Below are 70,749 nucleotides of genomic sequence, written 5' to 3'. Positions count from 1 at the left end.
TAGGTAGTTCCAAAGTGTATATGTGAGATCTAAAGAATATATGTGAAGAAAAGCTTGTAGGGAGAGGTCAGGAATGTCAGTAAATATGTTATTTAAAAAGCTTTAGCTTGGGGGTGCATTGGTCCTTTTAGTCTGTAGAATCTGGGAGCTATAAATGAGCCTTTTTTGACAAGTGACATAAATGCTTTTGAAAATCTAATTTAGAATTCTCTGTTGGGTTGAATATCCTGATGAGATGAGAAATGTATCTCCTCAGATTGAGAGAAGATATTTAGCAGGTTCTTATAGGTTACCATAGCATTTAATTCAGAAAGAAAAGGAATAGGGGGGAGAAAGAAAAGAATTGGGTTAATTACTAGGAAAGTTTTTTGATAACTATTCATGATTGTACCACAGAAGAGTCCCAAGAAGTTTAATTATTTGCTTTGTAAACTGCATTAGCTTTTATGGTATCCCATCAATAATCGTAAGTGATTGGTGCAATAGAAAATTCTCATCTTTTTGGAGTTGTATTTTATTTCCTTTTCTTGACTTTCTATTTGAGAAAGATTTGAAGCCTTGGAAAGAGAAGCTCAAGGCCTCTGGGCAAATCCAGTTTGTTCTGGGAAAGCAAGTGGCTCTTGAGTGCCTCGTTCCTGGTTGATACCTGAAGAAAACTCATTTTCCTCTGCATTTGTGACAGGTGTTTTCCCATAAAGTGGGACAGTGCCTCTTCAGGACAGGATATATTTGTTTCTGTTCTCTACAGCTCTCTGCACTTTGTCAGCAAGCAACAAGACAGTAATGGTCATTTTTTTTCTATATTTCTAATCTGATGTCGTTCTTAGTAGCCTGTTTTTAAAACTGAATGACAATAGGGTGACTATCTCTACCATAAATAATAAGTGTATATGAAGATAGTTAAAGTTCTCTCAATATATTTCTTAGTGATGAGCCTGGTTCAGAATAGCAGCCCTTTAGTATAGGTAGCACCAGGAAAGGGATAAGACTTGTGTGCTCTTACTAGTGATATTTCACTGTTTCCCAAAGCTTTGGGCACTTGGGAAATCAGTGCTTCTTAGTCCTGTTACAGGGTATCGCATCTCTGTGAGACTTTTATTCGTGTCCTCAAACCCTTGCTTGTGCAAGCTGCAGATGTTCACCATTTCTGCATCAAGGATGCAGTAATACTTGAAGACAGAGGGAGAGATCATTTCTCCAGGAATGCACATCGTGGTCCAGAAAACAGGTCAGCAAAGTGCTTATTTCAATGGCGTGACCTTTTTCTTCCACCTGGCAGGTGAGTGGCAGTGTGCTCAGTGTGTACAGCGGCGATTTTGGGAGTGTGGATGCCCAGGGTACTGTGGAATTTGCACTGGACTATGATGAGAAGAACCGTGAGTTCCAGGTTCATGTGTCCCAGTGCAAGGACCTGGCTGTTGTGGATGAGAAGAAAGACAGGACTGACCCGTGAGTGATGTTTTACTTTGATTCCTCATGACTTTTCTGCTGCTAAACTTTGTGTTCTGAAGAGCTTTCTTTTTTTTCTTACGAATTTTCTTGTAAAATCCCATCTTTTCTTCCTACCTCTCGACTTCTGGACTGCTGGGTGTTTCCTAGCAGTAACCACTAACCTTCTTGATGTTTTTAGAGCCACGGACATCAGTAAATATGTTGCCACAGACATATATCTGAATAAGATTGAGAAAACCTTGCTCACTACAGGAGCACTTCCTTTTATTATTGAAATATATTCTCTATGTAACCATGTGAAACTTGGTCTCCCCATGGTGAACACACGTTAGTAGTAACTCTGGTGATGTAGACACATGTTTATGTGGAAAGAAAGTCTGAAAAGAAGCTCTGTTGTGTGGCACAATGGTAATTGTATGGTAATCTGTTTTAAAAGACGATAAAAATAACCTTGGATATGAATTTTGAAAAGGAGGGATTTATAATCAGGCTTCTTGAGACATTCCACCTCTTCTAATTACACCCAGATTTTGAATGCACAGATTTGCTATAGTTACGGGTACTTCAGAAAATTGATAGATGTCCTTGCTGGCTTTCCACACTGCTTAGAGAACTGCTTGTTCTGTTCTGAAGGTTGGTGGCATCCATCCATCCCTAGTGAGATTTATAACTTCATGTGCAAGACAAGTTAATATCCCAGCAGGTTTCTCAATTAGTTCTGCCCTTACAGAGTCAACTTGCTTCCATAAAGTCCATTTTACCATCCAGAAGTCTTGCTTGCTTGGCAATATTGAATAGTATTCAGCTGTTGTTTTTGGTTTTGTTTTCCAGGTATGTTAAAACTTACCTGCTCCCAGACAAAGCGAGAATGGGTAAGAGGAAAACCTCAGTGAAGAAAAGGACTGTGAATCCTGTTTACAATGAAGTGCTAAGGGTAAGGACACATACATGCTCTGAAAACCTGTGTTGTAGCAGGCACCTATCCCTGGTCAGGTCTGGAAGGAGCCTATCTGCTGGGCTCCTTCTCCTGTCCCCTGCTGCGCTGCTCTTCCCTTGGTTTCATGAGAGCAGAGATGTTGAAAGTTTTTCTGTACTCACTTGGGTGGCACACAAGATTTCTGTGACAAAACTATACAGTGACCTTTGGAAGAAGAGACCTGTGAGCCTGTGCTGCTGTCACAACAAGGAGGTATTCTTACCTTCTCTGGCTTGCAGTTACAAGACATGGCACTATTAAGAAAGGTCCTTATCCTGTGATCCTGCTTACCAAAGCATGGAGGATTATTTAACAATGCCCAAGCCTGCGTTAATAATTCTTGACAAAATATTATTTCTTGATGAAGAATGAAGCACTGAATTTCCCTGTGCTCAGCAGACAAGCATTGTCAGGCTCATGGTGGCTGAGTGTCAGGCTGCAGCACAAAAAGAGATGTTCAGAATGGGGCCAGTTCTTTAGAGCATGTGTGGAGTAGGTTTAAGTGTCTTAGAGTAATTCAAGTTTTTGAGTAGTATATTTCCAGTTGTGAGAAAAACTGAAGAAAAAAAAAAAGAGCAACCTGATTTCTCTTTCTTCCTCTAGTATAAAATAGAGAAAATGGTATTGCTGATCCAAAAATTGAATCTCTCTGTTTGGCACAATGACCCATTGGGACGTAATAGTTTCTTGGGAGAGATCGAGTTAGACTTGGCCAGCTGGGACTGGAGCAACCGAAAACTCAACTGGTATCCACTGAAGCCCCGGGTAAGTGCATCTCAGCTGCAATTCTGCTTCCCAGCTCAACCCCAAAGCCTTTAGGAGTGGCAGAAATCCTTCTTGGCTGCTTGAGCCATGCACTGTTAATTCAGGGCTTTTCCTGCTGAGCCCCATCTGCCACGTCTTTGGTGTAAGTGGGCATCTGGCTGGAAGCCAGTGGTCCCTGCAGCTGGGACTTGTATGCCCTAGCCAGAGGGAAGGGAAGACTCCTCAGAGATCTTTGGCTGGTGTTTAGAAGCCCAGCTCTTGCCTAGGGAAGCACTGGAAACACCCACAAGCCCTAGACTTGTTAGCACAGTATTTAGTGCTCTGAACGCAGGCCTTCTTGGGTCTTACTTGGTGACACTTTCATAAATGTGATCTGACACTAATCAGCAGAAACTCTGACATGGCTGCCTCTTTCTCTTGTCACATAAAAGACCATCCCTTAAAAAACAGACACCAGAGTACCAGGTGATGCAGTTAGACATGCCTTGACAGGTAAATACTCAGGTGGCACCTTTTGTAAAACTGGTACAACTTCCTGCCTGCTCCTGTGTTCAGAGGTCTGACCTAAGATCCCTTTTTATAAAATAAAGGCTTTCAGAAAAAAGGTGATTTTGTCCAACTGGACATTTCTGGAAGGGCAACCCTGCTCTGAATCCTGAAGCGTTATGTTCCAAGGGACTGAGTTTGAGAACAAAGTCACAAAGTAGCCCTGAGAATAGACTGTGCCAGCTATAAGAAGCAGAGCTGGTCTATTTGTCCCCCTGTATTTGAATCAAAAGCTGTTTGCCATGCTATGTTAACACAAGCCCTTGTTTATCTCTTTCTATTTCAGAGTCTTTCTGCTGTTAATGGCGTGGATCATCGAGGAGTGATGAATTTGTCTATTAAGTATGTCCCTCCAGGAAGCCTAGGTAAGATGTATTTCATAAATTAAGAAGTATTGCCTGTATATTGGTATGTAGCTTGTAATGCTTCATCATTTTGTGGGCTAGTTAAAGAGTAATCTCATTAGAGCAAGATCGTAGAGATCAGCACAAAGGGACAACCACAGTGCTTGACAGCACCGTCTGCAGATTACATCTGTTTTTCACATATTGGATTTACTGGGAAATTGTACAGAGAGGAAGAGCTCAACAAGCTAAAACTCGCCAGCTGTCATGGGCACAGTGGGGTGTTGTGATGCTGTAGCAGCAGCACACAGCTCCTCTTACTTTGGGACAGGCAGAAGGTTGGGTTTCCCCAGTAGTTCCTTCTCCTTTCCTGCATCAATGCATTCACTGGCAGGTTGTGTCAGGAGCCTCCTGCCACCGTAATCATGGCACTGTGGTGCCCAACAGAGCACAGCTCCAGGGGAGCGGTGTGCAGAGAGGTCGTATCACTGCTCCCTCGGGTCCCTGAGAGGAAGCTCATTGCCTTGCTAGCTATTGCTGGGTCTGTCATGAGAGCTTTCTGTTGTACTACATGGCAGGTCCCAAGAATCCTCCCTCTGGTGAAGTTCACATTTGGGTCAAAGATGTCAAGGACCTTCTGCAGTTGCGTCCTTCTGGAGTTGACTCCTTTGTGAAATGGTAAGTGTCCATTATGAAATATCCTCTTGGGCATCCAAATGATGGAATTAGAACCCATTTTTTAGTGTAAAATATCACTTTGGAAAAAAAAAAATAAGAAGAAGAAGAAGAAAAAAGAAACCCTTTTCCTAAAGCAGGATCTGTTAAGCATCCTTCCTTTCTAAGAATCTTTGCTTACAAAACTGATTTTCTTGGGAAAAGAAAGTTTACTCCAAGGATTGTAAAAGATTCCCCATTAAATTTACAGGGATTTCTTATGTTGAGACCCAATTACTCCTTACTTCAGATCTGAGGCCTGTTTAGGCCCAGAAAGTTTGTAGACACTAATGAAACCTCATGTGATATTTCACACTACTTGCTGTATTTTTTTTCCTCTCAAAGCTATGTGCTTCCAGACACGAGTAAGAAGAGCTACCAAAAGACCCGAGTCGTAAAAAGAGACACAAACCCTGTTTTCAATCACACTATTGTGTACGATGGCTTTCATACAGAGGACTTGAAGGATGCTTGCGTTGAACTGACTGTGTGGGATCATGAAAAACTAACCAACCATTTCCTTGGAGGAATCAGGCTGGGCCTTGGGACAGGTGAGTGATTTCCTTTACATTAAATGAATACCATTATACTGCTGCTGAGCCAAGTGGTATAATGGAAAGTTGCTGAGCATTTTGCTGTTAGGGAGAAACCAGATACGGAGAGTGTCTAGCTATTAAGGGGCTTCATACTTGCACTGTGTCTGAGATGCAAGGGGCCCTGGTATTGTGATAGTAACCCTCTGTTCTCCCATTTTCTGCCATGTCAACTCACAGGTCTGACAAAACTCAAGAATCAGCGTGGGTCCAGCAGAGAATTTTCCTGCTGCTGCAGGAAAAGAGGCAGCATTGTAAATCAATGTTATTTTGCTATTCCTCCCAGTACAAAGTGCTCAGAGCTGAAGACAAAGAACTTGAAAGCCGTGTGGGACAGCACCACCTGGTGACTCTGTCCTCATCTCCTTCATTGAAATACTACAGTAGCAGGAATAACTAGTATTTGGAAAACAGAGCTTGATGCAGTAGTTGTTCTATCTCAGTCATTACTGAGACAACATCAACAGTTTGGAAATTGAGTTGTTTAGGTGTAGATTAAGGTGTTATTTTTTAAATTGCTTCTCTTAGTTTAGATTATGAAGTGCTCAAAGAGCACAGCAGAGGTGCCATTTGCTAACCATGCTATCCTAACTCTCAGTGTACCCCGTGCCTAGCTTTGACAGGTAGAGTGTTCATCTTTGTAGTTGGTAGGTAGGAGATGTAAGGATTTGTAAGCTAGCCATACTTATTGTTAAGCAATAGGGGTCTCTGAAAGATGAAAGACAAGCAGAAGATTTCAGGGTGGGGGATGTAATAAAAGGTGACTGTTCCTTGAGGGACTCAGGAAGAGCCTTATTGTAGCTTGAAGATTTGCCTTGCAGGTACTCATTTATTGGATACAGGTACACATTTATTGGATTTGACTGTGTGATCTCTGTTTTCAATCTCTAACATGTCACCAAGAGAGTTGTGAACTAACCAGTGGGAAGTTCACATAGAAATATCAAATCCAGGATTAGTTGTGATCCAAGTTTAGACTTTTATCTATTCGACAAGTAGTCGGCACGTGAAAATGTGGTTGGAAAATCAGTTTGGAATTAATATACACACTTTTACACTATCATATATTTGATTCCTGTACAAATGAAGTGTAGAGCAAAAGAATTTTAACAAATACCTGTCCCTCTTCACAACAAATCAGGAGGAATACCAAACCTTGTAGACCTTCTTTACCACATCAAAAAAAGCAGTACTGGACTTGAGCCCAACCTCGTTTTCCTTGCTAGGTTATTTTTAGGATTCTTGTGTTTTGTGGCTTTTATACTGAATTCTGGTGTAAAATGGAGATCATTAGCAGAAGAACAGGAGGTGATTACAGAGCAACTTCCTGACAGGAACTCAGCACCTTTTAGGTTAAGGCCCTACCTGCAGCAGTTGTATCTCAGTGAGTACTTTTCTGTATGGAGTGGAAGCTCCTTATGCAGCTCCCAACGTTACCATCTCCTCGTTTCTCTTCAGGTTTGAGCTACGGCATCCCCGTGGACTGGATGGACTCAACACAAGAGGAGGTGGCCTTTTGGCAGGAGATGATGTCTGCTACCAATGAGTGGATTGAGGGGTTGCTGCCACTACGCTCGTTGGCAGGGAGGAAAAAACTGAAATAACCTACTGTGTGTTCTAGAGCAAGGCTGAACGTGTTTGTTAGATATAGGAAACTTCCCACCCCGAGGTGATAGAGACCATGGGGCTGGCAATCGTAAGGTTAGTAAGGCAGTTCATGGGCAGCACTTTGGAGATGTTAAATGTTAACAATTTGTTCCCTGATGGAAGACCTGGAAAGTGCCAAACTGATGCTATGCTTGATTTTGAACAAGAAGAAATGTTACCTTTTTATTTAATGAGTGTGTTTGAATCCATTAAGCACTGGTAACATCAGCAGGAAAGAGGAAATCCAGATATTTATTTATTTTTTTACTCTTGCTTGTACTGTGGTGTTTTTTTTTAACCCATGCAGAGATGTAGTTGTACTGAAGCTTCGCTATGGTATCACGCATATTTACCTGCAGGTGGTACACTTTGTACTTTATGTAGAATTGTTCCAAGTCACCAGGCAGCACAGGCTGAAAATGAGAGCTTTGCATTTGTCACTGGTGGCAACACATCTGTACCATGAAAGAAATTGAGATCCAGAGTGAATCTAAAGAAAGAGAGGACTGTTTGAAACAGAAAATGAAGCAATCCAAGGAGGATAACAACCAAGAATTCAATATATTAAATCCTTTCTGCTTTAATACAAAAGAGAAAAGAGATGGTCCTGCAGCTAGTAAGATTTTGCAATCAAGAGCTGCTTTCCTAGCTTTCCCACTGGCTTCGTCAGTGACCTCAGGCAAGTTACTCTATTAAAACAGTTCCAGTGCAATATGAATTGAAGTGCTTGCCTAACTGTAAAATAACATTACATTGCTAATGGACCTAATAGCATCTTTGAAATGCCTTGTGTGCAAAACATTTCAATATAAAATAATGAGCAGTCTTGCGTTAGCCTGGCATAATGGGTCAGGAAAAATGGTCAGAACTGCAGTGGAACGCAGGAGATCCTGGGAGAGGTAAGCAGGGAGTGAACGAATGCCAAGGGGAGCTGCAGAGCTGAGGACTAGGGTAACCACCTGCCTCCATATGTCCTGCTCCCCTTCTTGTCTGCCTCTCACCTGATGCCTGTCAGATAGTTGTCCAGAGCTAGAACAACCTTCTTGTCAGTAATCGCAAGAGTTTTGTGTCTGGCACACTCTAACAGAGATAGAGTGATGTTATGAATGCATTTTGAAATGTAGCTCTGTGATTTGTACCTTGGATGTACATACTGTGATTAAATAGAATGTTTTTCTTTAGTCATCAGCTGGTCTCCTTGTGCCTGTCTTTAGCATGGTCTGAGTAATGGCATTGCAAGCAAAAGAGGTGTTATATTTTATCGTGTCAGAATGACCCTTTTTTGCCCAAGGGTAAGTGAAATGTTGTGGAGAAATATATATATATATATATATATTCGTAGTTGTCCCATTTTAGATTTTGGTTCTGTGAATATTTTGATATTCTTTAATGTGTTGATTGTATTTTTTAACTCAAACAGCACTAATATTCAGCTGAGCAAAATGGTTCTAAATAAATGAAAGAAAACTTTTATGGTTAAAATAACCAGAGTTCTTCATGAAATGAAGACATCTGGGAGATAATCAACAGCTGTCAGGGCAAACAACAAAGATTGTGGTTTTGCAATTGGAGAAAGATAATACTTGAAAATGCACCAGTTAGGGTACTGAAAGCGCTAAGAGAAGGTCCATAGGGCAACAGAATTAATTAATGACTAACCTAATGAAGGACTTGGTCTATATAGCATGTCAACCCAAAGAGACTTTACATGGGTTCTAGCCTGGTGTCACTTTAGTACCTCCATGGGATAGAACAGCAGCATGTAAATATTTATGCATACATACAAGGGAACTTCCACAAAGAGGCCTGCTTGTTGGTGGCTGCAGTGAGTTACTTGCAGAACTGCTGCTCTCACTCCAAATGTTTCCTTATCCGTGTTCCTCCCGGGGGAATTTCTGCTGTACCTGCAGATGTGGATGGTGCTGCAGGAGCCTCCAGCCAGGCAGGCCCAGCTCTTCCTCCAGAAGGTTTGTCTGACTGCTTTCCATGTGAGCACAGAGCCATCCCTCCTGCTGCTCCTCATGTGCAGCAGTTGAGACAAGCACTGCTGTTACACAACTAGAGCTGGAAGTGTTTGTTTGGTCTTTCAGGAAATTATTGTCTTTTTCACCAGTGGTGCCAATAAAGGGGATAAAGGGTGTCAGTGGCCCAGCTTCATGCCGGAGTGGTGGCTGCTATGGGCTTGGCGCAGGATTTTGTGAGCAGGTTGTTTCTGTATTCAGACTTCTTTGAGGATTTTTGTTAATCTTTCAGTAGCTTGTTTATTTAAATTAAGCCCTGATTAACTTAAGGAGCTTTCTTTGGCATTTAATGGTTTATCAGAGTAAAAGATTACACTGCCAAACCACATATACATTTGCAACACGGCTGTATTTGAGGCAGTAAAATTTGCCCTGTCTTATCTGTGTCACTTACTATGCAGAAAGCACTTTATCTGGGGAAAAAAACCACAAAACTAAGGCACTTTTGTTGTCAGTGACACACGGGGGAGTGGAGGAGCTTGTGAATATAAGGTCGGTGCCTGTTTGCATGTGGCTTACGATGCTGACATTTGTTGTCTGTGCCTGCTACATATGTAAACTCAGGGCCATAGGCTTACGATAACGTGAGTTTAATAGTAATTGGTAAAAAAAAAAAAAAAAGTTGAAATATTTCTGCCTGTATTTACTAGTTCACTGTAGAGTGGGTTAAGCAGAGTTCTATAAGAAGATATACGAAAGTATAAGACTCAGTGCATGTAGTAAGTGTGTTTAAAAATTCATTTCTAAGACTACAAGCAGGCAAGTACCAGTGCTACATGTTGCAGCAGGGATCCCTGCTGATGCAGCTCCTGGGGCCGAGTCCTGTGGTCACTGATCCCTTGCTGGGTACAGAGGTAACCCCAGGGGCTGGGCAGGCTGATGTGTTGCAGGGTGCTACCTTTAGGCACAATCTGCTTAAAATAAAAGAAAAATATCAGTGTCTGCAGTTGAGCTGGGCAGCTACTTTCTATGAATGGTCTGCATTTGAGAGTAAATGTGCTCCTTTTGAGTTTATACCTTATCTATGTTACTTTTTCTTTGAAATCTTGTAAGCAAGAAGAGAAGAGAAGGCAAGATTCTGGAAATTATTTCGTCCTCCTCATGCACGTATAATCTGTGGCCTGTATGTATTCAAAACTTTCATATCACAGGTATCAAACTATCAAAAATAACTGGGAAACTAACTAAAGAAAAAAATAACTGCTGAATCTTGAACAACATCCAGCGGATGAGTGTCTTAGAGGAGATGGAAAACAAGTGGTTGAGTTAATTATCCATTACTAATATTTGCTTGGCTCTATCCTTCACCAAGACAGGGAAAAAAAAAAAGAAATACTGTGATGATTCAGGGAGTAAATTATGCTGCCTGAATAAACCCATGTAGTAACATCTATTTAAATGAGATTTACTGTATTTTTGAAGGCTTGTCATATTGACTCAAAAATGTATCAAATAGAAAACCTGAACAAAGAATCACACTTCCCTTCCTGATAACTGAAACTGTGTGTATTCAGCACAAAGTTGGTTGGTTAGTTTGTGTTGTTTGGCCATTTTGTACTTGTATAGCTTCCATAGGCTAATATTTTTTTTTGTTCAGCTGCCTGTTTTCCATCCGTCAGGTGTCATGGCTGTCTGCTCTTGGTGTTCCAACAGATGCCTGGGAGAAGTCCCTCGCTGTGTTGCCACAGAGGTTGTCAGAAGACACTGGGATTGCAAAGATGCCATAAGGTATGTGTTACTGGAGCTGCTCACTCAGCAGCACTGCTGCACAAGATATTACTGATGCGTAGAAATCTCCCAGAATAGAGATCCCTTCCCATGGGATCAGCCTGGAGGATCAGCCACTTCTCCCTAGGGAGTGTGCTCTATGTAGAGGCATTTTGTACCTGCAGCTTTGCCGTGAGGAACAGGGGGCATCAGCGAGGGGCTGGCTGAAGTCCCTGGGGCCACGAGGGCACTCTGAGTGTGGTTTGGTATTGCAGAGCCAGCTCTTGATCTGCTGTGTGAGCAGGAGAGGGCTCATGTGTGATGAGGTTGAAGCAAAAGTGGGTGGCTTAAGGGAACCTGTTCCCACTTCTGGAGTGCTTATCAGCTTCTCCCATCCTTCTGAATGTGCCAGTGTTTGGAGGGTGCTGGATCAGCTCAGAGCAGCACAAAACTGAGCGCCAGCCTCCAGGAGGGCTGTGGAGAGAAGTCACTGTTAATGGCTTTGGAAAAACACTGGTGGGAGCAAAGGCCCAGCCTGCAAGGTTTGGTGGTCACACCAGGTTGGTGCTGGTGTGTTCTGGGTTGCAGTCCTGCTGTGAACAGCCTGCTGGTGGCGGCACATTCATTTCCTTGTAAGGCACTTAAGCAGGTGCTTGCTTAAGCAGAAAGATGGTTGCATTTTAAAATTCTATAAAATCTCATTATACTTGTCTTTGGGCTGTGCACCTAAGTCTGCTAAACCAGCCCTGCTTTGTTGGATTGTCCTAGGAGGAAAGGAGGAAGACCTGAGGATGACAGCAGTTCTGCTGCTTAGCTTCCAGGTTTCTTTCCAGGGCTGCATTAAGGATTAGAAATTACTTGGTGCTCTGTGTTACATGAAGCACCAAATATATAGTACCATGCAACCAGTCCCACTGCCTGCAGCCTGAAGACCCCCACAATTAGCCTACAGCAAGAACTACAGCTTCTGATAAAGGCTTGTGTTTAGAGGCATAGAACAAAGTAAACGGAAATATATTTTGTTTTTTCTTGCTCTGCAAAACTGCCTGTGCTGCAATAGACTATAAACATGAGACGCTACTGATAGGAGCAGAAAACAGATTTCATGCATCTAGCAACCTATAATGCCATCCTCCTGGCTAGCAAACAATCCAAAGCAGCTCTTGAGCTGCAAGCTCAAGTGCTGGGCTCAGAGGGGAAGCTTAGGAGCTGCTTTCTGGCAGTGTAAGTAGTTCAGACACCCACTCTGTAGGAAGAAAAAACACAATAACCTCTTCTCTCCTCCTCTCTCTCCCACTCACCATTAGTAATTTATCCTGATTGTAATGGCTTCTATTTGCTCTAAGCAGATCCTGTTCCCTTCCTAAGAAGACCTGAACAGCTACAGGGACATAATATTCCCAGTGGAGGATCTGTTCTTCAATTCAGGCAGACTCAGGCAGACATAATGATGGAAGCCCCCGTTTTTCAATCAGCCAACCCATGGCCTTCTTAATGTGATTGTAATCTGAGATAAGACACCTGGTGCTGCAGCTGGAGAAACCCATCCCATGGTATTGAGCTGTCTTTTAATTTACTGTCACAGGGAAACGTTTTGCAAATATTTTACATCTCTTCAGGAACCCAGCCACCGCTCTGCACAAGCTGGTGTGGCCGGAGGCTATCCCATGTGTGCGCTGTGTGGCACCAGAGCAGCCCTTCCACTTGCAGGGGTGCAAGGACAAGCTTATCCTCTGTGCACTCCCACCCATGGGGTTCAGAGTGTACCAGATTTTCACTTCCCTGTCCATTCTGGTTGCAAAATAAATGCTAACACTGCCCCGGAGCACTGCTTGTAACCTCTCTGGTTACTTCTGAGTGATGGTCCCGTTCAGCCTGTGCCTGCTCTGCTGCTTCTGCTGTGATCCCAGTGTGACACTGGGGGATCTCTGCAAGGTGCCACCTTGTAGCCCCAGCCAGAACCCAGGGTGGGACAGAAGCTTCCCAACATTTCTCCTGGTGGTCAGCCCTGCTGTTGGAGTTAGGGCTGTCACTTTGTGACAAAGTCCTAAATCACGCTCCCAGTGCTTGCTGTCAACATGGCTGTCAGTTCCTAAGCACCATGTGGTACCCTTGGCTTTACACTCACCTGCACTGCCATGACTAACTGTGAGCATCGTATAAATAATAAACATTAAATCACTCAGTGCTTCCCCTTGCTCTCAATTTACAGAGGTGTGCAGGTCAGGAGGGCAACATGTTGCTGCCAGTGGTGCAGTATCTCAGTGTCACACCTAGGCATGCCTAATTTAACAGGGATGCTTTTTAACAGAGAACTAGCTAATCAAGCTGCTATCTGTGGTGGGCCAGCCCCCTTCTCATCTCCCATCACCCCAGTGCGTGGCCATGACTCTTCAGGAAGCTCCCAGTCTGACCAGTTTGGTGGTATGCACTTCCATGGTTCCCTTGGGCTGGTCTCTGCATGTGGCCAGGTGACACAACCCCAAGGGTTAGGGGGCATCTGCCTGTGGGTTTGGGCATGTGTGAAATGGGTGCCAGAATGGGTGCCAGCAGGGCCATACTGTGAGGGGCAGAACACAGTCATTTTTGTAGTCTTGGAAACCAAAAGGTCACTTAAATTGCATGGTGCAGTGGCAATGCTGTCATAGCCTGAAACGGTGATTGAGCACCTGGTGGGAAGGCAGGGCCAAGCTGGGGGAGCTCAGGTCCATGCAGTGCACCTGAGTGATCAGAAGGGGTGGAGCCAGGATCCACCCCATTCCCAGACCGCATTTAAGGGTTGGCAGGGGAGGTGAGGGGATCTCACTGGAGATCCCTGCCTCCCAGAGGAATTCCAAAGGTAAGCATCCATGTTGCCAGTCATTGTTTCTGTATCTGTGGCTGCTGCCTTTGGGCTTGTTCTCATTTGCTGTAGCCTGAGGTTATGCCACCCTGCTACTATTGCTGTCCTTTCCATCACATTAAAGCATCACACATTGTGGGTGCAGTGCTGAGGCACTCTGCTCCTTCTAGCGCTGCCATGGCCTGGAGGCAGCTCCAACCTATGGCGGGCAGTCAAGAGATGCAGAGGGAGGGGTTTTGGAAGAAGACTGAAGTGAAGAGCGAAATGGAGGAAGGAGCTGTGAGTGATGCTGTGGGAGGATCTGGTTTGAGCCATCCAACCTGGTTTAGCTGTCTCTTGGTGCTTCTGCCTGTGACACAGGGCTACAGTGAGCCTGGGCACCCAGCAGGAACCTGGTCTAGCCTGTCCCCTACCACCAAACCTGCTTCTGCATCAACTCCAGCTTACTCTCAGACACCAGATTTTCCATTTCTGCAACGATACCAGCGCAAAGGCTCCTCCATCCTGGAATCCTCCAGGATTCCATTTTCTCCCACCTTCTCAGTTGCTGCTAATTAATATGATGGAAACCCAGTTACATAGCATGCATCCATCTATGTGAGTGTGTTAGAGGGGGTGAAAGCACTGCACCCAGACCTGCAACAGGAAAAAAACAGGTGAGGCTGGAGGTGGGGAGGAGCAAGGCATGGCTCAGAGAAACTTAAGTTGTGGGCTGAGATTCATGGGCATGGCATATCACAAATGACACAGCTCAGTGCCGCACATCAGTGCTGGCTGTGAGTCACCGGTAACGTTCTGATAACTCAGATTTATAGGTTTAATATTTGTCTGTGGCTGCGCAGATTGCTTCATCAGTTTTCTATCCCGTCCTGAGGTACTGTAAAATAGGATCTTTGAGTCTGTTGGTTTTTAATAAATGTGCTGCATTTCAAAGGATATTGAAAACTTTCCCTGCCGTTTGTTACTGAGGCCCGAGCTGTGACGTCCGGCCCCGTTTGCAGGCTGGTTGCACGGCTGGTGCTGCAGAGCCGCGCTGTGAGGATCGGCTGAACGTCGTTGTCACCGTGAGCGCACTGATTTCAGCTCATGCAGCCTCTTTGTAAACTTAAGAAAACAAAACTTTTAAAATGTGGCTTTTTAGCCAAGTTGTTTTTAATAATTCAGTGATCCTTTTCTCTTCCCGTGACCCAAGCCCCGCTCAGGTGGCTGCCGATCAAGCCAAAGCTCGGGCATCCCGCTGCCTGCTGGGCTCCGTGCGGACTGCGGTGCGCGCACGTCCTGCGCACTGAGAACAGACAGGCTTGCCGGGCTCGCGGCCAGCAGCCCCAGCCCCGCGCCGTCCTCCTCCGGGCTCTCCCCGCGCCCCCCGCCTCCCTCGGTCCCGCCCCGCCCCGCCCCGCTCGGCTCCGGCGGCGGTTCGGGGGTGGCGGCTCCTCCCGGCAGTGCGGTAGAGCGCGGCCGCCATTGCATCGCGGCTCGGCCGGGCCTCCGCCCGCGGCCCGGGAGGACGGGGGGCGGCGCGGCCACCCGCAGGCGGCTCTGAGGCGGACGGAGCGCGGCCGGCCCCGCGCCGCGGCCCCGCGCCGAGCGGCGCCCCGGGGCCGGCCTGGCGCTGCCCCCTGCGGGCCGGGCATGGGCGGGCGCTGAGCGGGCGGCATGGAGGCCATCTGGCTCTACCAGTTCCGCCTCATCGTCATCGGCGACTCCACCGTGGGCAAGTCCTGCCTCATCCGCCGCTTCACCGAAGGCCGCTTCGCGCAGATCTCCGATCCCACGGTGGGCGTGGATTTCTTCTCCAGGCTGGTGGAGATCGAGCCGGGCAAGAGGATCAAGCTGCAGATTTGGGACACGGCCGGGCAGGAGCGGTTCCGGTAGGGCTGCGGGCGGCACGAAGGAGGGCCGCCAAGCCGTTTATTTGCGCCCTTCGTTTCTGCCGGGCGAAAGCCGGGGCGCGGCCCGGCGGGCCGAGGGATGCGGGGCTCCGGCCGCGTGCGGGGCGGTGCGGGGCGCGGGTCTGCAGCTGCGGATCCCGCCGTCTGCAGGGCAGGGCGGTGCGGGGCTTCGGTTTGGGGGTGAGGTTGTGAGAGCGGCCCCGAACCCCGGCTAATCGCGTGGGCGCGCTTCTGTTTTTCGCCCATCTTTGACCCGCTTTCCTCCCGCTCCCTCCGGAAGCGCTTTCCTTTCTCTGCGTCTCCGCACAGCATCGCGGAGCCGCGCTGCCGTAACGCTTCCATTCACACGTCGATGAACGCTGCCCGCTCCCGCCCCCCCCGCCTCCCATCCCGACCCCCAGCGCCGCGCTCGGTCCTTGCACACGGACAGGCTTTTTGCCGAGGCCGGGAGCCGCTGCTTTATTCCGCTGGCTGAGAGGAGGCACCGGAGAGCTCGGTTGCGTCAGATTCCGAAACACGGCCGTGTGCGATCCCGCGCCAGTGCCCTGCTGTGAGGAGGGGAAGCTGTTGGACGCCTCTGGTTTCCCATCTTGGAAAATGGAGGGAAGTCTGGGGCCCCCGGGGCTGCTTGCCCTTCTTGCTGGTGCCTGAACCTGCATGTAGACGTGGTGACAGGCGACCTTCAGCACAAGGGCAGCAGCGCCCAGCACCAGCAGTGCGAGGGGCAGGAGGGTCGCTGGCATAGGAGCACATCCTGCCGCTTGGAAGTGCCCTTGCCTAAGTGCAGACTTAAATTCCCAAAACGAGAAGGTAGAGGGAAGCAAGCAAGCGCAGCTACCTTTATGGTATGCTGTCTGCTGTGACGAAAGTCTGTTTTGCATTTGTCCCTATTAAATCCCAGTTAACCCTGTCATGCGTTGTGCCCCATGAAGCTGGCAGCTCCTAGGCTTCCCCTTCTTGGTAAAAGGCAAAACACTGCTGACATGGGGTAAGCTGAAGTTGTGAGCGCAGGCAAGAAGCGTAGCACTGCATGTACTCTCCAGAACTGTTACACTTGTTTGTCACAGTGCAAGGAATTTCTTAACAAGGAAATTCTTAGGAAAGAACTCCGGTATTTCATGGAGTTCTCAATTTTGAGCATTTGCAGCTGCTCTGCAGTAAGTTGACAGCTGTCCCATGAGGAGGAAAGCACTGCCATTGCCTTGATACACCGTGATGGTATCTGCTGGTCTGCATCTCTGCTGCAGTTTTGCTCTTCCTGACTGTTGTGAGTTCTCTCACTCTCCATCAATGAGGATCTATTCCTGTGCAGTCAGGGCTTAAACTACAGTTAAGCACGTGCCTCTGTTTTGTCATCTCGGCCTCAAAATGGTGCTCTTTGGGTCAGCGTTGAGGCTGTTTTGGAGTTGTAGAACAGCAGGGTTCCGTTCTTCCTGGATCCAGCAGGTTGTGCCCTTCTCAGGTTGCTCAAATACTCCAGTTTCTTGCCTGAAACATGACGTCGTGTAATGCTAACAAAAGCAAAAGCATGTGCAGCCCTCCCTGGCTGGAAATGCGTACCAGCACCTACAGAAGAGCTGTTCCCTTCCAGTGAGAGGGAAGGGCTGGGGTGGGTGGTGAGGACCCCAGGTAGAGGCAGGGAGAGGGAGAGGTCTTGCACAGAGGCGGTGCCTTTGTTTAAAACTTGGTCAGAGTGGCTGTGAGTCACAGCACTGCTCTGCTGCGCTGAGGGGAGGGACGGGAAGGGGTGGGCAGGGGTCCCGTGGGGAGCTGGGCAGCGAGGTGCAGAGTGAAGGCAGCGTCGCGTGCTTCCTGCAGAGCGGTAAGGAGATGTCTGCGGAAAGGCACCCACACCTTCACCTCGTTTTGCCTCAGCGCAGCGCTCTGCTCAGATCCTGTCATGTCTCTCAGAAGTACCTGAGGCACTGCTGATGCCGGCAGGAGCAGCCAGGGCTGGTGTGCTGGCACACAGGAGAAGCAGAAGTGCCTGTGACAGCATGGGGGTGAATTCAGAGTGCCAGTGTCTGTCTGCAGCTGGCCAGAGAGCAAATGGCAGAGCTGATTCCCTTGTTTCCAAATGTGCAGAGCTGTTCTTGTCCCTGGGCCAGATAACTGGAGAGCAAAAGTTAGCCAAGTCAACTCTTTTTTTTTTTTTCCTTCCTTCCTTTCTTCCTTTTTTTTTGTTCTTTTTTTTTTTTTTTTTTTTTTTTCCGGTTCTGGTTTTCTTCAGTTGGATTTTCACCTATCATTGCATGACTTTTGATAAAGCAAATCTTGAAAATGCCACTGAATCATTTCTGGGGGTAGCTCTGCAGGATAAGCACACTGCAGGGCAGAATAGCCTCTAACAACAGACTTGCATGGTGGAGGAAGAGTTGTCCCAAGGTAGAAGTAGCGGTGCTTACATTTTCCCAGAAGAAGAAGTTCAGGTCCCTGTCTAAGTTCCTCCAGGGACTGAAATCAATGAGTGCTTCTGGATTTAGAATAATCCGTGACTTTGCAGAAACAGTACAGTTGTACAGCTTCTTGTTTTTTCTATATGTAGTAGCTGTTGGACTGTAGCTCTGCTCAGCTTCGTGTTCTCTGTAGATGTTTGTTGGCTGATTCCATGTGCTGCTTCAGGCTGCCTCAGACTGTGGAGAATGCTTTCCATTTCTCAGCCTGAGGGTCTGCGGGACCTTTTTGGGTCTTTTTAGGGGCACAGCTCCACCTTCTGCCTTCTGCCTTTGCCTTTTATGTATCTGCCAGGAGGTGTTTGGCTCTGGGTAAATCCTTTAAGCTGTTACAATGCTTCTAAACCAGTGGGGCAACCAAACCATGCAGCGTACTGACATGGTGTGGTGGGGGCTCGTTAGGCCTATGGCAGAGAATATGGAAATCTGTGATAGAGAAACCAGAAATGGTGGTGGAGTTATGGCAAATCCATGAGGCAGTTACCCAGGGCTGAAGTTTTAAGCCAAGATTAGTTGTCTTTGTGGCTGACAAGATGTGCATAGCACAAGTCAAAGCTGTGAGATGTGACTGAGTGGCATTCTCTGTCCTGTATTCTGCGGGATAGATGGGGTAGCAGAAATGCTGCCTTTTAGAGCAGAGGCTTAGGTACAGAAGTGCCACATTGCAATTAAGAAAAAAGAATCAAAAGAAACAAGGAGGATGAAAAAGAAGTGAAACCTGCTCTGCCCTTCTTCCCAAATAGCAGTGACTTACATGTATGGATCATTTTTTTCCAGGTCCATCACCAGAGCCTACTACAGGAACTCGGTTGGTGGACTCCTCCTCTTTGACATTACAAACCGCAGGTCCTTCCAGAACGTCCACGAGTGGCTAGAAGAGACCAAGGTGCACGTCCAGCCCTACCAGATTGTCTTTGTTTTGGTGGGTCACAAGTGTGACCTTGACACACAGCGGCAAGTCACCAGGCACGAGGCCGAGAAACTGGCTGCTGCATATGGTATGAAGTACATTGAGACCTCTGCTCGGGATGCCATTAACGTGGAGAAGGCCTTCACTGATCTGACTCGAGATATATACGAGCTTGTTAAAAGGGGGGAAATTTCGATCCAGGAGGGATGGGAAGGGGTAAAGAGTGGGTTTGTCCCAAATGTAGTGCACTCTTCAGAAGAAGTGGTGAAATCAGATAGGCGGTGCTTGTGCTGAGCTCTTCTAGTGAGAGAAGTGGTGATGAACTCTACTAACCAAACGTACTTTACTAAGTGAACTCAGTGTGCCAGAAGGGAGAGCAACGCTCCCGTTGTGAACAGCCTCCCACAGTCTTTTGGATACGAGAACAGACCCAGGGAATGAATGTTCTGTTCCATACAACTTTTCAGAACTGGAGGCTACAAACCTAACAGAGTGAGTGAGGGTGCATGTAGATTTTGTAATGAGACAGCAAGCAGAAGTGAGGGACAGCAGAAGGGGGCAGAGCACACAATTAGATCTGAATGGGCCAGCATGTGCCACAGTGCTGTACGTGTCCTGTTTTAAGCAAATCTGTAGCGCCATGCTGGGTGCTGGAGCCATGGCATGGATAGTGCTGTAGTATGAGAAGCAGCAGAGAGAAAGATGACATCTTAGTTTGCATCAGCTGCTTATTAGCAGGAAGGCGTAAAGGCAGCAAGGGTACCATTCCTTCCTAAGGCCAGTGGCATAGGGAAAGTTTACTGATGTGGTATGCATACTTCTGAATTTTTTTCTTACATTCTTGAACCTAGTTCAATAGTAGAGTACTCTGTGGCATTTGAAGAGGAGAACAGTAGTTATTTGATTGGTAATTACAATTCAAATGATTTCCCCTAGTGTTTTTCATGCTGTAAACTGGGATTCTAAGTAGCAATGCCTGCTGCATTAGTAATTATTCAGTACATTTTTAAACTATTTACTGCCTCAATGTGTACCTCAGTGTACCCTCAGTCCAGGGCTTTCCTGAATAATTAAGTGATCAGGAGCATAAAGAGAAAAACTTGTGCTGATCTGCTGTATCTTGAGGCTGGAGTATGGCACCCAGGTGGGACACACCAGCATTTGTCTGCTAACAGCACTGTGCTGATGTTTCGGGTGCCTTGTCAGCTGGGGCCACAAGGAAGAATGGAATGAAGTTGGGCAGGGCAGGGGAAACTTGAAAAGCTTAACTAAGGTGCATCCATGAGGTGAGATTTGCTTTTAAAGAAGTTGAATAGCATGGAAAGCAATGGCTTCCATCACTATCTGCTGTTAAAGTGTCATTTTCTTTCTTGGCATCTGTGGAAGAAGAGAACTAGAACTGAGGAGGAGGAGCACAGAACAGAAGTGTGTGAGCAGGAGGAAAAGGAAAGCCCCAAGACAAGCTCAAGAGTAAAATTTGTTTTCCTCCTTGTTTTAATTTGACTGGAGATGATCCATATCAGGTTGGTCATTGCGGGTGGAAGCAGTTGTTATAAAGGCTGTATGTGGGTGGCCATTTTCTGGGCATGCTTTGTTTCCTCTAAGTTTCAACCAGCTTTACAATTGCAGCAGGGTAACCTGTAGCAAAGTTCAACCTATTTAAAACAAACAGAAACAATAGTGACCTTTTTACTTGAGTTTGCAAGCTTTACACACCAAACTAATGGGCAGGAGGGCGTAGGTAGAACTACAGGAAGCACCTGGTGTTTGATTTTTAGGCCTCGACGTAGAAAGAAGGTACTTGTTACAGCTTTTTTTAAGCTACCTCCATCTTGGACAGAGTGAGTCTTGAGTGCTGTTGAATTCAGACTGACTCCCCCAAGCCTCTTCGCATAGTTTGCAGTACTTGTGCTGGTCTGTATGAATGAAAGATTCCTGTGTATAAAAAAAGATCTCACCCTGAAGTTGGATTACATTTTCATTTGAGTACTCTTGGAACAATTTCAGTTCCTGAGCACTGCAGGGGAGGGCACTGGTAGCAAATTAGAGTGAAGGAGGGATGGCACTGGCCTAGCACCTGTTGTAAGCTGCCCGCTGCTGCAGAACCCGGCCCCTCTTGGACAGGCTGTAGCTACACTGAGAACCCTGTGCTAAGGCCCGCTGAGCTCCAGGCAGACTTGGTGCTGGTCAAGCTGAGTAACCTGAAGGTTCAAAAAAGAAATCTCTTAAAAAATCTCTTTCTAGGTAAGTGAAGCTGGAGAAGATTGATGCAGAGCACCACAGGAGCTGGGCTACCATGGGCTCTCTACCTTCAGCTTCTGCTGACGCCAGTGGGGAGCACAAGGTTTGCTCAGACCGGGACTGCTAGTCCTGTTCTCACAAAGACGAGGGCAAACAGGTATGAAAGGGTCAGTTTTCTTTTTCTTTCTTTCTTTCAAGGTCTGGCTATTCACAGGATGTGGCTCAGGTCGCCTTGCTGACTAGCAGCTGTCCTGAGGGCAGAGCTTGAGTGCTCCATTAAAGGCAGGTGAAACTTTAGAAACGATCAGAGTTCTAGCAAGAGTAAAACCCGTGAGCCTCTGTGCAGGAAAAGCTCAGTTTTCACAAGACAGCTGCTGGTTTATTTGATGGCTTTGGACATTCCGCTTCTCTCTCTCTCAGTCTTTCTGCTCCCAGAGGGAAATTCCAGGAAACCTAAATAAGCACGTATATTCAGGCCTTCAGAGTAAGTACTTGATTTACAAATACGTGTCATAATTCGGAGGAGAAACAGTACAGAAGAAAATGTATGCAGTCTTAACTACTTAGAGGTAATAAATGGTTATATTAAATGATAGATAAATCGTTATATACATCTTTTTCTAACTCCTTGCATTTTTTAGGCAGCTTATTAAAATATAGGAAATGTAGATTCCTCTGTACAAAATTTGGAATGTTTTTTCTAAGATGAAGAACTTATAGGATATGCTAAGCATTCTTTTCTAACAACTGGTTTTAACGCTTTGACTTCTGGTGCAAGAGGGATTTAGAGAAATCAAAGGTCACAACCTTCCACAGGATAAAGGTCAGGAGCTCTTTTACTCTAGGTCAAAAAGAGAAACAAGAAAAGCTAACTTAAAACAATCTGCATGTTAGATTCAAATTGCTCTGAACCTCCAGAATAAAAAACATACTATACACTTTCCTCGCTTTCTGTTATGCACTGTAATGAAATGTGAAAATAATGCTGTATTTAGCTGTCTGTATGTGACTGGAAATATGCTTGTACTTAGCAAAATGGTTACCATGTGATACTGTGAAATTTAAAACTTGTAAAGAGACTGTTGGTTTTTTTCCTTCTCCCCTCCCTGTTCCTTATCAGTAAGCTATCTCATACCTGTACTGCTTCTGTACAGCAGCCCTAACTGGAAATGTGGTACGGACCAGCTCAACAATAAACAGGATCTTTGCAATGGCACCTGCTGTACATCTTTCTGTAACGGCCACCGGGTCACATCTGCAAAACCAGCAGGCTGGGTGCTGAGAAAAGCAGTGCAGCTGCAGAAATATCAGCCTGCTCCTTGCAGTAGAAGCCAGAGGAGCCATAGCTGCTCCTGGAGCCTGGCAGGCGGCATTTGGCACACTGCAGAAACTGCTCTAGCTCCCGTGTAAGACCTTTCTGTTCTTAATCCAAGCAACAAAAACGTGTCAGTAAACAACAGGGCAATACTGGATGAAGATCAGTCATACGGAAGCCAGAGTTGTCTATGAAGTTTTTAGCTTTGTGCTAAGCAAACAACAAAACCCTCCATTGAAAACCAAGGGTTGTGTGTTATTCCAGGGCCAGCTCTCGCCCTACCAACCTGATACATTTTGATCCTGCTGAGTGCTTGCAGTCCTAATGCTGCCTCCCCCCTCACACTAACGCCCAGCATTAGGTCATTGGAAGCTGCGCCCAGTAGGGTTTTTTGATAGTGCATAAATGCTTAACTCATCATTTCGTTGTGCACAACAAAGAGAAGCAATTGCTGCCTTAGGACCAGCTAGAAAAGCAGTGGTGTGGGGAAGTGCTTTAGCCTGCTGGGATCTCATTAATCCATACAGAAGATAAAATTGCAAGAGAAATCAGGACGTTTGCAGCTGCCTTTCTTGTCATTCCTGATGCTCTCAAAAAGGGAGAGAAGCACAGCTTCAACCAAGCATAGCAAGGGGTAGAGATACATGCTAGTCAGATAATGCATTGGTTTAAAATTCTCTCCTAGCCAAAGACACTAGAAAAAAAACAGCACCTCCCTGCAAATAAAGGTGTGAATGAGCCCAGCCCAGGTCTGTATTGTGAGCACAGCTAAGGACTTACCTCTTTTATTCCCATCCCTACAGCTCTTGCTGATTTTCAGCCACAGTACTGTCAAATCAATTGCTTCTGTTCCCAAATTCAGGTGTGGTGACTCACAGCCCCCATTTCACTCACACCAGTATCCAGCTTTCCACAGCTTCAACTTCTCACTCCCCTGCCCCCAGTGACAAGATGGAAACATAGAACATCATGCCTCAAATTCATGACTCCTACAAAGAAAGATGCACAAAAACTGGTGTTTGCCACAACTGTTTAGTTTTACTATTTTAATATAATGAAATAAAAGTACAAAAACTTTACAGGTATGTTGTTTCTTACATGAAGTTCCAACAGTGAACATTTGCGTTTATTTTGCAGCAAAACCTGTACTCTTAAATGTGCATATTAGCCACTGACATCAGCACTGAGCGTTTCATTTTAGACAGAAACTGCAGAGGTAAAAGGCAACAATCTCGCAAGGCTTCGTAAGAACCAAAAAAATATTCCACCTGTTAACACCAGAAGCCAGACTGCAGTCAACCATCCTCATCTAATACAGGTTTCACCAGCTGGGAGGCTGAGTGTGAAGACATTTGAACGACATCTTGTCTAAGGGATTGCAAGTAGGGGTTTTTTTCATTTACAGGCTGCCAGCATTTTGGTGTCCTTGTTCAATACGTTTGCAAAAGTAAGCCATGTGTGCACGTGTGTGGAAAAAGAACAGGGTGAGAGCACCTGCAGGCTTGACAGAACTTGTGCTGTTTACTCCATTTAGCATTCTTTTCTGAAGACAAGTCACAAAGTGTTGCATGTAAAGTGCTGAGAGTTCGGCAACAGGCAGTCAACTAACAGAATCATTAAAATCAAGTTTATCCAAAGTGGAATGCTTGTATATTGGTGCTGCCAAAGAAGTAACTGACTGAGACAAAATCCAGGGCTTCGCTGTTTGTCCTTTTTCCTAGGACATGACAGCTGTGTGTCTTCCCAGCCCACGCTGACTTTACCTTCGTCAGCTGCACACAGAAATGAAAAGTAAACCCTGCATGACCTTAACCTGCCACCATGCTGTCAGTTTCATACATGCACCCTCACCTTTTCAGACAAACATTCAGGCAGAAATTTACTTATAGCAGACTGGTCTGATCCAAATATTACGTCCTTTGCTGGACTGCGTGGTATCTTCTCAAACAATCTATACTTTCATGAAGCATGCATGAAACCAAATTTTGAGTTCACAAATAAATAAAATGCCGCTCACCATTAGTTTTTATATATTTTACCATTTACTGCACTGCTTAAAGTAACTCAGTCCCTTAAGAATGAATTTCAGGGGTATTTAAATAAAAAATATTTTGAAATTGAAACCACATTTAAAACTGGCAAAACTATGCTTTGTTTTTGGAAGGGTCTTCCTTGTTTCTTCTCTTTACATCCCAATTATAAACTCTAGCCATATCTGAGGGTGTGAAATTAAGGAAACACAAGTGTTCAGTGGAAAGAGAAAAGGGGAAAAGCTGGATATCCTGTTGATCATACATACTTCATTTAACTTGCAGCAGTCTACACAAACCTTTCAATGGAAGAGTTGATGTGCTGCAAAGCCTTAACTTACAGGCGTATCAGTAACTAAGAAAGTAGGAAGAGTTGTTTCACTTTGAAACACGAGCAGGTACCTGTACATTACCTTCCACATCACTCCTGCATATTAAAAGGATACTGACTTCTGTAGTGGTGAACTGATCCCTAAGAAAATCCAGGTCTTCCTCTAGAGAATCAAGGTTTCTCGTGGCTGTTGACAGGTTCTTCTCTAGCAGAGCCTGAGCTTCATCAATATCATATTCAAGCATCACGTTGGCCTACACAACAAAAAGATTCATACAAGCTTTTACACTTGCACTGTAAGGAATAAGACTGTTTATGGCTCATCACATTAACACTGATGAGCCTAGGCAAGGTTTGGGGCAAGCAATGTCAGAAGCCACTTGAGGCTCCACCACTTCAGTAACAGCGTAATAAATCCCCCCATTGACTTGGAAAGAAGTTTTCCTCCTTCCTGAGCAATAGGGGATTTCTGTGTATTGCATTCAATCTTTTATACGCCAGTATCTCATCTCCACCACATCTGAAAAGCAAGACACTCCTCATTCTTTCACAGCATCTCAAGCGTCACACAGCTCTACAAACAATTCTTGCTGCATTCAAGATTCACCTCAGGATCTGTGCAGAATACAAACAGCTGGTGGCACTGCTTACTAACAAAAAGTATTACAAGATACAACGTGTATGAAAGTCCAATCTGGCATCAGGGTGGTTTTTAATCAGTACATTTCAGCAAGGAAGCCACCATGTAAAAAAGAATAGAACCAAATGAAGATGCACCCATGTAGCTTTGTTCCATCCAAGAATTGTGTACTGAACAGAGCCACATAAATCTTAATCAGACAGGATTGCAGGGAACGCTATGCAAGAACTATATATGCAGTGCTTTCCTCTTTTTTTGTTGTTTTTTAAATAACTGCAAGATGGTTTCTGCAACAGTACTGATATGCACAGCCCAGCACAGAGACTGTAAGCAACACGATGGATGAAGAGCTAAAGGCCCAAGAAACCCTAAGTACAACTAACAAATTGTTTGTGGTGCTTCACGACAGCTTTTCTGTATGAACCAAGATGAACTTCCTTTGACAGTCTGTGATAGAAGAAACCTGGTAGACCTGGTTGACCTGGAAGTCAATGGTTGTGAATCCTGAAGGAAGTAACCTGAAAGCAAAATGAAGCAGACAGAAATCTTCTGTTTTTACAACAGAAAAGAGTTTGGTGAAGCTGTGAGGAACTGCCAGACCAGCCAGGATGCAACGCATACCAACAACGCTGCTGCTCTAAGCGGGCTGTTGTGTTTGGCAGCCAGCGTGTGAGAACACCAGGGATTTACAAGTCTCAAAATAAACATTAGCAGGTTATCTCTACAGATAATGGGGCCTCTGCTCCTGAATATCCCAGCTTTATATTGCTTTGGTACTTAGAAACGTGACTCAAGCTCTGATCCCACCAATCTAGCACAAATTCCACTCTAAAAGCTGGCAGATACCTCTGAGGAACCCAAATCCCACCCTTCCCCAGAAAGCTTGCATGGAAGCAAGCTAAATACAAATAACAAGGAGAAGACTGGAAGTTAGTTCTCAAGCTAAGTTGTTTTGTTGGGCATATTCATTCCGATGCCAAGCAAGGTTGCCTGGTAATGTGAAGCACAATGTGACAGGGAAACATTCACAAATACACTTTTTCGATAAAACAGTTCAGCAAGATTACAGTTCTCTGCCATTTTACTATGTTCAGGCACTAAGGAAAATTAAAAACAAAACCATGAAAACTCCACGAGCATGTTGGAATATTGTTATGTTTGCTGCACTGAAATGACACAGCTCTCCCTGCACACATGGAGCATTACACTTGTCCTAACCAGGACAGCTGAGCCAGCAGTGAACACCATCTGCTGGAAGATACAGTCACACAAACCATCTCAGAAAAGGTTCCATGTTACTTACCCCCAGCCACAAACAAACTTTGTCTGTAGGAGGAACTGATGCTTTGCAGTAGAGATTATCTGCCAATAAAAATCGGGTTTCCATTGGATTTGTGGATTCCTTAAGAGAAATGATAAAGCTTAACATTGGCATTTCACTGGAAACTCACAGAAGAGACAAAGTTTACAGTAAGGAGTGCACTTTTCTGCTTTATTGCCATTGATACAGTATTAGCTTGGGTGAAACTGCACGTATGCTTACTTCAACACTGAAGTGCCAAGACGAAGGCATTCTTTAAAGTATTTAAAAGCAACGTGGAAATCTCTATAAGGACTAAAATCCAAGCTTAGCTGCAATCTACACGCTACCGAAGAGAAGCTTGCATTACAGACGTTACTGGTTTTGAACAAGCTTTCAGAAAGTGCTACATACCTTTAAAACAATTCTGTTATTTATAAAGGCATATTAAGTGTGCTCTCCAAAACATTTCTTGCAATGTGTTCTGTTAGGGTGGAAAGGCAGTTAGCTTTTCTCATACTCGTTAGATATTCAAAATAGTTTACCTTTTTCTTCTGCATGTGTTTTAAAATTTCTAATGTCTGTTTAATTTCGGGAATCTGACCTTTTAGCCTGTGAATTAACAACAGTCATCATTTATTATTTTACAGAGACACAAAGTTTCCTAAACAAGTGACGAGCTCTATTACACAATTCAACCTCTTTTAAAACTTGATGCCCTGAACAAACAGCTTTCTGAGCTTACAAATGCACGTTTAAAAGATGAAGGCAGGTACAGGCACCTCGTGCACGGCTTCCCCAGCCCCTCAGCACGGGCTCAGCAGTCCCACAGCGAGCAGAGCACGCAGCTTTCCAGCTGTGACACACACTGACAACAAGGTGCTCCTGCTGGGCATGTTTTGGTGAATTTCTGGTCCCCACGGGGCAGAGGGAAACATCTGCAAAAACGCAGATAAAGACCATAGCACTCAAAACAAGTGCAGGGCTTTTGGCCTTAGAGGCTCCTGACCAGATCAGCAGTACTGTCATTTCTTGTTGGGCATGATTCTCAGGAAGAAAAGGAAAGCGGTTTCTTTGTCCTGAAAGTACTGCCAATATCAGCTCTCCTAAAACCAACTTTGTACTTCTTGGGATATTGAAATTAACACAACTTTAATTAAAAAAAAATTGAACGGTGCCAAACATTTCCCAGTTCTGCACAAACATAACTTACCTTCGTTTCTTCTGAGCAAGATTAAGTTCCAAAAACTTGTACTTCTGGTACTGCTCATCCAACTTCTTCAGAACTACATCTGCTGTCTCGTTTCCGGGCTGTTTCATAAAAGAATCCACGTCTTCCTTGAAGGGGAGAAAAAACCCTCAGCGTTACAAGAGCTTTACAGAAATCCTCAGTATCGTCAAGCAGAGAGCTGCATCAAAGACGAAAGGAGTATTTCACAGCTGTATTTACTGGTGCCTTCTTAGCAGCAGCATCAGCCCTGCCGATGCTGAATGACATCCAACAGGAGCAGCCCTCAGAGCAGGGCTAACTTTCAGTTCCCCGTGTGCAAAGTGGGGATGGCGCTTCTCTGGTTTCTCAGATTAGAGCTGCCTAGGATGAGAGCGACAAAGCAAAAGGGTCAGGCTGAGCCTGAGCCAGGCTATGTGATGGCAGAGAGAGGCCAAGAGGAGAAAGCTGTGCTAACAGCTCAGTGCAGCTCTGTGCTAGTAACATGTCTTCGGAGGAGCCTCCTGCAGGCAGCAGAGCCACGGGAAGCCCTGCAGGACAAAACAAGCCAGGCCCAGTGCGGATGGCAGCTGGAGCAGCAGGACACTGACCTCTGCCAGTCCCCAAGAAGCAGCTCAGCTGCCTCAACCCGCACTGCAGCCTCCTGAAAGGTGCGTGGGCCGAGGGATGGGCCGCAGCTTCTGACCTGACAGCAGCTACCTGTGCGCAATGGCCTGAGGAGCACCTGCAGTTACTGTGCCAGCAGCACAGCAAGAGACACAGCTGCCTCCTAGAACCATAGAATTGCTCAGGTTGGAAAAGACCTTCAACATCATCGAGTCCAACCACATCCTAACCATACTTTCCTAACTCCAACAACCCACTGCTAAATCATGTCCCGGAGCACCACATCCAAACAGTTTTTAAACAAATCCAGGGATGGTGACTCAACCACCTCCCTGGGGAGCCTATTCCAGTATTTAATGACCTACAAAGAAGTTTTTCCTGATATCCAACCTAAACCTTTCCTGGCACAACTTGAGGCTGTTTCCCCTCGTCCTGTCACTTGTCACCAGTGAGAAGAGACCAACCCCACTCTCAGTGCAATCACCTTTCAGGTACAGGAAGCGAGCTATATGGTCTTCCCACAGCCTCCTCTTCCCCAGACCAAAAACAGCCCCAGTTCCTTCAGTCTCTTCTCACAGAACACATCCTCCAGGCCCTTCACCAGCCTTGCTGCCCTTCTTTGGACCTGCTCCAGCACCTCCATGTCCTTTCTGTTCTGAGGTGCCCAAAACTGAACACAGCACTGGAGGTGAGGCCTCACCAGTGCCGAGTGCAGGGCAGGATGACTTCCCTGGTCCTGCTCACCACAGCATTCCTGATCCAAGCCAGGATGCCATTGGCCTTCTTGGCCACCTGGGCTCACTGCTGGCTCATCTTCAGCCCAACTGTCCATCAGCACACCAAGGTCCCTTTCCATCAGGCAGCTTTCCAGGCACTCCTCCCCAAGCCTGTAGGGTTGGCTGGCGTTTGTTGTGACCAAAATGCAGGATGTGACACTTGGCCCTACTGAAACTCATACAGTTTATCTCGGCCCATCAATGCAGTCTATCCAGGTCCCTCTGCAGTGCCTTTCTACCCTCTGGCAGATCAACACTTCCTCCAAACTTGTCATCTGCAAATTTTTGAGAGTGCACTCAATCCTCTTATCAAGATCATTAATAAAGATGTTGAATAGGAGTAGCCCCAGTACTGAGCCCTGGGGGACGCTGCTTGTGACCGGTTGCCAACTGGATTTAACTCCATTGACCACAACTCTTTGGGCCCAGCCATGCAGCCAGTGTTGCAGCCAGCAGAGCATGTGCCCATCCAAACCGTGGGCAGCCAGCTTCTTCACCAAGGTGTTGTGAGGGACAGTGTCAAAGGCTTTAATGAAGTCCAGGTAGACCACACAACAGCCTTACCTTCATCCACTGAGTGGGTCACCTTGTCATAAAATGAAGTCAAGTTTGTCAAACAGGATCTAACATTCATGAACCCATGCTGACTGGGCCTGATGCCCTGGTTGACTTTTAATTGATCCATGATGGCTCCTGAGACTGTCCGTTCCATAACCTTCCCTGGCACCGCGGTGAGACTGATGGGTCTGTAGCTACCAGGATCATCTTTCTGGCTCTTTCTGAGGATGGGCATCACATTTGCCAGTCTCCAGTCCATGAGGACATCCCCGGTTAGCCAGGACTGTTGAAGGATGGTGGAGAGTGGCTTGGCAACCACCTCCACCAACTCCCTCAGCACTCTGGGGTGCAATTCACCTCATGGACTTGTGAGTGTCCAGTTTTCAGAGCAGGTCCAAAAACATCTCATCATGGATCATGCAGGGCTTATTCTGTTCCCCACCCCTATCTTCCAGAGCAAGGGGCTGTGTGCCCAGGGAGCAACTAGTCTTACTATTAAAGACTGAGGCAAAGAAGGCATTAAGTACCTCAGCCTTATCCTGGCCCTTGCTCACTGTTTGCCTCTGCATCCAACAAAGAATGGAGATTCTCCCTAGCCCTCCTCTTACTGCCGATATATTAATAGAAATATTTATTGTTGTCTTTCACCTTAGTGACCAAGTTCAGTTCTAGCTGGGCTTTGGCCTTTCTAATTTTCTCCCTGCACAGTGCTCCTGACAGAGCTTGCAGCAAAGTGCAGGCTGAAAAGACGAAGACAAGACCGAGCATTGCGAAAACCAGACTGGAGATGCTCTGACACAAAACTCCCTCTTGTGGAAGCAGTTCTGCTTGTGTAGATCACTAGGGAACAAAAAGCAGCACTGAGTGTGTTGTTCAACTCCAGGGAAAGCCAAGTTAGCTACGTGCCACGCGGTGCTTGGGGAGCCATGAAAGACCACAGAGCAGCTTGGCCTTCATCCATGCCTATGAGGCGGTGTGTGCCAAAAAGGCACTGAAAAATTCCCTCCAAACTGAGGTGATTCATGACAGATTCTTCAAAAGTAACGCTGCCCAGGCAGCATAGGAGGAGGGGGAACAAGTGAGTCACAAGCAGGTCTTTACTGCAACAGCACAGTTCTGTCACTGAAGCCTATTTTCTGAAGAAAAAAACCCCAAACAAATCATTAATAAAACCCATACTCTCATAACTATTTTGCCACTTTGAGCAACAAGACAGCACTAAATGCTTCTTAACGCAGGCTTCCTTTGGATAAAGTTAAGCGTCCCCTAATGTGTACGTGCTCAAACCTCGCCACTGCACAGACCATTCCGGATCTGATGTGAGCATCTCTCACAGACAAGGACTGGGATGCCAGTTCGTAAGGCTGCAAAGAAGCACGGAGTGAAGGCACAGCCCGGGCTGCAAAGCACCCAAGAAACGTGTGAAGCACACAGTATCACAGAATGGTGCCGGGTGGAAGGGACCTCTGGACATCATCCAGTCCAAACCCCGCTACAGCAGGTTCCCTAGGGCAGGACACACGGCAAGGAGGCCAAGAGGGTTGGGACACGGGCAGAGAAAGGCAGCGCGCAGCCCGTCGGGCAGCCTGCTCCAGCAGCGGCTCTGCCGCCCTCCAGGGAAGGGAGCCGTGCAGCCCGACAGACGGCGGAGGAGCCGCACGCACCGACACGCGCGTGGCGCCTCGGTCCTCCCACAGCTCGGCTCGGGGGCAAAAGCTGGCGAGACGAGACGAGCACAGAGCTTCTGGCCGGAGCGCGAAAGCACCCCAACCGCCACTTCGAGAAAGGGCGAAGGAGGCAGCGCCCCGAGCGGCGGCTCCGGGCACGAGGCCGCGGCCCCGCACGGCACAGCGCTCGGGGTACCGAGCCGAGCAGCCCCCTTCAGACAGCGCTCGCGACCGCCGCCCGCCCGCGCTCTGCTCGGGGCCGCGCGGCCCAACCCGCCGTGCCGAGGAGGCGCAGCGCCCGCCGTCAAGGAGCGGCCACCCGGCCGGGCGGCCGCGGAGACCCGCATCCCATAGGGCGGGCCCGGGGCCGAGCCGCGCCGCCCCCCGCGCTCCCCGGGGCGAGGGGACCGCCTCGCGGAGCCGAGCCCCGCCGTCGCCCGCGCCTCCGCCGCTCACCACGAAGACGGCCTCGGGGATGCCGAGTGGCCCCCGCTTGCCGCCCGCCGCCGCCTCGCCGCAGCCCGGCCCGCTGCCGCTGGCCGCCGCCATCTTGGAGTACCGACGCCGCGCGCGCACGCGGCCCGCGACGAGACGCTGCAGGCGAGCGTCAGCGCGTCAGCGCCGCCCTCGGGGCGACGGGAGGCGGGGCACGGCGCCGGGCGCGAGCGTGGGGCGGCCGCCGGCCGAGAGCGTCGCCTGCTGGCGGAACGCCGCCAGCCACGAGTGCGGGAGCGGCCGAGCAGCGGCGGCGTTTCCGGCAGCGGCGGGCGCTCTGCGATTCGAGGGGCTCCGCCTGGCGGAGTGCGGCGCTGGACGCCGCTCGCTGGTCGGCGTGCGATTTCCAAGAATAAAAAGCGCCAGCCGCCACCTCGCGTGGAGCTGTGCCGAACTGCGCCCCGCCGTGCCCGCACCCTGCCCGGGGCCGCCGTTTGCCCGGACCCCGCCCAGCCCCGAGGCCCGGGCTGCGCCTCACCCCGCGGGCAGACGGCAGAGGCCCAGGGCAGACCCTCAAGTACCGGAAAGGAGAGGAGATGCATACTGGCTTGACATGCGTTTGCCATTTTATTGTTCAGCATTCTTCGGTCATCGTCTTTTCCTGGCCTGCCTTCCTGGAAGCAGAGTCCTGATGGAGCGCCTGAACAGCCCTCTCATCTTTGCATCCCGTGTGAAGTCTTCCGCTTCCCCAAAGCAGCAGCCGCTTCTGTAGCTTCTCAGGCAGTGCCTGGAGGCCACAGAGAGCACTGGGCCCTTTGCTGTCCTCCAGCTCTCCAGAGCAGCTCTGCAGGGGATGCCAGTCCCAGTCCAACCCTCTTTTTCAGGGTTCACTCTGAGGCCGCATGGAGCTTGCTTGTAGCTGCCTGCTGCACTCCTGTTGTCCTGGCTCAGGTCACCAGTGCCAGTCTTTCCCTGCTCCTCTGAGCTCGAGAAAGAGGGGAGAGGTCTTGGGAAAGAATGAGGGATGAGAAGGAAAGGGTGAGAGGGAGCAGCAGCATGGGCTCTCAGGTGGATGGTGACTCCTCTACACCCAGATGAAAAGTGAGAGCCCCTGGAGCACTGTTCACAGAGCCCACGACTTCCACAGGCAAGCATGGTCTTACAGCACCTGCACAGTCCCACTGGGGGCTGATCCACCTCCATCAGTTCCTCCTCTAGAGGTAGGCCCACCTCTATAGGCTCACTGTTGCTCTCCACACAGTCGACCTCCATGGGTTCAGGCTCTGGCCTGCTGCTGCTCTGGCAATGCCTCTTCAGGGGAAAAGGAATCACTCTCCTCCAGCACAGTGCTCACCCCATACAGGGAAGAAAGTCACAAGCTGCTCCTTCTGACAGCAGAAGACTGGCCGGGAAGGCACAGGCCTCGCTGTGCAGAGGTTCTGGGCTGTGGGTCCCCATATTGATAGGGGTCCAGGAGGGAGGAGGCTCGTGAAATCCCATAGCTGCGGCATGGTGACCCTAAGAATGTCCCATGATGACCAAAACAGACCAGTGGGAGGGTGGAGGCCATAGGCCCAAGGTTCCCCTCATACCACTACTGGAGTTCTGCAGCCCTGGTTCAAACCAGTTCTCTGTAATGTTTTCATACATGACTCCAATAAGGATACAAACTTTCTATCAAAAAGCAGCGTGCTCACACGATGCTGAGCTGGGACGAGCATTGACACCCTGGGATGGGGCAGCCCTGGCTCTATGTACCGGTCAGGGGTAAAGGGGCTGGAGAGCAGTGCTGCAGAAGGGATCACGGGGTCGTGGTTGGTGGCACGTTGAATCTGAGCAGGCTCTCAGATCCACCACATTTGGCCCCCCCCCCCGAGGATCACCTGTGTAAGGCACACCACCACATACAATGCAAATGCAGAAAAGCAGGAAACTCATGGGCCGTGAGGACCACAGAAACCCTCCTGCCTCAGAATGCTTTCAAGGAACAGCCTCTCTCCCTCTCTCCCACACACACACCCACACACCCCCGTCCCTCAGGTGTTCCAAAGTTTATTTTTCAAAACATTTCTAATGATTGGATATGAGCAGCAATCTTAAAGAAAAACAAAACAATTAACAAGTTGTAAAGGCCCACAGTCAAAATATCAACAGAGCCCACAGCCAACTTTGGGCTTCGGCTTCATTTTTATTTTTTTTTCCTTAAGGAAGAAAAGAAGTTGGTAGAATGCAAACCCTCAGTACTTTTCCTATAAGTTTCCCCTCCAGCTTGTGGATGGTGTTTTTCCACACCTTATATCCTTAGAAAATGAAGCAACTCACGTACAGGAACAGCTGTACAAAACATCCGAGAAAAGCCTCAACAGCCTAAATGAGAGTAGGTCCTTTTAAATAAATATCCAATAAAGGCACAAACCTGTTCTGGGGAAAAACATCACATAGAAAACAAGACCTACTAAGTAAACAGTGGAGGAGGTGAGGAGGAAGAAGCTATTCCAGCACCTGCTGCTCCATTACTCCAAAGAGAAATTCTGGACAGACGCTTGGGAAAGGATGAAGTGTGAGCGATGTGAGGGTGCACGTTTCAGACAGACCAAAGACCTGCTGGCACAACTCTCGTAACTGCAGAGGTTACTGCCATCGCTTTAAAGACCGCCTTACTGAGCAGTTCCTTTAATGTAAATATCAACGACAAATCAGGCATCTGCTGAGTAACAGCACGCTCTTCTCTCTTCATAGCTGCCAGCAGATGTACAAATGATCACACGTACAGTTTCCATTGCTCAAAAATATAATCTTTAAAATGGAAATAAAAGACCGAGACGCAGTGCCTTTAAATGTTGCCCTTACAATACAAACTGCCCAAAACACAAGTGTTCCTTTTTATATACAAATTAAGCACCGATCCACAGCGCTTACTATTCAAATTGCAACCCACCCCCCACCCCCCACGTCCCTGCCACAGAAAAAAACTGATGTGGATACACCCTGTAGTCGATCTCATAGTCGGGGGCTTTATTGTTAGTTTTTTCCTTCTCCATTAGCAATGGCTGCTTGCAGTTTTTCCCTACACTCATTGCATCTCTATGTGCACAGAACCGAGATTTCTTTAGTAAATAATTTGTCTGAATTCAAAAAAAGTCAAAGTCTGTCACTTTGTGGAGGCAAAGTCGAACTAGACCTGAAGAGCATTAGAAAACACGGCTATTTAAAAAGAGGTTCACTTGTCGAGTCCAAGAGGCCTAACGCCATCAACCTTCCCCAACAGCCCAGCCATCTTACTGTACATGCCAGGAATGCCCTCCTGCAGCACTGCTCAGTCCCGACTGCCAGCCTCAAACAAACCCCTCAAGTACAGCTGCGCAAAGCACACAGCATACTGCGAAGCTTTCCTCCTGTCCTGCCACACATGGAGTGACATTGCAGATAACAAGCATTCAGAGCGGCATTCTGAGCAAAGGAGTTGGAAGACAAAAGGGAAAGTGACATTTATCTCCATCTCTCTTCCCAGTTTCACTCCGCAGAACTGCCCCCACCACTTGCGCCCGCCATCTCTTCTTCCCAAGGATAAAGCTGAGCTAACAGTTCTCACGTGCCCAGCATTGCAAACGAGACCAAAAGCGGAGCTTCGCAGGTCTGCAGGGGGCACTGTGCGGCCATCTCCCCTTTTCCAATAGGAAGCTGCTCTCACATTGCTTTGCTACAAGGACACTAAAGAAATGCAGAGCAAATCACAAGGCGGAGCAGCACTACAACTGCTGGCTGGTCTCATTAGTACCTCCTTTTGCAGCAAAGTCTGTCCATTCTGGATATTCCAAATGCTCTGCAACTGTTTCAGTTTTAAACAAACATACTGTTAGCCAGATATTTATTTGCAGATTTGAATAACGGAACAGATCTTTACTTCAGCAACGCCGTATCAGAGGAGACCTCACAGTTCCTGGTGCTGGAAACTGCCTGGCTGCAGCACTTGCAGCTCCATCATTTCTTACTAGAAACGCTGCGACTCTGAACTCAAGACTGTTCCATGCTGGATATATCCCAGGAAGTACCTATCTCCTAAAAACACACCTCCTCAGCACAGTGATCCCTTCTCACTGACATCTGTTCCTCATCACCCAGAGGGCAACTACAGGCATCGCAGAATTCATTGCCTTTAAACTGTACCATTGTTCAGCCCAAGAGAGCTGGAGGAAAGCTCTTCTGTAATTCAAACAGGCGTGGAACTGCAGCATACCAGGTTACATCTGCCAGTAAGCTGGGCTGTTGTGTTTTCCTCTTCTGCCGTTGTTTTCATTTAATTATTTTTTAACTGTTTCACTTGACAAGTGTGTTTCTGTAGCATTTCTTCCGCGCTCCTGGGACATAATGAAGCATTCAAAAAGAAAGCTCGTCTCCGCAACATGAAAAGCATTGCTCTTCCAAGTTCTTCTAGAAAAGACAGACTGACAGGACTTCCAGGCCTATCTGCATTTATAGCAGGTCAGATTTCTGCAGTTCTGTTGTCAATTACACCCAGATTAACAGCACTGTACTCTCAAGGCCCACTTAGGGTATAGAAGCAGAAGACTGATGTTGTTTTGAAAACCCACCTTTCACATTTATCACTGGTAGCATTACAGTTGGCAGGAGAGGTTTTCCTTGCATTCTGCTCCCTATTCCGTTCACCCATTACTCGCCCATTTCCCTCCCCCCTTTTTGCAATATGCTATCACTTCGCATTGGACAACAAAAAAATACAAGGCAGCATTTTCATAGCCCACCTAAACTTTGGAGAAAGACTTAAATATGCAGAATGTGCCAGAAGCACAGACAACTGCCTCACCAGCAACAGCACACGTCAGGAATTATTTCACATACAAGGTATTCCTCTCAAGCCTCTATTTCTTAAGAAAGCATTTTTGTCTTGAAAATACTACAGAAGGAAAAGATTACCGCAGCATGAAAGAAAACCTTATTTACAAGTTTGCACATATTTACATATTTAAAAATCATTCCTTTTATTCTGGTTGCAAGTAGATTCTTGTTTCAGAAAAGGAGCACAAGCACTTCACCAGAGCAAGACTATTTCTGTAAAACTGCCAGTTCTGAAACACCAGCATTATGGCAAAGCTTGCTTTCTAAAAAGTCTGTAAGCTCAAAGGGAAGGGTTTTTTAGTGGACGTCTTCTCCCACCGCCCTTTCAAATTGGATAGCTTACCTCTTCTGTAGCTAGCAACCAGAGCTCTGAGCTGCTCTCGTTTGCTGCTGCTTGGGGGATCTACGTTCACTTTAACAGGATCTACTCTCCCTTCAGCTGTGAAAGATGCCCTTTGTGGAGAAGACACTCAGTGAAAGTGCGCCTGCTGTCACCTGTTGGAGGCTGTCCGTGCTGTTGTGACACACTTGTATCCCCTACCCTACGGCAGCCCTTGCCAGAGCCAGGCTCTTTCAGCTAGCTGTGATTTCAACCAGCTGTGTAACACTGGCACCCCAGTGGTGCAATCACTTATTTGACTCTCTGCGTTTCTGAATATGTAGAGATCTTGTTGATTCACAGCATTTAAAACTCACATTATGAAGGCTGTAGATTACCCTCAGCTATTCTGATGTCAGAGCTGTCTGATTTCACACAATATTGGCATTAGGATAACACAAATTACTCTATCAGAGTATTTCTTTAAGTGTACAAAAAAGCTATTGCTCAGCTTTGAGTTGCGTCTTGGTTACAACAGCCACCTCATTTACGGAGAGAATAAAGAGTTAACATTTTCCATTCATTTCTTAACACAATTCACTGAAGAACCAGGTTGCAAAGCAATCGTGTAACCCTCTCAGCTCTGAAGAGAAGAATCCAGTTTGTGCCTTCCAAGTCAACCTTCAGCCTCTGAGAACAGTTTCCTGCCAAGCAATCTTGAAATTGGTGACCAAGACCATTTCACACAGCAGTGACTGTTATAAACAAGAATCCCTAAAGCACGGCAATTCAAAACAACATTATGTCGCACAGGAGAGAAATAGTCACCCTGTTCAGGAATCCAGAAATCACAGAAAGATTTCCTTCTTTCGTTTTACCAGTATTTGGTTCTTCTCACATCTTGCAGCTTTGGCGGCTCTACATGAACTGTATCTGTAAAACAGGGATTACGTGTTAATGCTGCTTACATAGCACATGGTTACTCACAGGTTCAGAATTCTACATCTGCTCACATGCCCAGTTACCTCCAAGCTGGGTTTTGTCCTGAAGAACATTAAGACCAACATATTTGAATGACAATTCCTTCAGCTTGAACAATCGCTCGTCCATCCCTTTTTACCTCCCCACCACACAGGCCTTCAGAGAGCTTTCCTCATTCCTCTACCCAGTAAGGCAAACCCAAGTATCCAGCTAACATCCAAGGAAGTCTACATGCCACTGCCATTCCCCTTTTCCTAATACTGACATGGTGAAAAGCTAACCACAACATTTCTGAATTTTACTTTCCTTCCCACACTTGCATGCTTTCACCCGCTCAGTTTGCTTTCTGACCAGCAAAAGCTGACGCTTCTGACTGAAGAACCCCTTGCTTTCAGATGCAGAAATACATCAAGAAACACTGAGTTGCTTTCACTCAGACTCAAGTTTCAGTGTGGCCTTTCATTTAAAAAGAACAGTTTACCTGTGTTCCAGAAACAGGTGCAAAAGGATTTGTCGGCCTTAGACCGGGCTGCGTGTATATCACTGACTGGGGTGCCATCAAAGGAGCAGCTCCCATCTGAGAAGGTACCTGCTGGGAGACAAAAAGAAAGCAACAAACCCAAAAACCAGTTACACGAAAATTAAAACTGGTTCTAGAAGTGGTATCTTTTTGCATTGTAAACATAGTAGAAAATAAGCAGGGAGATGCAGACACACATAGTAGAGCTTTTAAAAAAATCTTCCTGTCTAAGATTTAATACCACCTCTTGCAGGTGTGTGGTGACAAAACCATCTGCTTTCACGTACTATTAACTCGAAGTTATATGCAAGTCACAGTGCCGTTTGAGGAATAACTCGGGCCACAAACCCAGCAGACACTCAGGTTTTCAGGGACAGGAGACTGTCACAGTTCTTACCATTCCATAGACAGGCACTTGAGGCGTAGTCACTTGGTATGCAACTGGAGCAGGCACCTTCAATCAAGAAAATTGCAGTGTATATTAGATAAGTTCACGCCTACTAGTCAGGCATACAAAACATTTTTCAAGTAATTACTACAACCAGCATTCACAAGAAAGTGACTTACATGTCCAGGATAATGTACTCTGTTCTGGCACAGCAAAAGGAGTAAGGACAGAAAATTGTGCAAGGAGGTATTCAGATTGGATATTGTAACCAAGGGAGACGGATTCCAATCTAATACTGCAACTACCTATGCTCAACCCACTAATTTAAGATGGGGATGAGGAAGCTCGAGGGCAGTATACCATCAGTAGCATCCTACTTTCCCTGACGAGATCTCCAGCAAAGGTAAAACTTATTATGTTCAGCCAGATTTCAATATACTGCAGCCAGGTGCTGCTCGCATACCACATTTCTGACATCAGCAACACACTGCAAAATATTTGATAAAAAAATGACAAGCGTCTCAAGCTGGCAGTCAGTTTTATGAGGTTATGTATGTAGACATGGTGACGTGTGCCCTTCATAATGCTCTGTCTCAACAGGTAGAGGTAATGATCTTACTAAGGGAATGCTGGGTGTTGTTTTATGAAGGAGTATGAACACTATGCATGAATTTGAGTTACTATGAACACCCCAGGCCAAGCTGTAATGCCTGGACCTCTCCAGTACTTGGGCATTGATTTTAAAGCTGTTCATAGCTGAGTTAGTTCTTTGCATCGGGAATGGTTGAAATTCCAAGCCAATGGGTGAGGAGATGCCTGGCACAGGGCACTCAACCATCTAAGAAAAGTATCTCATGTGACAATGCAAAACAAACAAACAAACAAAAAAATCAACTGAAACCCACAGTGAGCCACATAAACTGAGGTTTCATCCTTCTTTCAAAAACAGAAACACAACAGGCACTTTTAACATGAGATGTTCCAGAATGTGAAGAAAGGATGAAAAGATCTGGCACATGAGACTTCTGAGATGGTAAGTACTGCAATCCTCTAACTAGAACATTTGGTTTTCATTTCAGTCCAGTGCTGTCTATTAAGCTGCTTAAATTTTCAGTGAGCATACTTGTATAAGCTGAAGGAAAAAGGCATCACAGGCAAATCTACTCCAATTGGAAGCACTAAATCAGATGGCTGTCTGAAACTCATTGTAAGTTCTGCAACTACTGTAGTTATAAGCAACTGGGAGGAACAATTTATTTCCCTCCAAGGCAGCTATATTTCAAAAGAAGTTTGCACTTGTATGAATACAGCGGAATGAAAGACACCTGGCAAGTGACTTAAAAGCATGGGAAAAGCCAGCTGCCTACAGACAGCCCTCCAAGAAGTGAAAGTCCTTCACAGAAGCAACTCCTTTAGAGTTTTTTTTGTGCTGTGTGACTCTGTATTTGTGCGTTGTGTTGGAAAAGTGATGACACCGCTGTTAAGCATGATTACAAGCCTGAAGTGCTGCTTGAAACAATAATTAAGTTGCCCTGCAGGGGTGCAATATCATTTCATATAATACAACTAAAACGCAGCACAAACCAGAAGTAATACTGTTTTTCTTCTACTCCTGAAACAAGTTCTTTGGATTCTTAAAAGGTGCATGTGTACGTGCTCGAGTCTCTCAATCGTACCTTGACGTTGTTGTTTTGAGATCAACTCAGCTCATAAAGAACTCACAAACGGTTCAAGGTCTCAAGTGCGAGGATTCCCAACCCTCCTCCAAAGTCTTTAACAGGGAGAGGGAAAGAAATACACTGCAACATACTTTCTTGAGTTTGGGAAGTGGCCCTGCGTGCAGTTTTGCCCCCCACTCTTGTCCCAGGCAGGTTTTGCTATTATTTTCCAATTGATTCATGCAGTGCAGAAACATTTCCTGGAACAAAGAGCAATTCCAGCAGTACAGCAGTTACCATATGTGGCAGCGTGGGTAAGGGAGCAGGGTTCCATGTGGTCGATGTGCTTGTTTTTGCTTGCCAGTTTGTTCCACCAGTAAGTTTTTTCTCTGCAGGCTGGGTCCACTGCATATCAGACCTGAAAGGAAACTGTGGTATTAGTTTTCAGACAGAGCCAGAGAGAACAACAAGAACAACGATGTCACAGAACACAGGAAAACACATCTTAAGTCAGGCAGGCATTTGAAATCTATGGGTAGTAAAAAAAACTAAAGGATTTAATTCTCTCCTTACATTTCTCTGCTGCAGCAAGTAGGAAGTCCAAGGGTTCTGTTTTGGGTTAAAAGCTCCCTACCATTTCACCATACGGTGCAATAGCTCACAAGAATTTGACTTAACCACAAGATCTTTTGTAGTGACTCAAAAACACTTCCAAGCACAGCAGCTACAAGATGAAATGAACTCAAATGTTAAAGGCCGATTGTTACGGTGACTGACTACAGACTCACTCCTCCAACACTATTCTTGGTAGCAGATTACTCTGAACTGAGACTGTTGTCATCAATGCCAGTGCTGTGAAACTGTGCTACTGCCTACTAAGGAGTCGTGTAGGAGTATCCTAAATAGACAGACACACTTACTTTTTGGATGGAGTTCCTCCAAAGCCAAGACCTGGGAGGGTGGGAAAAACATAGATATGTAAGTCTCAGGTATTTTTATTTATCTATTTATTTTACTTGTGAGAAGAAAAATCATTTGCTTGTTTGATTTTGTTACTAAAAACAAGTGAAAAGCTTCATGCTTACTTCCCACTAGATTAGCGAGAGAAGAATCAAGGTCATTTGCCAGAATTTTTCCACTTGGCTGGTTGGCTGAGGTGGCTCTTTGACTTGGCGGTGGTACTGTGGGTTGCAAAACATCATCTAGATATTTAATAGCTAAAAAAAAGAACAAAAAGCCAGCTCTTAACAAAGGTGACACTGAACTTAATAAAATAGTCTGTCCTAAGCTAGAGAGGCAGAGAACCCTAAGCAACATTAAGTATTTCTTACATACCGAGGCAAAACATGCTGGAAGCACTAAGGGGTAAGCAGAAGCATCATTTCACTTTCATTTCTTAAGGAATGCTGTTTGCCTATCTGGTAAAGTCTTCAGTTATGCTTCAGCAGTAACTGACAGAATTTCTAAATTAAGCAAACCCCCCTAAAAGAACCTCAAGAACAAAGTCATCCAAGACAGTTTCAAGGCATTCTTGGAACCGCCAGCAGTAATTTCATGGTACTGCTGGCATCTGGAACGTTCGCAAGAGTTCCTACATGTTTATAAGGACTTCAAGAGAAAACAGCCCCAAGAGAAGAGATCAGAACTTAAGTTATTCCAAAAGCAAAGCATACCCACAACTACTCTTGCATTCTTTTAGGTGCAATGCCTCCCAGTGAAGCTCAAGGGAACTCACTGTCACATGTTAATATTAACATCCAAGTCAGGAGCACTGAAACAGATTAATGTAAGCTTACCCATTAAGAGACATCCACGGGGCCAACGTTTGTCCCCCCAAAAAGAAAGAGGAAACAATCAGTAGGCAGAAGGAAACAAGTCAGAGCTAAATTTAAATAACTAATTAAACTGATGGCTAGTTATCAACTTACAAATGTATTAAGTCATTAAGTTATTAACTTCCACACCACAAGAGCAATTCTACTAACAGATTTGAAGGGAGGCCTGGGTGAACCTAATGAGGTTCAACACAGCAATGTTGAAGATTTTGCACTTGGGCCGGAGGAATTCCAGGCATTTATATAGACTGGAAGGAGCTCCTTGAGAGCAGCCCTGCAGAGAAGGACCTGGGGGTCCTGATGGATGAAAAACTGAACATGAGCCAGCAGTGTGCATTGCAGTTTGGAAAGCAAATGGGATCCTGGGCTCCATCAGAAGACGAGTGGCCAGCAGGGACAGGGAGGTGATTCTGCCCCTCCCTACTCTGCTCTTGTGAGGCCCCATCTGGAGCCCCGTGTCCAGGTCTGGAGCCCCAGAACAGGAAAGACAGAGAGCTGTTGGAAAGGGTCCAGAGGAGAGCCACAAAGATGATCAGGGGACTGGAGAACCTCCCCTGCAAGGACAGGCTGAGGGAGCTGGGCTTGTTCAGCCCAGAGAAAAGAAGGCTGCGGGGTGACCTCATTGCAGCCTATCAGTACCTAAAGGGAGCCTACGAACAAGAAGGGAATCATCCTCTTTGAAAGAGTAGATAACAGCAGGACAACGGGAAATGGTTTCAAGTTGAGGGAGGGGAGATTTAGGCTGGATGTCAGGGGGAAGTTCTTTACAGAGAGAGTGGTGAGGTGCTGGAACAGCTGCCCAGAGAGGCTGTGGATGCCCCGTCCCTAAAGGTGTTCAGAGGCCAGATTGGATGGGGCCCTGGGCAAACTGGTCTAGTATTAAATGTGGAGGTTGGTGGCCCTGCCTGTGGCAGGGGGGTTGGAGATTCATGATCCTTGAGGTCCCTTCCAACCTGGGCCATTCTGTAATTCTGTGTGCCTGCAGGGTGCAAACTAATTGTAAGACAGTTTTTACCACTTGCAGTCCTGTACTGCGGTGCTGTAGATTTTCCTCCAAAAACAGCATCAAAGTCCACATTGATTGCTGAAGGGGTGGCACTTGGAGGAGCTGAATGAAGAGGGAAACCTAAAAAAAAAAAAAAAAAAAAAAAAAATACAGGGGAATCAGGTACACCCATGAAACACCACCACTCTTTTCAGCAAAAACAAAGTCAAAAAAATAAAGAGATCAAATTACCATCAACAGACAGAGGATGATACACAGAGGTATAGGTAGGTTTACGGCCACTGAAGTCATCTTGGCAAAAAGAAAAAACAAAGCAAAGATCAGCTTAAGAGAGAAAACGGAAGAAAGTGCTCTAAACTTTAGGTCTAAAATTTAAGAACTGCTGGCAAGTTCCAGCAGTGAAAGTAACTTGCCCTCCCCACTACAAAAGTAAAACCAAGTTGCAGTTTGCAAAGTCAACAAAATTTTCAGCTAAAAGACAATTTTCAATGGTCTAGGTTGGGGAAATTGAACTTGAGAAATACATGTTTAAGGAACCACATTTACTAACTGGAACTAATGCACCACTTTCATGTGTTAAGAGCAGATTGGTCCCAACAACACAAAGACAGCACCACCCAGTTTACTAGTAGCATTATCTCCACTTGCAAAGAAATGAGACGCTTTGGTTTTGATTTTTACCACTAAATAGTTCCACTGTGTGTCTGGAAGACAAGCTAGCACTGATGAAAGGGGCAGTAGATTTTACAGCTTCTTCAACTGGCTTCATGTCAAAGATGTCCAGATGAGGTGGAGACTCAACACAACCATTTGAGGACGAGAAAGGACCTTGCAGATGCAGAAGTAAAGGAAAGAATACAGAGTACACAGACAGGGAAGAATGACAGGACAGATGACTGCATGTGAGATGTTCTAAACAAAGCCAAACTGTAGACCTGCCACACAGTGGCCTGTTAAGAGATAGGAATTCTGACTTTTGGATAAAATCATTCACCGCCTTCTTCATTTAAGGAAAATAATTTCATTATTGCCACAGGGAGGGGAGGGGAAAAGGACAGTTACCTACTAAGAAAAAAAAGCAGCTATTACATCTTTGGCTTCATAAATCTAGCTTTTTAATATGGAACTACTAAGCATCAATTCTGCCTATTGAAATACGAACCCCTCACTTCCTTGTTTCAGTGTTTAAGGCATTTGACATCTCTCCTGACAAATCTTTAGAACAAGCAGGGCTATGAGTGCTGTGCCCAAGAAACAGTCAACTCATTTCAACAATGAATTCACAGTTGTTATTCTGGGCAGGCTGCAGGCATGGCCTTTGCTGGGGACACAGGTTCAGTACCTGTACCACAGAAAGTGTTGGCTGGCAGCTTTTATTCTTTCCCTCAGAAATTGTGCCCAAAATACAAAGACTGCTTTGTGGTTTGTCAGAGGATGATGCACAGAAGTACAGGTACGTTTATGACCACTGAAGTCATCTTGGTGGAAAAAACAAACAAACAAAGATCAGAATAAGGGAGAAGATGGAAGAAAGTACTCTAAAAATTAGGTCTGCAGTTGCAATTTAAAAATTTTCAGAACTTTCAGATTAGCTGCTCTGTACTCTGACAGGCTCCAAGATATCTGGATGCAAAAAATTCTGTCTCCTAAGCCCCAATTATTTCACTGTGAACTCAATTCAACTATGATCTCATTGGAGTTATTCCTATAGTCTAAGGAATCACCCATCAAACCAAAGCAATCACCCAGTCAAACTAAATAAGCTTACCTCCCCAAGCACTGCCTGCTGACGTTGCTGTAGCTGCAGTACCCTGTACAGTTGGAACAAACACAGGCTGAAGATCAAAAAGATCGCTGGAAAGGTTGGGCATGCTGAAAAGAAAGAGAGAGACACAATATGTATTGTATTCTTGAGTTGCACACCAATTCACACTGATATTTCAGTTGTTTCTTGTTCACCAGGAGCTGGCCACTAATAACAGTACAAAACAATATATTTTCTTTTAAAGTATTTCTTAGCAAGTGATACCAAAAACCCCATCAATGCTCCAAGAAAGTAGGAAGTTACTCTCAAGAAGTACTTAAAATTGTGAGCTGCCAGACCAGCCCAGCATTCAGGCTTACTTCAGAAAACAGAATCTCTCTCACCTATTTGTTGTGGGTGCTGATACTGAAAAGAGGTCAACAGCTGCAGTGGTATTCACACTTTTTCCTGATAAGGTGCTTGGGGATGCTGATGTGGAAGTAGAATTTGATACTACAGAAATCTCTCTTAATCGCTGCTCCTGAAAGTCCAGATATACAGTTTGGAGTTCAGTGTTATTACTTTGTTCGCCCTTCAGACCCTTTCAAAAAAAAATAGTTCAACTATGTTCCTTAAATTAAAAAAAAAAAAAAAAAAAAAAAAAGGACTCAAAGTCATCTTTTCTACAAAGTCAAGGAAACAGAAAGCTGATTTCAGGTTTGTTTTAACGTAGCCACAAAAGGCTTTACAAAGCCTCAAGTCTCACCTTGGCATCTAGAGCAACGTATATGAGGCTCCCTTCCTTCCAAAAGATGCATTTCTCTGCTGCCAGAATCCCTTATAGCCCAAATCAAATCGCCAGAAACCTAAACTGATGTGTGTCTGAACACCTACCTATGAGGTGTTACTCGTCTTTTTTATACAATTAGTTTTAGGTCACATCCCTCGGTTACAGCTGGATCGCACATCCCTTGGTTACAGCTCACTGCATTTACACACAACGTGTCAAATCACAGTTTCCTAGCACGTTCCTCAAGTAAAAGAAATTCAGTCAGTTTGTAAGTTTCTCACCCAACCCAAATGCGTTTCCTACTAATCCATTTAACTTGTCAGTGACAGCAGCTACAACTTCTGTTATAACAGAAACAGCGCAGGGGAGACATCTGATAGAACTCCCAAAGGAAAAGAAAATAAAAAAATCACAAAATAACCAACCAAAACAGCTGCATCACAATACCAGCCAAGATTTTCTGGTGAAGCAGCTCAACAGTGAGTAGCAAGGGACACTAAGATCACACGTGTATACATATACAGATACGTGCATATATAGAATACCTTAAGAGCTTGCAGTCTAGCTTGTTCCTCCTCCAACGCCTGCTGCTTCTCTTTCTCATCCATCCTGCTTAATGACATCCCAGTGTTGGCAAGCGTGGAAACAGCACAGGACAGAGCACTAGCCCTAAAAAACAGCAGGAAATTTTTATTAACCAAAATCAGCCAGGCACAGATCTCACAGTTTAAGCATTAAGTGGCTCAGTTAGTTGTGCTACTCCTCTGTCACCGCAGACTTCTCTTACCTTGCTCTTTGGTACAGAATAATAGCATTATTGAAGATGGAGAAGACCTTCAACATCATCAAGTCCAACCACAACCCTCACCTACCCAGCCTCATCATGTGCCACACATGTGACAGGAACACACAGGATTACTCCCCAGGTTTCTGTGGTAGGAACTGTCAAGTAGTGAACATACCAGTTTTCTATTCATATTAGCATCATGTTGATTAGACTTCAGTTCTGCTCCACTGAAGTGGCAGAGGCACAGAAAGCTTGCATGGGGGGGGTGGGACCACAGTAGGACAGAGCAAGAAGCAACAAACCAAAGTTATTCCCAATACTGCACGCTTTAGTGGAATACTGCCATGGAAAATCATCAGATACTTAAAAAAAAAAAAAAAAAAAAAAAAAAAAAAAAAAAAAGAAATCTGAGGCATAAGACAGCTACTCAGGAATGCACTTTACACTGATATCTTCCTTTATCAGAGTCTGCCCACATATTTAAGGGGGTTCCCCCTTAGATGTATGCATATATTGGTGTACGCCCAAACCAAATCTTTTGCCCTTCAATCAAAACACGTTCATACACACCAGTACTCTCCCTCTTCTCCTGACAGAAATAATTCCTGTCAGCACAAAGTATCAAAGCTCATTTGGCAGCTCTGAGACTGAAGAACTTTCATAGGCAGGTTAAGGCATTCATGACTGAAGAAGTAAATAACTGGCAATGAAGACAAACACCAGCCTAACAGCAGAAAGCCTTGAACTCCAAATACCATACAAGTCTTATGAGCCAGAGGATTCAAACAAAGAAAAAAGTGCAAGGAATAATACACAACGCCTCAGCTCAGTGGTTTATTACAATACAGCAAGATACTTGTCAGACAAAAGCACACATCTAAGGAGCAAGTGCAGTGGAGCTCTCAGACTATTACTCACCAGATACAACATTTATACCGTCTGGGAAGATAGAGCTGGAAGCCAATAAAATTCAAGAGGAGAACCTCAATGACTGAATCGAAAACTTCTTAGGATGATGACAACAAATCTTAAGTAGAGGCACAGGTGCCATTCATTTGGTGCTCACCTGCTGGCAGCAGAGACTTCTTTTGTTTTCTTTCCCTCCAGAGAAGCCAAATGCTGCTCCAGTGCTTCAAGCAAGCTGCTGGGTGCCTGAAATAAGAGTATTTGTGAAGCTCTACTTTTAAACAAGGACTTCTTGTTTAGTACACAGATGAGTTTTCCCATCAACTAAGAACCAACATGACCACTTCAGTGACAGCACCTTGATGTCATTCATCCTGCACAACCGTGTTCTACCTACCCAGCTGTGGTTCTTGGCTCCCATCAGGAACACTTGACAACAGGGAGTGAGGTTCGATTACAAAAAAGCAATCAAATTCAGCCTTATCCCAACAATACAGTCTCAGGCAGAAGCATCTATTCGGCACAAGATGATACAATAACCCAACCCAATTTCACCCAAATCTTTGGCATACAAAACATAAGAAACTAGAGTGAAAGATCACTTCAAATTAAGCTGCAGAAACTCTCCCCTCCATTCTCCCCCCAAAGAACAGTGTCACCTAGGAGAAGACTGCAAACACTCAATGCTCTTCTTTGATTTAAAAAATTCTAAAAGCAGACTTAACTCCATTTAAGTCCAGCAGAAAGCCAGGCATTAGAACGTCACACTAAACACATGGTGAAAGCTTAGGAAATGCAAACATAACATAAGGAACTCCCAAAGATGTCTGAGAACACAGCAACGACATGCTAAAACCTACCTGCATGGAAAAATACATTCTATACCTTTTCTGCTTTGTTTGTTTTTTGAACTCTCTAACTCATCCCTCTCCTCAACCATAAAATCCGCCACAGTAACAAAACAGTACCTTTCTACACACTTGCTCATTGTTGCAGATATTCAACACAGGTTTTGTTTCGTTTTTAAATTTATTTGAGCAAACAGAACTTAGTTTTATGGCAGGAAAGATGCTGGAGCTAAAACAGGTATTATGACCTGAATAAGTCTGCTTTTCCTGACTCAGACTCACTTCCCCTAACCAAAGCCATGTCAGACTGACATCCCAAACAGAGGTAAGAGACTGAGTTGCATTTATAAGGAGTACAGTCCCAGCTACAAACAGAAAGGAAGCAACAACATAATGAAACAGGACATCTACTAAGGACAGTGATTTTCTCTTTACATAAATTGGCAGAAATGGAATCAGAATCAAGGAAGGAAACAAAAAGTTACACAGCAGCAGTAGTAAAAATTTCTCTAGAGAAATTCATTGCTCTCAGGAACAGCTTAGACACCAAAATATGGACATCCACACAAGAAATCTAAGTATTTTGAATAAACAAACAGGTAAATGAGTGACCAGACTACGAACAAAAGGCTGTCATTACAAGCTGTCATCCATCATCCTGTCTGAACTCGCTGGTGCTGCAAACACAGCAAAAACTGATGTTTTTTTTCCAAAGTCCAAAACTAAGAAATGTCAGGGAATTGTTTTGAGTTGGCACAAGGCTGATGTAGAATTACTCAACCTAATTAAATGTCATGAAATTTAGTACGGAGTGGAATTGGACTGATTCACTGACGATGGCACTGAAGTTGCCAAAATACACAAGATGCTGATACCCACCACCACATTTCAGAGAGCTGCCTAAGAATTGTGCTTGCAATAAAATAACTGAGCTATTAAGAAAAAAAAAAAAGTGTTCCAGCTGTAACTGTGAAAAGTTGTGCTCATAAAAATTTTAGAAATAAAGAGCAAAATTAAATTTCCTGTCCTCGGTAAATCAGAAAAAAGCCCCATGATTTGAAGACTTCTGTAACGCCTTGGTTAATGTGCAAATGAGCGCACACAAACCCAGCATGCAAGCCCTTGTCATCTCTGAAGTATCACCTCACACTTCAGTGTGTTCTCATTAGGGAACACAGGCCAGCTGCACACACTGTACTCGTCAGAGGTAAGCTGCTAAGATCAAACATCACAAAACATCACACTGCTGTGTTCATTCATTTCTTGCCCCCACTCTGCTGGCTACGGTCACATTTTATTTTTCCCTACTGCAAAGGGCGTCAAGTTCTTTGCAAGGGAAACATGAGTTGCTAGGAGCAAATATGAGAGATGTGTACATGTGGCAAGATGCCTGTGCCTTATAAGCCAATTAATCCTTTGTCATGAGACAAAAAGCAGAACTTCCAAAAAAAAAAAAAAAAAAAAAAAAAAAAAAAAAAAAAAAACCACCTTTATCACTTTAAACAATCCAAAAATAACAGCTGCAAAGTTAAGTACCAAGTACACACGATCCAAGGGAAAAGTGCACACCTGCATTTCCTGTATAAGTGTATGGAATAGAATACATCCAAGATGATTGTTATGGTACATACCAGTCATAAGAAATGTGGAGGACAAAATAATTGAATGATATCAGCACGATACGTACACTGACCTGAGTAAGATCTGGAATGTCCCCCTGATCGATTCCAACTTGCTGGGTTTACAAAAGAGGAAAAAAATAAAGTATGTTATGCTTTACACAGTGGCAATGGAAATAAAAACTGAGGTCTGAATGTTTTATAGAAGCTAACAGACTAAAATGGGCATTAATCACCTTCTGAATTAGTATGAGTTCAGTGAAAAACACGTCTCAGAAATCTGAAGCACGTTGCTTTGCATCTAAAAGCAAAGCCAAGCCTTTATCCAGCCATTTTTTCCATACAGAAAATCTACTTGGGAGCACTAGAAATATCTGCATTGCTTACTGGAACTACTTCTCCACTTCGAGCAGTTACAGCAAAGAACAGCAGTGTAAATACACTAACAGTTCATTCTGGACCATTCATCAAATTTATAACAGCACTTCAGAAAGCTGTTACTACATTGTTTGGCGAATGAAAAAGATGCCTGACAGTCTCACTTCACATTACTCAGAGTAACTGGAGTTTGAAATGCACTATCTGGGAAATTGCTCTCTGTACAGCAAAGGTGACGTTACAAAATTATGAATACAGACTGCTGTTGTAGTACAGTAGCTTGGAATTTATCTTTTCATAGGCATCAAATTATTTACCTCTGCTACTTTGAGGAATTCTGACAATTTAGTCATTCTGGATAGGAATTTCTTGTACATATCCAAGCCTTCTTTACACTGGTTCTTCTTCATATCAAAATATTTTTCTGAGGATGCAAATAAAAACACTTTTGTAAGTTAACACCACCCCAGCAAAAACTGGTACCATTACATATTACCATATTATTATATTACTGATATGAGCTTCAGGGATGGAGTAGACAGTGGTAACTCAAAGCTATTCAAGTTTCCACACTGACACAAATACTTGTCACTGCTATCATAAAGCACTCAGCAGAGAGAGGAGCCATTTCCAAGATTCAGCATCTCAGAATATAACACAAAGCTTGACAAACATGGATGCAAACACATGCAATTATTGAATTAGACAGTTCAGGTAATATTCTAAGGAAATCACCTTACTAGCTGAAAGTGATACTCTTGTCTATATTCTTGTCTACATATTCTTCTACATATTTAGACCCAATATTAATATGTTTTGTTGTTTTTAAGTCAGTCAAACATCCAAAACACATCAAAATGACCACTAAAGTGATTCATGCACTGAACTGATCTGCAAAAATAAAAAGACCCAGCAACCACAGCCTTCACTTTTTCTTATTTTGCTCCATATAGGTGCAGATACCTCAATGAGAAAAAAAAAAAATAGCAGACTAACAAAACAAACTGAACAGGTAATGTTGCACTCAGAAATTTGTTTGAATGGTCATTATTATGCTTTCCCAACTGCTTGTCACTCTTGAGCAAAAAAACCACATGCCACATATGAAGCTTGTGTAGACTCAAATACCAGCTAGAAGCAAATAGGCAAGCTATAAAGAAAGTGTGGGAAATCTTAAGTCAGTTGTGCTGCGTGTGCACATTCAAGAACGTTCAACACTCCAGGCCTGCTAACTGTAACAGGCCAACAGTGCCTTTGTTTTTTTCCCCTCACAGTCAGCCTCTGACTTCCATCTATGTTTCAGGTCGTAATCTTCAGGTAAAAGCATGTATTTAAGCACGTGCCAGTTTGGTTAACACACCTTTTGCTGTTAACAACTACACTAAACAACTTACTAGCTATTATAGTCAGAAGTTGTCCTTTATTTTGGCTCAACAACTTGAGTGAAAGAACAAAAGCTAAAAAGAATTGTCACATACCTAAAAGATTAATAATCCCCTCATTGTATGCTGCAAAAAGTCTAATGGAATCTTTGAAGAGGAGCATAAAGGCAGCATTAATGACACCATTTGTTAGTTCATTTGGATTTGCCTGTGTAGAAAGCAACAAGAAAGTAAATCAGTACTTAATAAAATAATACAACTTACTTCAAAATGAGAGACTGTTACTTAAAACTGAGCCTAGAGTACTTACATCAAAATCAAGGAGTGCATCATGCTGGTTCTGTATGATTGGAAGAGTTTTTAGGAGCTTTTCAGCATTCATGGTTCTCATTACTCCATCTATCCTACAGGTTAAAAGACATGTTTACAGGTCACCAAGAAAGCTCAGCAATATTATGCTGTTTCCACACTATTAGATTACTTCAAAGGGTCAAAAGGAATACCACCACGATAAGCTCAAGAATAACCAGTATTTCCCCCCCCCCCCCCCCACACACACACAGAGGCTAAACAAGCAGTAAAATCTCTTACCCTCTTTTCATTTTGGTGAAGTCAACTGCTACAAGTCTGTATGAAAGTGCTTTTTCATTCAAGTATCTGCTATACCGCCTAATGAAGGTAGACATATCATAGCCTAAAAGTTAAGTGTTTGCAGGTTAGATATTTTGAATGATGCAGTTTCCTCCAAGTTCTTTTCAACAACTACTCTCCTATATTTCACATCCACTTGCTGGAGAGCAGCGCTTCACAGACTTATTCCAGGGTTTTGAGATTCACTATTTTCCTTTTTGACATGTAGAGTTACAGCTTCTTCCCTACTTGCTAAGGTTAGGAATGCATTCCTTGCAATTGTGACAATAAGTGCCTACAACACCAAGAAGTAGGCAAAAACCAAGCAGCTCTCATTACAACATTCTAATCTGAAATCGGATTGAAAACATACTCCTAGTAGAGCATTGAGGCCTCTGGTAATTTATCTCACCAGCCATCCATCCATGCAGCACATTCCACGCACCTTAACAGTTCACGTTTTACTTCTCAGATACTGAAGTGCAATCAAAGTTCAAAAGAGACCAGTGTGCTGATATTCATCAGGTCTACTCTACATAGTACAAGTTTATTTCAAACCTGCAGCTCCGTAAGGATGATACACACATTACAGGCAAACTTCAGTACTCAGTTAACTCAATTTCACCTTCTTGGGATACACACTTGGTCAGATTCTTTGGTGCTTCACACAGTACAAATCATAATACTCAATGTCACTTGTCCCCCAGAGTACACCAACACAGGTACCAAACACAGAGCAAAAAAGCAATCAAGGATCCTTACCCTGCATGGCACTTTTGTCCAGGTAGTTGTTTAAATTGAACAATGTGTTTCGAGATGCAAGATACTGGATAAAGCGCTGTTGGTGGAAAAAAAAGCGGAGTCAAATTTTTTTTGCAACAGTCAAAACATTCAGGCAGAAAACTACAATTCATAATTGATTCTCGTAACCTCCAACAACAGATACTAGATCAAGAGTCAGAAAACCTTGAAACTACTGATCAGCAACATTTCTAACATACGAAATAGCAGATTTGGTAAAAGCATGACTTAGAAGAATAAGACATGGCTGCCCAGGCAGCAGGGAGCGGGCTGCGTTAACTTCATAGGTTTACAACAGCCAAGCTAGAAAATGCAAAGTGAGAGCTCCACCTAAGTTATGAGTTCCCACACTTCTACTCCCGTTGTACAAGTCAGAGACAGGTTTCTTCCCTTAAGTAACAACATAATTTATAATAATGCTATAGAACTGTGGTAAAGAGCAGCACTCAAGTTGGTATAATTCAGATTTACAACATACTGATCAGAATAAAGAACATTTAAGTTCTGAAAAACAATAGCTAGCTCAGCAAATAATACAAGAGTAAGAAACAAAACTTTTAGACAGCAAGGCGTTTTAAACGTTTTTCTTTCAAGTTGCCCGTACACAACTCCAACAACTGCAGCTTCTGTGCTTTTTAGCTTCCTGACCCATGTTTGAGTCCATAAACGATTACAATCATTGGGGACTTAGGACTTCTGGGGCTACTGACACCTCTGATCTGAACCCCAGATGCATCTATTCAAAGGTAAGGAACAGTTTCAGTACACACATAAAAATACAGCTCTTCTCTGCTGTAAAATATTACATGAAAAAAAAAAAATAGATACCAATTGCTAACCCAGGACTCTAAGCTTCAATTTTTCTTATAGTTCAACATTGGATTTTATTGGTTTTTTTTTTTGTTTTTTTTTTTTGTTTTTTTTTTTGTTTTTTTTTTTTTCCTTCACATTTCAGCATGCAGGTATCAACTGTATTAGGAGAAGGGAGCAAAATACACACAGTGATTTACAGCATTCAGTTTAGCTTTGTAGTTGCAGTAAGTAGTGCCTTCCAAGCAGTGAATTTCACTTCAGATTATCCCCTAATTTCAACCTACTACCTGCTGAAATATAAAAACCACCATTAAAGAGGCCTTTACAGAACTAATTACATCTTACCTCATTTCCATACATCATGAGGTGGTGTGTTGTAATTAGAGCTTTGAACACTACAACCCAGCTACTGTTTGCAGTTCTCTCAAAGAGCGTGTCTGCCAGCTGTGGAATATTCACATTCATTTCATTTGTGCACTGTATGAGATCTACATTTAAGAAGGAAATAAAACACAACACAGCATTGCAATGAGTTATGCACTCCAAGATCACCAGGTTTTGTAGTTTTACACAGAGAATTCATACTGTAAGTTTTATCTTCAGTTCTTCCTTTAAGAAATAATTGAACTATTTTACATCTCCAGCTCAAACTCGCTCCATTTTGGCAAAAGACATGAATGCGAATTTAGAAGCATTTTGACTGTTTTAAGGAGTCCCAATATCACAAAGAAACCTTGCTCCTGCAGATACTCTGTGCCCAAATTGCCGTTCAAAAGCCAGTGCAGACACAGAAGTCATTCCATCCAAACAAAACTGAGAAGCTGAGAAGAGTGGGAAAGCAGAGACACCTCCTGAGATCAAGGAGCAAGCATTCGAGAACTTTGATCTTAGCCTGAGAACTGACTCACCTGGCAGCCAGATGCTGCAAACCTGAACTAAGCCTCTTTTCTGTGAGATTTCAGAGGAAGAATCAGCCCACACCCATCTTTCCATACAGTCAAATTGACCCAATCACCAACGTGAGCATATTGTGGGGGATCACAGCAGGTCTCAATCAGTTTGTGTCAAAGACTGATCATAAACTCAATAGTTAAACGTTTACTAGGAAGAACAGAGAGCTTCAGATCTCTGCCTGAGTACCGGAACAAAACCAGAGCACGCTCCAGCAGACACCTGGGGAGAAAGGTACTGCTGAGAAGGAAGCAAGAATGTTCTAACCCCCCCTCAGGACATACACATTTCATTTAATTCCCTGTGAGCTAGCTTGGTCTCAGGTGTGATCAAAGCACAGCTCAAGGACTGGGCAAGGCCAGTACTACAAACACCTCATTTGAAAACCTCCTCTGCAGCCTCTTACTGAAGGCAAGTCCCTGAGCAGGCTGCTGGCTGTGGATCAGCATTACTGCTCATGTGGTCCTTCTGTGCAACTGCTTGAAGGCCAGCACCCAGGTACTAACAGTGAGGTGTCAACACAGCCAGCTTCTGATGTCCATCTTCAGCTATTTAAACGTTTCTACCTATTCATGTGCACAGAATATATTACAGATGTACCCTGACTACAGTGTTCTGTTTAAGGATCACCAACGTTCACTTTGAGTCAATTAATAACAAGATAACTTGGAAAATGAAGAATTTTAGAGAGCCTTCTGCTTCAGTAAGATACAAAAAACATTAACTGCTTACTGATTCCACTTTGATGTCAGAAGTTTTAAAGTAGGTAGAAAACATTCAAGTCCAGTGAAAGTTTTCATCCCACCTATAAGCGACACACAAACACTGAAAGAACTATACAAAAAGAAGAGCTCTAAGAAGAAGTTTGAAACAAGCTTCACATCAAAACCTTATTGTTAAGTATTAAAAGACGCCCCTGTCCAATTCTCAAACAGCAAGTCATTCGGTAGACACTTCAACTTTTGGCTGTGTCATCCTCAGACACCGTGTCAAATTTAAAAACATTTTTAGGATTTTGGTAAGCTCAAACAATCTACAGTTACTGCTCCACGTAACAAAACAAGTTCCCATTCCAAGATTTATACATAGGAAGAAAGTCAGTTTTAACTCCAAAGCTTCATCTCTTGAACAACCTTGTTATAACGTTTCTAAGTAATTATCTCAAAGCACATTGAGGTAAATAAGTCTTCTTGAATCCATGCTGTTTATAAGCAAGTATTATTAAGACTGTTGCCTGCTTTATCACAGCATGTTTTATATAACTGAAGGGTCTGCGACCAGCAGAGAAGCGCTGCAGAAGTCTTACAAGTTGTAAGCTGAGAATAGGAATTACAAAAAAACCAACAAACCAACCCACAGACTGTGCTGAGCAGTGTCTGTAACATTACCAACAGGTACCAATTAAGGAAGTTCCATTAAACGTTGAGGTCCATGACCACATAGAGAGCCTAATGAAAACAGCATTCCTGCACAAAGCTCTCCTTCACAAAACAAGTCAATTTTACTATTCAGTATCTCCACTGAAGAGACTGCTTATCAAATAACAAGCAGGACTTGAAGGAAAGATGCAGGTTAAAAAACAACTTTTGATCTCCAAGACAGAAACAGCAGACAGCAGACATATCATTCATATTTTACTGGAGAGATTTTGGTTTCACACAGATTTCGGCCCCATCTGCAAGTCTGTCTTCCTTCAGACAAAGTCTACCAGCAGATGTCCCAGTAAAGCCTTCTATGAACACCTGGGAGATTTCTTGCATGCTTCAGATTGACAGCAAACACATGCTTAGAGGTGTTACTCTATCAAGATGTGACAGAATTCTACTGTTAGCAACTATACCAAATGCTCTAACTGATCAACTCTCCTTAAACTATTCATTCATTTAAAAAAAATAAAAAGGAAAAAAAACGGGGCTTATTCCATTGTAACGGTTTATGGTGATAAAAAGCCAGCCTGGTGTCAACCTTCAGAAGGGAGCCAATGCCCTCTACTTTCTGAGAAGGCTAGAAGTACTTTTCTGTCAAGTGACAACACAGCAAACGTTGAAAAAGCCCACGTGTATTTGGGAAGCTCGTGCCACTGGATTCCACACTACTTCACATGATTGAGAAATACAGGTCCAGTATTCTGTGCAAGAGCTAGTGAGGTTTTCCAGGATGACCAACTTGCTTCTTGAAGATGTGAGCCCAACCACTTCAGGAATTCTGCATATGAAGTGCTACTCATAGCCTGATCCAAGCTGTGCTTGAGGTTATGGGACCTGAGCAAGAATTGAACAGAGTTCAGAAGTATGTTAACGCAGAAAAAAAATTAAAGTCACCTGGCTTTAAAGCAGAAGAGGATTTCTGTACAGGATTTCAAGCAGCCTGAAAGAGCTGTGGAAATCTTACTGCCTAGCAGAGTACAAAGGCCATCTCCCCCGCAGTCCATCTGAAATACTGGCACATCATCTCCAAAGCCACACAGGTCTCCAGAGCAGCATGCACGGATATGCCATCAGCCCTTCAGAAACTCCTCAGTCCGGCATTGACAAAAACCTGGTATTTTTCAACTTCCAAGCAAGGAAGTCATCATTTCCTTAGTTCAGGAATACTCCTTTCAAGACAACTGTCAATACAGAAGTTGAGACAACTACAACTGCTCAATATCCCCCTAATTTTTCCCTTCTGTCACAGGACAGAAGCCGCTCTACGAATAGCAGGGAGAAGATTAGAGACCAATTTTCTTAACCCTGGAGTCTTAAAAAATAAATAAATAAAATGCATTTACTTTTTGGAAGTTGCTTGTAAAATAAACCAAAATAAACCCTTAGGCAGATTTCTCAATTCAGCCCGTAAGGTTTTGTTTTAAAAAGCCTTAAGCAATTGCCACATTAAATGTGCACAGAGAGAAAGATACCAACATCACCTGTGTTCTGGGCCTTTTTTCTTCAGGTCAAATTGAAATTCAGGGACTAGATGACCCTTAAAGGTCCTTTCTAACTCAAGTGATTCTATGATTAAAGACAGACACCCTCCTGCCTGAGGGAGCATTTGAGATCGTTTCTTCATGTTCTATCACAACACACATATCTCTGACCAGCAGCTGCCAGCAGTAAGGCTGGCAGACAGAAAACACCCCAGAACTGCGACAGTCAGCACGTGACATGATGGGCAAAACATGAATCCACAATGGCTCAGTGGAGACCTGAGCTTTCACCTGAAGTGAACAGGTGAACAGCCTAGTTTTGTTACGTAACACAGTTTTGAAGTAACTGAATTACACTTCTAAGAATATTTCTAAGCCTGCATGCATACAGTAGTTATAAGTTTACATGAACATCAACTGCTTCCCCCCCATGTGTCAGTTAAGTGGGCTGTATACAAGTTATAAGGAGAGAAATAACTCCAGTTTTACTCAGTGCTCAGTTGAACGTTTAATGCAGCATTTCTTCAGAGGTTTGTTTTCTAAACTTTGGGCTACACCCAAGTGCATCGCAGCTAACAGCTCAGCTACAACTTTTTCTTTTTTGAAGTAGCCTTCCCATAGTTACCCAGGAAGAGATGTCACCAAAGCAGCAGCTCCCCCCACTCCACTGCAATGCTAACCTTAGAAGACTGCAAGAGAACCAACATACCAGGGAAGGGGAGACAAGACTCTCAAGCACTCCACTGAGGAAAATGAAGAAACATCACATAATGTTTTATTTTATCCTAAAATATTACAAAATACTACAGAAATAGATCTGCTGACTTATTTAGGACACTGTGACCTACTTTAAGAGAAAAAAAAAAAAACACACATATGAAATATTCCCATTGACACTGCTTAGGTTTCTTCTCCTCTTTAAGAAGAATGCAACTTTACTACCCAGCAACAAGCAGTCAGATAGAACTCAAGCCTCCCAACAATCCCAGTCCACACGCCGTGTGCAGAACGCCTTCCCACTCATACCATACTGTAATGTTCAAGCTCTCTTTGCCAAGGGAATTGGGCAACAAGGGGAATTTTAAGAATTAATCTGAATGGAATGTGGAGACAGGTACTGCTCCAGATCCTTGACACAACTGTCAACTCTCAAAACATGTTTTTTAAGCAGCAATTACAGTAATAACAGATGGAGCAGCGTTTTTAATGACACACACGTAGGGACACTAAGGTACAAGCACCAGTGCTTTGCATTAAATCCAGGCTATGTTTTATTTCATGTTTTATTTAACTTGGGAAGTACCTGCACTGTGGCTTTGAAACTATATTGTGTGACAGATTACAGCATTTGAACTTGTATTAAAGGCAGACAGATGAGATACAACTAAGTTTTGCTTACAGATGGACAAGAAAAATCATCAGGAAATGCCACGCAAAGTCTTGTGGATGTTAGAAACGAAGCAACCTGGTGTGCTCAGTGAAGGTGGGAGAATGGCAGTTATTTTATTTTTTAACTCCTTTTGCAGAGGTACTTCTGGTACCACATTTCTCATCTTTTTTGTTCACCTCTCAGAGCCCCTTCATTTCCAGATCCACTGTTAGCACAACAAGCTTTTTCTTAATTTCAGACAAAAATAGAAAACAAGTTACATCAAAACACAGAACTTGTGGCACAGGAGGACCTTCAGGAGACTGACAGCTCTGAACAGACTTGTATCAAGAGACATTCAGAAGAATGTCACAGCACAAGTTTATGCTGTTCTCATGTTACACAGTTCTTCCACCTGTCCATTTGCTTATTCTGTGAGGGTAACTTCCAGTGAATGACATGATTTTCAACCAATGAATTCCATCTTTTAAGCTTCAGAAACTTTTAAACTATTGAGCAACCACTTCCTGGCTTCCTGCCATGATGCCATTTCTGACCTTAAGGGTTACCTCGCAAAACTGTTCTACCTCAGGCAGAAAACAAGATAAAGCGATGCTCCTATTCATTATACTGCTCATCATTCAGCTTTGAGGCTTTCAATTTCAGCCTGGTAGCTGCAGTATTTACCTCCACAGCCGGCTTCCGCACATCCAGATCAATAAGAAATACATTTGCACCGGCTGTAACTATGTGACCCACATCCAGAGCTCTCAAACAAAAAGTCTGTTTCAACAGACGCACACCACAGCAGAGCCAAACCGCCCCCAAACTCCAACAGCCCGAACAGCGCTCTCCTTAGCACCATCACCCGACAGTCCCACCTGCACCCGTGCCTCGGAGGTGAGCTGTGCCCAGCTCCACGTCCCTTCCCCGGTGTGAGCACACACGGCGCGCACAGCTCACCGCGCTTCACGCAGCCGCTGCACGCTACGAAGTCGGAAGCGTTCAGCGCAGGTTGGAGCAGTTAAAGACCAACTAAAATCGAAACAAAGCAACAACTCCGATGATTCTGTAGATACCGGAGGCAGCTTCCTGCACTTCGTGGCACCCGAGTTGTTTTAGCACTCAATTTACGCGTAAAAGCAGCAGCAGAGCAGTCTCGTTTTGGAGAGACGCGTTGGATCCACCTTCTCCCAACCCCTCACCTCACTCCAAGCCTTTTAGCAAAGCCCAAGGAACACCGCGACACGCCACTACGAACGGCCGCATCCCCCTGGATGCGCAGAGAAGAAAACCGAGACCCGAAGCTCCCGGCAGCGATGCCGCACGCCAGCCCCCCGCTCCGCACGGCGGTGCCTACAGGCGCTGCTCCGGCGGGCACGGCGCTCCCGGTTCGCCCGTTTCCGCGGGCGGTACAAAGCTCGCTCGTTCCACGTGGAAGCCGCTCCGGCAGCGCAGCGCAGCCCGGCCCGGCAGCTCGCCCGGCGCCCCTCGGAGCCCCGCCCGCCCCAGGCCTCGGGAGGGCCGTACTCACAGTCCAGGTGCTTCTTCTTGGGGCCCATCACCTCGTGGGTCGTGGCCTTGCAGACGGCTTTGGCCACGGCCGAGCCGGTGACGCTGTGCTGCGCCGCCGTGATGCGGTCGGTGATCGACTGCCCCGACATCGCGGCGAGGCCGGGCGGCGGGAGCGGCTCCCCGGGGAAGGGCGGCGGGGAGGAGTCCTCGGAGCGCCGCAGCCGAGGGCAGGACGGGAGCGGGGGCGGTCCGCGGTGAGGCCGTCCGTCCGTCGCTGCAGACCGCGTCCCGGAGGAAAGCGGCCGGCTCCGCCGTGCCTCCCGCCGCGGGCTGCGCCGAGGCTTTCCCTTTCACATTTCCACTCCCAGACAAAATGGCGGCGGCGGCGGCATCAGGTGACCGCGCGCCCGCCCCGCCCCGCCCCGCTTGGGCGAGCTCCGGGCCGTGCGGGGCTGCGCCCGCGGGGTGTGAGGCGAGCCGGGCCGGCGCCGCGGGCAGCGGCTGCGGAGCGAGCCGGGGCTGAGCCGGCAGCGAGGCGATCTCGGCGGAGATGTGCCGCCCCGCGGTGTCACAACGCTTTTTTCCGCGCCTTCTCGTGAGGCGGGTTCTCCCCGCGGGCTGAGGAGCGCCGGTTCGCTGTGCTGTGCTCCGTTCGTCGTTCAGCTGAGAGCAAACGAGCGCTGCGCAGCTCGTGCCAAGCGTGGCAGCGGTTTCCGCCACAGGGCCGCCGTGTCAGCTGGACCAGGGCTCCGACCACGCATCCTCCGGTGGCCGCACCTTGCCGGCGGGCTGGGACGCCGGGCCTGCTCCTCAGGCTCTGTCCCTCAGCAGCAGCTCCGTCCGTGCTGCTGTCCCTGCTGCCCTCCCACCTCCTCGTTACCTTCCAGCTAAGCACCTTGTCGGTGGGCTGCAATAGGACGGGAGTTTGAGCAGCGTCACACAGCCGAGCAGAGCTGCCCCGTGCCAGGGGCTCAGCCGTCCTGCTGCTGGGACTGGGCTCGCTCACACGAGGCATCGCGGCTTCATTTTCGAAACATTCCTCAAGAAGCTGTCTTGTCCCCTTGCCCTCAGAAATGACGGCAGTCCCTGAAGTAAGAGGAGTGAGAGAAAAGGACTTCTGCAGTAACTCTGATAGGACTTGCTCCTTTGCCTGTGCGCACACTTTGTGAATGAGTGTGGGGCTTCAGTCCAAAATGAGGAATTTCTCTTTCACACCAGAGTCCAATTGTATCAATAACACGAGGGCACGTTACTCCAAACTGAACATCACTGAGGTACTGCTTGAGGAAAAAAGAAAAAGTCAATTTATGATGAAAAAGGCACCCGTCTCCAGCACAGAAAGCGAATGCTCATTTCCAGTATTCTGGCTGCTCCTCATGTCCCTCTAAATCACTGCTGTGATATTATCATTACTCTCCTAGCGTTATGGTTTCCAAAGACAGTATTTCCCTGAGGGACAATGAGGAAGTTTTGCTGCTGCTGTACAAATCATTAATTGTTTTTCTGTCGTGCCTCGAGGACTTGGCGAGGACCCCTTGCATGGCACTCCGCTCCTAAGGAGAATTTGGAAGAGGCATTCCTGCTGCTTCAGGTGCTGCATTCTCAGTCAGTGTCTTTGGACTTGATTTCATCTAAAAAACAAGCAGCCATTTGTCCTTCACAACATGCACATGATGATGATACTACCGAAAAGCATTATGGCATGGTAGAAATATTAACAGCCTTAGGATCTGCAGTGGATAAATTTGTGAATGGAGGATTTCTGTAACCCTAAGGGCATAAATGCATTAAAACATGGTCACTGCTGTAAAGATATTGAACATTTCCTGTGCTGGAAAAAGTTATAAACCTTTTATTCCCACTGGCAACGGTCAATTTATAGCTGCCTTATTTTTGCCTTGAGGCTTATAGTTTCTGGAAAAAATCATTTTGAATTTTCAAAGTCTGAGAAAACATCAAAACAGTAAGAAAATAAGAGATGGAAAGATTAAATACTCATTATAAATGTCTCAATCTCTTAGGGCTTGTCTAAACAGGGAAGTTGTTTCGAAATAAGTGAGGGTGTGAGCTGAAGCACAGCAGCTATTCTGTGCTACCTCCACCCCCAACAGGCAATTTCCTGTATTGTTCTGTTTCAGTAAGCCTGAATTTCTAGTAAGTACTGGAGTACAGTGAGTCCCATTGGCTACACAGCTGTATTTCTGTCTGTACTCAGTTTACTAGCCAGGCCCAACTATGTCTAGTAAATAACATTTAGATCTGGTAATAAGGGATGTCGTTTAGTGGGGAAATATTGGTGGTAGGTGGATGGTTGGACGAGATGATCTTGGAAGTCTTTTCCTGCCTCAATTATTCTATGATTCTATGGATTCTATGGAACTCAAATTTTATCCTGAACTCACTAGCTTACTCCAAACATGGCCCATTCTGCACTCAGTGTGGGTCACTGAAGATCCCGACCTTCAGTGTGAACTTCTGCCCATGACCTACTCATAGAACATCAAGAATCCAACAGATAGGAAATACTAGTCAGTTTTTTCCTGGTTTATTAGGCAATCTGTGTTATTCGTAACCGCTGTCAATACAGGGTTATTCACATTTTCCAGAAAGAGCAAAATTTATGCAGGTAAGGTATCTTTTGAGACAACTGATATGTTAGTGAATTTTGGCAATGTCTAACAGAAGGGCAAAAATCATACGTATTGTTATTCTGGCAAGTTTCATGGGAATGCTGTGGTCAAGAAGACCAAGCTAGCCTGACAGAAGGAAACTCAGAGGTATTAGTACACATTGTATATAATGTCAGAATACTCACTTGGGAAAGAATTTTTGTAAGTATCTACATTGGCTAAAACATCTATCAGAAGCTGCTTTCTTTGTGACACTGAACTTATTCTGCTATGCAAGGTAATTTATATACATAAGGAAAGCAGGTACTTGTAGAACCACCTGTTTTCCAGGTGCGTATGTTTTTAAATATGCGAGAAAATACTTGCAATAATACAAAAGTGCTTGATAAATAATAAAAATAATTTGGAGGAATTTGGTATTTGCACTTCTCTGAGATGTTGCACTCTGCCACCTCTTACATCCTGCAGTTCCCACTGTCTGTAGGCAAAAAGGGATTCATATTGGTGTGAAGGTGAAGAAATCAGTGACAAGCCAATCTAGGATGTCAGCTATCTTGAGATACACATCTACATTTTTGATGAAATGCAGAACTTTATAACAGGTGCATCTGGGTGAAATTCTATACCCTTTGAAAGAGACAAGAATGAAGAAGTCTCAGCCACCACCTCCTAGGGTGTAGTGACAAGGTGCATTCATCACCCTCAATTACAGACTTATTTACAGAGGGTTGTGCCATGACACCATGAAAGATGCTTAAATCACTGAATAGAAATCTAATTGGGAGGTATGCAAATAAGGAGTGATGGAGTGGGGCCGTACCCACCTCTCCTTGGTTTGCCAGTGCTGAGTGCATCATCAGTCCTGAGGAGACAGGAAAACATGAATGATTTTAGCGCTGATGTTTCCCTCTCACCTCACCTACTGGCTCTGCAGTGTGTTTCTGCAGAAACCGTTCAGACTGGTCTGCTTGTCTCTGCACTTGTGCTTGTGGCAGACTGCAACCAGGAGGACAACACACTTTACTTTACATGAAGTAGCTGGCAGCTCCTGAGTTTGCACCAAATCCGTACTTCTTTATAATGTTTCTTGCCTCAGTCTCATTAATGTGAAAGCTGTACATGATACAATTTTGCTTATGTTGCTTCATTAGCAAATGTCCTGTCCTAGACACTCTTCCTGTGCCTGTGGACTTAAGTTCACATTTGTGAAGATTTAAAACTGGAAATATGTCTGTTTTCCATCTTGATTGATGAATTTTGCTGTTCTTTGTTTACTGCAAGGTGCACAAGGAGGGCTTCTGAAGAAAGGAGCCAGGAAACACCGTCTACATGTGGCAACAAATAAGCAGTTTTGGGGAGGTGGTGTTGTCAGAGAGATGGGACGTTTCTGGACGTCTGCTGTAACCATATGACACAGATTGTTTTCTGGTATAAAGAACATTTTCATAATGAGCAGTGAATATGCTTCAGTCTGGCTGCACCTACAGCCCCAAGAATAAGCAGTCTAGAGGTAGGTTTGTCAATAAATACCATCTGCTTAGCAGCATGGAATCCAAACTATTGCAGAATGCACCTTAATGGTGGCTGCTGTTTTGCTAGATGTAGATGAGACAAAAATGTCAACAAAATACTTTTTTGTAAATAGTGTGATTCTGATCTCAAAAATATGACACTAAGTGTAATGGGACTTGTTCAATCTCAATTTGAGTCTGAGAGAATCAAATGAACAGCTGCAGTTAGCTTCTTTCCTGAAGGACAGCAAAGCACTCCCACAGACACATAAGCTGCAAGTGGAGTTGCTTCTCACAGAGATTCGGACACTGATGTGTCTGAAATACGCCTTGCTTCCACTCCTGCCCACAAGGGAAGGAAATGCAACTTTGCAAGCAGCAGAAGTAGCAGAGCCTGGTTTCCTCGCTACTGCCATGGAGGCTCCCAGATGGTTTCCTGCCTGAGCATGCTGACAGCCGATAAGAGGAGAATTCCTGCTGCAGCCGTTCTCTCTGCAGAGGAACTGGTAATCCTTGCTGCTTGGCTGCTTGTTTTCCAGAAATTTCATAAAAGTAGAGCATCTGTGGGATCATTACACCTCCAAGGTTCGGTTGAGATTGGGTGTTGGCTTCAAAGGTCTTTAAGAGAGAAATGAGACATGAGCATCATCTAAAGAGTCTGAAACCAAAATGAGAACTTCAGCCTGTTAGATGACTAATTCTTCCCCGAGCTGAGACATGAAAGAAAAAAATGCTGTACTGTAGTCCAGCTTGGATTGATGGGTGTGATATTCTGCGGATCTTTTTTAAAAGTCTTCATTTCCCTCTGTCTGTATTGTAAAATATGAATAAGAGGTTCAGGTACATAACTGGGAAGGCTAAATTCTTCCAAATCTTGCATAACTGCAAAACATCAACAGATCAGATCGAGAATTTGTCATAGAAACTGCCTGGCTGGAACCTGGACTCATTTTTATGTCAGTTGTTTTTTGTAGTGAAGGATCAGGGAGGATTCCAGGGAATGACAGACCTGAATAAGCAACTCTTTAAGACACAAATTTAATTTAAAAAATGTAGTGTAAGAGTAATGAAACAAGGAAGAGGGTGAAGATGCAAAAAGGTGGTCAGTGCTGAGGAGTGCAATCCACAGCTCATTTTCTGTGTGGAAGGACAGAAGTGATGTACAAAGTGGAATCCTAAAAGGGGTGGGAAGAGAAACGTTTTCTGAGCAAGTAAACCATAAAAGGTCTTTTCAGATGGAGCGTGCTTACTTTTATGTAAAGCTGCAGCAGATCTACTTGCTTCTGGGTTTCACTGACAATTAAGTTTCGGATACATACAAAGTTGCAAATGGATATTGCCTGAAAACAGCAACGGAGAAATTGGTTGGGATATATTTACTCCCAGAAAAAGTAGCACAGAGCTAGGAGTGCCATAAGAAAAGGGTATTTCTTGAAAACACAAGGGAAAACAGCTTCACCTCGTGTAAGTGTGTTTCTCTGAAGTCCAAAAGAGAGCTGCTTCCATGTTCCAAAGCTAAAGCTTGCTTTCGCTAAAAAGCTTGACATCAAGAGTCATGGCTACGTGGCAGTCAGCCATGCCAAGGGCAGTTTGGAGCCTTTTAAGAGGACACCTGTCCCACCCCAGCCTGCTCCAGCACTCAGAATGGCCCCAACACCTGTGGGGAAGTCCAGCCGTGCTCAGCGTTCACAGCAAGCCCTCCGGTGCTAATCCTCTTTGATTCTCCAGGACAATGAAGAGACCCTGAGTTGTGATCAAGTTTGCTTCAGGGCTGGTTTTAGACACCGCAAGATGTCCAGAACTGGACACCATCACAGGGCCTTTAAGCCCCTTTTCAAAGTGCTCTAGAAATACGAACTCTGTGCTCAGCAATGTTTGATTGGTATAAGCCGCTCTTTAATTTTCTCATCTTCTGTCACATGAGAGCAAGTCATACTTCCTCTGCCTCTTCCTTCCCGAAGCTCCTGTGGACACAAGTGGAATGGGGAAGCGCTGGTGCTTGGAGCTGGCAGCCCTTCTCCCCAGGCTGTCTCCAACTTCTGCCTTCCAAGCTGCCACTGAGGGTTGAACTTTGAAATTGCTGACTTTGAATAGAAAAAGAAGAAAAGAAAGAGAAGAAAAACAAGAAACAATCTACGCCCTTTGCCTTCTCTCCTTGAAAATGCAAATTTGTGTGTGTGTTTTTAAAGAGAAGTCAAAATAAATGTTACAATATGAAGTAAATGCTGTTTTATATATATATTTGTATTATATAATATATATTATGTATATACTAACAACATGTTGCAGTTTGGTCAGTTACATTATGAGTTTAATAATAGCTCATCAGTTCAGAAAAGCAGAAGCTGATCTAGGAAGCTCCTGCAAGTTCAGGATCTGATGTTTAGGCTCAAGGATTAGTCCTGGTGTAATGGCAGGGGTCTGGAGCTCTGCCTCGGCTTTGGAGCTCTCCCGGGATGAGCTGTTTGTTTGCTGTATGTATACATGTGAGTAGCTGTGATTGTGACAGTCACTGCCAGCATTACTGACACCTAATAAAACGTAATTGCTACCTGAGAAAATAGCTTTGCTAGCCCTCCTCCACGTATTTCAGGGGTATGGGGCTGACAGCTGGCTGATGCATTTCTCAGTCCATTCTCTTCCCATCACCCCAACACTCATTTCAGGGGGCCTCTCTGCAAGAGGCTATTTGGAGAACTTAGCTAACAGCATCGCACAAGTGCAGGTGCAGCAGCCATGTGTCTGGGGCTGATTTGGCTGTAAATAGGGAATTTTCAAACACCTTTCCAAACAGGAGAGGGGGATACTTGCTGCAGTGGCTTGCAAACCATTCCTGTCAGCCTGAAGCCAGTTGGACACCATGGTTTCAAAGGGTCTGATTTTCAGAGTGGAATAACCGAAGTTGTCTCTCAGAGAAAAAGGGCAGAAATGCAATTTATCCTTTAAAGCAGCCTGTGGTTTTTGGTAGACTCTTGTTTTGGCCAGTGAAAACAGTATTTTGAGTGTGCGTTTGCTTTCTGGCCATGCTTGGAAGTAAGGTGTGAAGTTTGGAGAGCCCTTGGTCAGTACCGGTCCCTGTGTTCTGCTCTAACACTGGCCATTTTAACCACGGATGTAATAAATCCAGAGAACAAAGACAGCTAAATTCATCAGCTAATAAGATTACACCAGTTGTTGTATTGGGCCGAAGAGCATCTGAGATGTCTCCACTGCCACCAGGGAAGTGGTGTGTACCTGCTTTACAGAAGGATATGGGGCTGTGGCACTGACTGCACTGTGGGGCTGCCACCATGACAACAGATGAAGGAACCAACAGCGGAGCCTTCAGACACGTATAAAACTGACAGTAGCAAAAAATCTTGCATCAAAATGAGCTTAAAGCAGTCCTGGAAATTACAGTCCTGAGGGCATTATTTGCATGCCAAATAAATGAATGAAAATGAAGAATGATGGCTATGTATGAGGCATTTGGCTAAGCATGAATAAATAGGGACAAAGCTGGAGAAGTCTATAAAGGAAAATCTCATAACACATAAAATTCCTTCATTGTGCAGGAAAACAGAAGATAAGGGCAAACCAGCACGTATCTTTTATCTAGAGTGTCAAAAAAAATAAAGTGATGGATAAATGAACTCAGGCATTCGTGAATGCCCTCGAGGCATCTCGCTGTTATAGGTGCTCACCAACCTCTGATAAGATGATTCTGAGAGGAAGACATTGAAGTGGTTGTACATGGTAGAGAGTTACAAGTGTTTGAAACCAAACTGCTGCTTTTAATTTCCTGTCATTGTTGATGAAACAAGAAGTCAATGCCATTGCAACTACCTGGATTCAAAATTGCCAAGGAGATGGATTTTTTAGAGAATGGAAAATTAACTCAATTAAGTACTGGCAAGACCAGGAACTTTGGTGGAATGAGGGGCTCACAGAGCACCTGGAGGCAAATGAAGGGTGGGAGCCTGAGCTGCTGTGTGCTACCTGCCAGTCCTCTCTCTTTCTTTCATCTGTTCTTATGGGAAAATGATGGTAGAACTAAGAGATTGATCAGTAACAACTTCTGTGAGTTTGTGTCTTTGTCAGGCTGGATTCTCTAAGGTTGCAGCACTGCTCTGCTGTTTGTAAGACATCAGGTAAACTATTCTTTATGAATGTCCTAAACACAGGAAAAGCTCAATGGGAGCTCACACTGTGTTAATCACCAGGGAATCCACATGAGGAAGAAACCTGGCCTGAAGCATGGCTTTCCCAGTGGCTAACAAGACATGCATCCCACTAAAGCTTTTCCTAGGGTTCAATTCTTTCATTGCCTGTTTCTTGGTTACAGATCCTCTTTTGTTACACCTCTCTTTCCTGCCACTGCAGCACAGGTAAGCTGGGGTACTGAGTGAGCACTGTGTCTTCGCAGGCCGCTTGGGCCTGGCTGCTAAAAGCCCTACAATGGGTTTTCACACATGTTTCTGAGATCTGACTCCTGCTCATGTTAACTGCACCCCAAGTTAGGCTGTGCTGCCTGCTGCTGCACCAGGGCAGGTCAAGGGGCTGTGTGCAACTTCAGATTATCTGTGTTGGGCTAATCTCATCACCCTGCACTCTTGGCATCACCCTACACTGGGTGCTTTGGAAAAAGCCCAAAGACCACAAAAGCCTACATGCCACTGGGTGAAAACGTGATTAGTGCGGACATTTGTCTGCTTGTGTGAAAGAGTGATAGTGAGAACAAGAACAGGGGCTGCAAAGTAAATCCCATATGCAGCATGTAGGCAGGTCTGGATAAGGGGTGAGGCACGGCCACTCCAGTGCCAGCTCTCTGTGCTGGCTGGGTCCTGTGACAGTTCCCAAGGTGGTTTTCTAAAACCCCAGCAGGGCTTGCTTTTGCCTGGAATGGCCTCACTCTGGGACCAGGAACTCCGTGCCTGCCCCAGCCTTGGCCCTTTGTACCCTGATGGATTGCACGAGGGGAAGCAGGCAGTGTCCCGGAAAGCAGTTGGGCTACTGTGACAAACAGGTTGCTCAACACTGGGCTGACTTTACTGACCACATCTCTCGCTGGCTGCTGAGATAGTGTCTGTAGGCAGTCTCTCAGCTGACCTTGATTCCTTTTGCCTCCTCCTGAGGCTGCAGGTTTCCCTGTGCATGTGCAAGGAAGAGACCCAGGTGCTTAGAGGGGGAGAAGAAGCCAGCAGCAGGATGTGATTTCCTTCTCATTCATGCAGCAAAGGAGCTGGCACAGGGCTTTCAGGCTAATGTGACAGCTTATGTATCCATCAAACGAAACCGGTTTCCCTGTTCCAAGATCTCTGCACACTGAGAGCTGTCCCCACAGGAAGGCTCTTCACAACTGTGCAGTGGGATCTGCTGTGCCTTTCAGAGGCTGGAGGAGCTTGTGGGGCCCTTTGAGCCTGCTGGTCCCTGGACCAGAAAAAATAACCCCCAAAATGTGTATTTTCAGATTTGGGACATCACTTACTTTTCTGACAGCAAAGGTTATTTTCCTTATTTGTGTTACAGTTGTTTTGAGTGCTGCAAGCATGGGCTGGGGTTTTGCTGTCTGGGATGCCAAAGAGCCCCTGAAGTTGAGCCCTAAAGACTGGATCTGCTTTATATGGAGAAGCAC

General features: G+C 45.1%; 4 protein-coding genes across 4 annotated transcripts in view; 2 read left to right on the top strand and 2 right to left on the bottom strand.

The window, feature by feature from the left end:
- LOC306951589 (synaptotagmin-like protein 2) overlaps nt 1-6,994 on the top strand; it is a gene marked incomplete at both ends in the record, with an annotated part of 23,676 nt that extends 16,682 nt beyond the window's left edge. The window contains 7 exons of the mRNA XM_079542116.1: nt 1,280-1,449; nt 2,284-2,386; nt 3,032-3,193; nt 4,026-4,104; nt 4,662-4,761; nt 5,143-5,348; nt 6,849-6,994. Coding sequence (XP_079398242.1) covers nt 1,280-1,449; nt 2,284-2,386; nt 3,032-3,193; nt 4,026-4,104; nt 4,662-4,761; nt 5,143-5,348; nt 6,849-6,994 — 966 coding nt within the window. The remainder of the gene's footprint in view (nt 1-1,279; nt 1,450-2,283; nt 2,387-3,031; nt 3,194-4,025; nt 4,105-4,661; nt 4,762-5,142; nt 5,349-6,848) is intronic.
- An 8,269-nt stretch (nt 6,995-15,263) lies between these two features.
- RAB39B (RAB39B, member RAS oncogene family) lies at nt 15,264-19,156 on the top strand (the record flags this gene model as incomplete). Its single annotated transcript, XM_079542120.1, has 2 exons — nt 15,264-15,478; nt 18,730-19,156. The coding sequence occupies 2 exons, from the start codon at nt 15,264-15,266 to the stop codon at nt 19,154-19,156; spliced, it is 642 nt and encodes a 213-aa protein (XP_079398246.1).
- Nucleotides 19,157-24,562: 5,406 nt separating this feature from the next.
- VBP1 (VHL binding protein 1) lies at nt 24,563-32,103 on the bottom strand (the record flags this gene model as incomplete). Its single annotated transcript, XM_079542053.1, has 6 exons — nt 24,563-24,633; nt 24,895-25,033; nt 26,723-26,821; nt 27,265-27,331; nt 27,933-28,057; nt 32,011-32,103. The coding sequence occupies 6 exons, from the start codon at nt 32,101-32,103 to the stop codon at nt 24,563-24,565; spliced, it is 594 nt and encodes a 197-aa protein (XP_079398179.1).
- A 5,980-nt stretch (nt 32,104-38,083) lies between these two features.
- LOC306951327 (phosphatidylinositol-binding clathrin assembly protein-like) lies at nt 38,084-61,143 on the bottom strand (the record flags this gene model as incomplete). The annotated part of the gene is made up of 22 exons (XM_079541814.1): nt 38,084-38,098; nt 38,628-38,735; nt 39,064-39,120; nt 39,234-39,257; nt 41,010-41,130; nt 41,633-41,663; nt 41,798-41,914; nt 43,563-43,673; nt 43,785-43,844; nt 44,235-44,381; nt 45,322-45,425; nt 45,702-45,838; nt 46,633-46,756; nt 47,941-48,026; nt 50,322-50,363; nt 50,943-51,049; nt 52,104-52,215; nt 52,318-52,411; nt 52,599-52,701; nt 53,400-53,475; nt 54,597-54,739; nt 61,014-61,143. The coding sequence occupies 22 exons, from the start codon at nt 61,141-61,143 to the stop codon at nt 38,084-38,086; spliced, it is 2,049 nt and encodes a 682-aa protein (XP_079397940.1).
- Nucleotides 61,144-70,749: the final 9,606 nt, after the last annotated feature.

The sequence above is a fragment of the Tetrao urogallus genome (assembly GCF_951394365.1).
Source record: "Tetrao urogallus genome assembly, chromosome: 13".
NCBI classification, from domain to species: domain Eukaryota; kingdom Metazoa; phylum Chordata; class Aves; order Galliformes; family Phasianidae; genus Tetrao; species Tetrao urogallus.
Note: the sequence above shows the minus strand (reverse complement) of the source record. Positions and strands in the feature narration are given on the sequence as shown.